The sequence below is a fragment of the Sciurus vulgaris genome (assembly GCF_902686455.1).
Source record: "Sciurus vulgaris genome assembly, chromosome: 14".
Classification (NCBI taxonomy): domain Eukaryota; kingdom Metazoa; phylum Chordata; class Mammalia; order Rodentia; family Sciuridae; genus Sciurus; species Sciurus vulgaris.
This window is the reverse complement of record NC_136475.1, coordinates 77638960-77708175: the sequence shown is the minus strand read 5'-3', so window position 1 is coordinate 77708175 and position 69216 is coordinate 77638960. Positions and strand designations below refer to the sequence as shown.

The 69216-nt window shown below is 45.0% G+C and overlaps 3 protein-coding genes across 29 annotated transcripts; 2 read left to right on the top strand and 1 right to left on the bottom strand.

The window, feature by feature from the left end:
• Positions 1–19427: 19427 nt before the first annotated feature.
• Positions 19428–34119, bottom strand: SLC5A6 (solute carrier family 5 member 6). 26 transcript variants are annotated; one of them, XR_013759151.1, is made up of 18 exons: positions 32413–32656; positions 28839–29382; positions 28466–28531; positions 28080–28131; positions 27609–27676; positions 27197–27351; positions 26633–26773; positions 26306–26435; positions 25625–25713; positions 24987–25099; positions 24583–24650; positions 24115–24201; positions 23797–23978; positions 23508–23611; positions 23154–23269; positions 22468–22765; positions 20463–20602; positions 19439–19986 (listed from the first exon to the last, which is right to left on the bottom strand). XR_013759151.1 is itself a non-coding variant. In XM_079110524.1 (18 exons), the coding sequence occupies exons 4-18, from the start codon at positions 29229–29231 to the stop codon at positions 22619–22621; spliced, it is 1911 nt and encodes a 636-aa protein (XP_078966650.1). In that variant the 5' UTR covers positions 29232–29514; positions 30204–30279; positions 32413–32482; positions 33604–34119; the 3' UTR covers positions 21783–22618. The 26 variants fall into 26 exon arrangements, 23 of the variants coding, with proteins under 23 accessions (XP_078966650.1, XP_078966643.1, XP_078966649.1 ...); XM_079110524.1 differs by lacking the exons at positions 19439–19986; positions 20463–20602 and adding exons at positions 30204–30279; positions 33604–34119 and having other exon boundaries at positions 21783–22765; positions 28839–29514; positions 32413–32482; XM_079110517.1 differs by lacking the exons at positions 19439–19986; positions 20463–20602 and adding exons at positions 30204–30279; positions 33604–34119 and having other exon boundaries at positions 21783–22765; positions 32413–32482.
• ATRAID (all-trans retinoic acid induced differentiation factor) lies at positions 33092–38215 on the top strand. The gene is made up of 7 exons (XM_079110539.1): positions 33092–33432; positions 34145–34266; positions 36650–36721; positions 36885–36956; positions 37183–37304; positions 37553–37650; positions 37871–38215. The coding sequence occupies exons 1-7, from the start codon at positions 33229–33231 to the stop codon at positions 37973–37975; spliced, it is 795 nt and encodes a 264-aa protein (XP_078966665.1). The 5' UTR covers positions 33092–33228; the 3' UTR covers positions 37976–38215.
• Positions 38216–38272: 57 nt separating this feature from the next.
• On the top strand, positions 38273–67834 carry CAD (carbamoyl-phosphate synthetase 2, aspartate transcarbamylase, and dihydroorotase). 2 transcript variants are annotated; one of them, XM_079110504.1, is made up of 45 exons: positions 38273–38677; positions 38900–39039; positions 41151–41280; positions 42267–42409; positions 42570–42711; positions 42908–43079; positions 43277–43462; positions 43638–43750; positions 44047–44192; positions 44440–44571; positions 44713–44946; positions 45067–45288; positions 45472–45660; positions 45914–46038; positions 46432–46562; positions 56044–56156; positions 56623–56867; positions 57035–57281; positions 57619–57717; positions 57868–58092; positions 58177–58359; positions 58811–59029; positions 59274–59441; positions 59939–60121; positions 60222–60326; positions 60749–60988; positions 61221–61302; positions 61586–61752; positions 61882–62046; positions 62230–62361; positions 62575–62776; positions 63169–63359; positions 63459–63599; positions 63794–63895; positions 64312–64408; positions 64662–64712; positions 65004–65048; positions 65152–65321; positions 65435–65509; positions 66029–66241; positions 66396–66521; positions 66706–66861; positions 66953–67054; positions 67252–67346; positions 67465–67834. In XM_079110504.1, the coding sequence occupies exons 1-45, from the start codon at positions 38596–38598 to the stop codon at positions 67565–67567; spliced, it is 6729 nt and encodes a 2242-aa protein (XP_078966630.1). In that variant the 5' UTR covers positions 38273–38595; the 3' UTR covers positions 67568–67834. The 2 variants fall into 2 exon arrangements, with proteins under 2 accessions (XP_078966630.1, XP_078966631.1); XM_079110505.1 differs by lacking the exon at positions 64662–64712.
• The last annotated feature ends 1382 nt before the right edge of the window (positions 67835–69216 follow it).

Here is a 69216-nt window from a genome sequence, read left to right as displayed (position 1 = left end):
ACAAATGAGAGAATATAAGACACATTGGTCACATCTGGGAGATCCTGACACATTACTGTGTTATAAATGACCTTTTTCTGTGCAAGGGATGCATAGTCTTCTGATGTGGATGTGCTGTAACATATTAGCCCATCTCCTATTGATAGACTGTATACTGGACATTAGTCGTGTTTTGGGGCTGGCCAGATTTGGAACACTTCTAATGTTGGTGGGAAAACTCACTCTCTATTCTCCTTTGAATCTCCACGGACGAGTTGCACTCATGCCATCTCTAAGGCAGAAGTGGACCCCAGAGGAAATGGGCTCTGTGCAGGGCACCCAGTTTGTTGGCAAGGGTGTAGCACAAGCTTATGGCTTTGGGGTCCATAGGAAAACTCCTGCTTCAGAAGAGTCTTTGGTAGTACTGGCACCAACGACAGTCACAGTGGCTGAAAGTTCTTGGAGCTTGTGCATATGGCAGCATGTTGTGCTTGGCCCCAGCACAATGTTCTGGGTGGTTTACTGGTCTGGCTATTTCTGTATGTGGTTTGTGGCTTTATTCATGAGGTTTAGCATTGTGCCTATTCTCCAGCCCTTCCAACAATTATCTTTATAATAAATAACCTTCAACTCATCAATCAGAGCCACTTCTCCTGCTTGCAACCAAGAGCCCAGTCCAAGATAAGCATTTTCTTTTCCTTCTAATTTGATCTTTCTATTCGCAGAAAAAAAAAAAAACTATAATGATTATCCTTCCATATACATCGTGGTGCCTATGTTGGAGTATTCTATGGCATCAAATGCTAAAAATGGAATCACTGCATCAAAAATAATGTGATTTTGATGGCTATTGCTAAGGTGACTTCAATGCAGTACTACTAATTTACACTCCTGTCAAAAATGTGTTCCACACCCTGGCCAAACTTTTTAAAAATTTTGCCAATCTGAGAGGTGAAAATTAAATCTCATGGTGGTTTTATTTGCACTTAACTTTCTAGAGGGTGAACTTTTCTTTGTTGGTACTGAGGATGGAACCCAGAGGCACTTTACCACTGGAGTTATACCCCAGTCATTTTTATTTTTTATTTTGAGAAGGAGTCTCACTAAACTGTTGAGGGTCTTGCTAAATTGCTGAAGCTGGCCTTGATCCTCCTGCCTCAGCTTCCCAGGTCACTGGGATTACAGGTTTGGGCTACCAGGCTTAGTTTAGGGCGTAAAAAGTTCATATATTTAAAGACATTTGGAAGCTGGGGTTGTAACTCAGTGGTAGAGGACTTGCCTAGTACATGTGAGGCACTGGGTTCAATCCTCAGCACCACACAAAAATAAATGAATAAAGTAAAGGTATTGTGTCCATCTATAACTAAAAAAATATTTTAAAAAGACATTTGTATTTTCTATGAACTGTTAATCTTTTTCCTATTTTTTCCTCGAACATTGATCTGTTACTTGATGCTTTGGTGGAACTCTTTGACCATTAAGAAGAGTAGTCTATTCTTTAGTTTTTGTGTAGTCAAATTTCAAAATCACTTACTTTATGACTTCTGAGCTTTAAGTTTAGAAAGGACTTCCCAACCTGGAAATTAAGCATCCTTGAATGTCCTTATTTTCCATCCATATATATATTTTTAAGTAAAGTATCAATTCAGATCTTTTGTTCAGTTATTAATTTTCTTACTGTTGGGTTTCAAGAGCTCTTTGAACACAAATATACTGAACACTCTGAACACAAATCTTCTGATATACAATTTGCAGATATTTTCTCTCGAACTGTGATTTTGCTTTTTATTCTCTGAGAATGTCCTTCACAGAACAAAAGTTTTTCATTTTAATGAAGTTTCATTTATCCATTTTAAAATTGTATATATTGTGTTTTGGTGCCATATCTAAGAACTCTGCCTAACCCAGGTCATAAAAGGCACACTCCTATGTTTTCTTCTAAGAGTTTTACACTAAATTTCATCAGTTTATAATTTGAGAAGTATAGATCAAAGTTACATTTTTTTCATGCATAAGGATGTTCAATTCTTCCAGTACCATTATTGAAAAGATTGCCTATGAAACTGTCATTGCACCTTTGTAAAAAATCAATTGAACACTATGTGAATCTATTTCTGGATTTTCTATTCTGTTCCATTGATTTATGTGTCTAGCCTTTTGCTAATGCTACTCTGTATCTTTCTTTCAGGGGATGGGGGACCAGGAATTGAATTCAGGGGCACTTGACCACTGAGTCATAACCCCGCACCTATTTTGTATTTTCTTTGGAGACAGAGTCTCGCTGAGTTGCTTTGTACCTCACTTTTGCCAAGACTGGTTTTGAACTCTTGATCCTCCTGTCTCAGCCTCCCAAGCCACTGGGATTGCAGGCGTGCACCACCATGCCACGACTACGCTGTATCTTCATAGGTTGTCTTAAAATTAGATAGTGTGGATCCTTAACTTTATTCTTTTCAAAAGTATTTCAGCTATTGGAGTTCTTTTTTCTATAAAAATTTCAAAATCAGTTTTTCTCTTTCTACAAAAATCCTGTTGGCATTTTTATTGGGATTGCAAATGCAGTACTAGAGTATCTGGGGATTTACAGTCAACAGGCCAGGTGAGGGAAAAATAGGATTAGTAAGAGGAACTTGGTCAGGTGTTAGAAGCTGGGGAAAAAGGAATTTGACAGAATATTAAGGGTGAGAGATTTTTGCTGTTATTAGCTTAGCAGAATTCTTGCTAACACTAAGCTAGCAGGCCAAGGATGAGGCCTAATCAAGAAAAGGGTTCAGAAGAGCCTAAGGAAGTATGGTCAAGGAGGGAGCCTTGTCACAGGAATATTTAAAACAAAATCATAATGAGATACTATCCCAGGCCTATTAGAAGAGCTAAACAATGAGACACCATTACACAACTGTTAGAATAGCTAAACTGCAAAACATTGAGAACAATAATAAGGATGTGGAGAAATCACTGGTGGGAATGCAAAATGGTGCTTTGGAAAACAGTTTGGCAATTTCTTACAAAATTAAATGTCCTCCTGCCATATAATTCAGCAATCACCCTCCCTGGTATTTAACCAAAGGAGTTGAAAACTTACCTTCACACAAAAGCTTAACACTTTTTTTTTTCTTTTTGAGGTACTGGGGATAACCCAGGAGTGCTTTGTCACTGAACTACATTCCCAGACTTTTTTTATTTTTTATTTTGAGACAGGGTCCCACTAAGTTGCCAGGCTGACCTGGAACCTAAGATCCCCCTGCCTCAGCCTCTCTCGTAGTAGGGATCACAGGCACCACCACGCCTGGCTACACACAGATACTTACAGCAACTTTATTCATAATTGCCCAAACTCAGAAACAGCCAATGTATTCCATAGTAGAAGATGGATAAATGATCTGTGGTAACCCAAACAATGGAATATTATTCATAATAAAGAGAAATGTGCTTTCAAGTCACAAAAAGACATGGAGGAAATTCAAAAGTATATTGCTAAGTGAAAGAAGTCAATCTGAAAAGGCCACATACTGATGATTACAACGATGTAACATTCTGGAAAAGACAAAACTATGAGACAGTCAGAAGATCAGTGGTTCTGTACGGGGAGCAGTAGCGCACGTCTGTAATTCCAGCGAATGAGGTAGAAGGGTTACTAGTTCCATCAGTCTCAGCAACTTAGTGAGGCCTGGTCTCAAAATAAAAAATAAAAAGGGTTGGGGATGGAGTTCAGAGGTAGAACACCCCTGCGTTTCATCCCGAGTGCAAAGAAAGATCTAGTAATGGTAGTTACTTGGCAAAACCCATGTATAACAAACATATAAACCCTAATATAAACAAAACGAAATCATAACGAGATTTTGACATTTAGTTAATAACAATATATCAACATCTATTGGTCAGTTGTAACACATAAGCCACACTAATACAGGGTGTAAATAATCGGGGATTTGTGCTCAGGGAGGAAGCGTGTCTGGCAACTCTGTACTTTCTGATTTTTTGGGGGGTGGGGGGTAAACCTAAAACTGCTCTAAAAATAAAAAAAAACCAACAACAGTTAGAACTAACCACTATAACCCCTAGGATAAAAACAATGGACTAAATAATGACAAAAATATAGAGGAAACAGAAACTCCCATACATTGCTGGTGGGAATGTAAAATTTGCAGCCACTATAGAAAAACATCTTGGTCATGATCCAGAACAGACAGACTTGAGCTGTGGGAAAGTAAGGTTCAAGTAATAATTCTATGAACGAGGCCCACTGTGCTGACCCCCATGTGCATTTTTTTTTAAGCAATGTACTTGCAACCCTACTTGGCTTAAGTTGACAGGATATGTCACATTCCTCCCCAAACTACATTATCCTTGGGAGGAATACAGGCCCCAAATGTGAAATGCTGATAAGAACACAAGTTACCCTGAAGGGGGACACTTTTGTGACCCTTACACAAAACAGATTGCAGAACTCATAAAGATAAGGATAATTTCCCCCTTAATCATAAAATCTGTAAGAACAGGTTCCAGTTAGAACTGGTCAGTATGGGCCAAAACGACCGAGAGTGTCTCCACCAGCAGTGAAGACTTGAAAGTCTGATGTCATCTGCCATCAATCAGAAGTCAAGAGGTGGACCTGGCTGGGGTTCTCTAGAAACTTCCCCTTGATCCCAGTAAAACTGGAGGCAGGAAGGGTGATATAAAACTCAGGCCTTCCAGGAAACTGAGGCAACACAAAGACACCACTTCAAACTCCAATTCTTGTGATCAAGTTAGAAAGATTTCAGACATGTTGCTCAGAGTAACAGAAATGAGTTTATTAAAGGAATAGGAAAAGGGAAAGGGGACACTCTCAAGGGAGGCAATGTGTCCTCTTGGGGAGCAGAGGGACAGTGTGCCTTTCCTGCACTCCAGTTTTATTGGGGATCCCAGAGAAGTTTCCAGAAAGTCCTGCCTAGGTTCACCTCTTGAATTTTGACTGACCACAGGAAGACATCTGACTTTCACGTCTCACTGCCATGACAACTCTAGGTCACCTTGGCCCATGCTGACAAGTTTTAATAGGATTTTTTTAATTGGATTCTTAACCATACATTTTTACAGATTTAATGATTAGGAGGAACTATCCCTATCTCCCTAAGTTTTAGGATCTGTTCACAAAGTCTCCCACTTCAGGGTAACTTGGGCTCCTCTTATAGTTGTTATTTTGGGCCTTTATTTCTTCTGCAGATAACAGGTAGTTTGCTGAGGAATGTGACTATCTGGTCCACTTAGGCCAGGCAGGGCTGCAGATAAATTGTTTCTTGGAAAAGAAAGCCTGTGGGGGTGAGCACAATGGGCCCATTTTATAGAATTATCCTCTTAAACTTGTGTTTCCACCATTCATGCCTTTTTGTTCCCTAACAGGGCATGCTGTCCACCTCTCCTCTCTGAGAGTACCTACTCTGTCCCTTGAAAGTGTCTCCTTTCCCCCTTTCCTACCCCAACTAATAAACTCATTCCTGTTACTCTGAGTGACATGTTTGAAATCTTTCTGGCATAATTGCAAGAATCGGGTTTGAAGAGAGGGTCTCGATGACTGCCTCAGCCTCCCAACAGACTGGTACCCTGTAATAGTAATTCCTCAAAAAAGCTAAACATAGAGTTACCATGTAACCCAGCACTAGTAATCCTAGATGAAATGGAAACATGTCCACACAAAAACTTGTACACAAATATTCATTGCAGCATTATTCATTCACAATGCCCAAAAGTCCAGCAAGTAAGGACCGGATAAACAAAATGTGGTGTGCTCATACACTGGGCTATTATTTGGAGATATATGATGCAACATACAGTGTAATACAAAGCTGCTCTCCCCGCCCTTTCCGGTGTAGCCATTTTCCACGCCTCCTAACCACTTGTCAATCTGTGAACATCCTAGCTAGCTATTGGTTCATCACTCAGCTTGCAAGTATCCTTCTCCATTACTGGTCCCCTGTTAGCCCTGCGGGATTCTTAGAGATAGCTTCACCGCCATCTTTTTCTCTTTTGCTTTTCTCTCCCCCTGACTTGCTTTCTTTCTCCTCCTCACTTTCCACTCTTTCTAGCATGCCCTTTCTCTTTTCTTTCTCTTTTTCTCTCATTTTCTCTCTTACCCTGCAGGGAGACACTCTGTTTGCTTAATAAACTCCCTTATGTGATTTCCTATGTCCTGCGTGGTTTTCATGGGATTCCTCACATACAGCATGCAAGATCTCAGAAACATTATCCTAAGCGGAACAAGTCAGGCAAAGAGAATTACATTGTGTTTGATTCCATTTCTATGACTTACTCAGAATAGCAATCCATAGTCAGAAGATAGAGCCCCAGCCTGTAGTGTCCATAGGGAGCACCTTACTCTTTCCAGCCAGGGTGCTCAGCAGAGGCCTGGTGGGGAGCCTGAACTTATCCTCCTCCCCAAGCTGATGAGATGTTTTCCCAGAGTGTCAACAGGGGCTCTGTGGGGACCCTGGACTTCTACTCCAACATGATAACTGCAAAGTGATTACAATTTATGTACAACTGCAAACACAGTTTTGCAGGCAAGGGACAAAAAATACCCAACCAATTCTTGGCAAATATGCAACTCAAGGGTGGGAGCCATCTGTGTGTAATTGCTTCAGAGAGTAGCCTTTGAGCTGGGATTTTAGCGGGCTCTGGCCCCCACTAGTACATTTTGCTGAGGTCATTAAGTAGAGGTTGGTTAGGCTTGCTATTGCATTTCCGCCTGTAAAAATGCAAGTTAGATGGGCTTTTTGCATCTGCTTGCTATTTGATTATATGCCTATCTGAAGAACACTGGGGAGCCTGCCATGTGCACCATCCATACTTTGGATATTGGGGACCCCTAGTGGACAAGTCAGACAGAGTGTGGGTTCTTCAAAATTCCCTGTCAGAGTCAAATGGTGTTCTCAAAGGAGAATGAACAGAGAGCCACTCAGGGTGGATACCCACATCACCCAGGAGTAGTTTCTAGGCTGTCGTCACCTAAAAAAAAACAAATTGATCTAAAAACTTATTGCAGTTCTAACCAAATCTTTCAAGGATTTTTTTTTTTTTTTTTTTTTTTTGCGGTGCTGGGGATGCAGCCCAGGGCCTTGTGCTTGCAAGGCAGGCACTCTACCAACTGAGCTATATCCCCAGCCCTCAAGGATTTTAAAATTGGAATCTGAGAACTCTGATTCTCTCATAGAAGAAAAAATGTTCAAGGGGGTGTAATTCAGTGGAAGAGCTCATGCTTAGCATGCCAGAGGCCCTGAGAGGCCGAGATACCCACTCACATTAGTCCTCTTGGCAAGAATTTTGCCCCTAACTTGTTTGTTTACCACAATGTCAACAGCGTCCTGGGTAACTGCAGACTTTCCAATTTGCCATGGCAACATTCATTGGTTGCTCCTTTTTGACAGTGCCCTTTCCCTCCTTGTCTACACCATCACCTTTCCCGTAGATTCCAATGTACCAAAGGAATAACTCCATGTTTTCTAAAAGGTCTGGAGAACATATGCTGAATTTTGGCAAATTACTGAAAGATGGTTCTTGCTGGAAGTCTACTGACAATTTCTTAAATTGGATAGGCTGGGAACCAGGCAATTTACAGAAAAATCTAAATCAAAAAAGGAAATGAGGGAGGGGATAGGAGAAAAGAAAAGAAAGCATAAAAAGAGAAAAATTTCTCAAACTCAATAGTAATCCAAAAAAAAAAAAAAAAAGGAAATTAAATGAATTTTCGCCCCCATCAGATTGTCAACATGTAAAAGATCGCTTGTCTAGTGCTGTAATTATCAGTCATTTGTTTTCTCCCCTCATTGCCCCTGCACTGGTGATGGAACCAGGGATGCTTTACCACTGAGCCACATCCCCAGGCCTTTTTATTTCATTTTGAGACAGGGTCTTGCTATGTTGTTGAGGCTGACCTCAAACTTGTGATCCTCCTGCCTTAGCCTCCCAAGTAACTGGGATTATAGGTATGTATCACTATGTCTGGCTTTGCTTTTTCTTCTTAATAATATTTTGGAAATGAGAGCTATGCCAATACTATCACGACATTAATAGATTTAAAATATTGTACAATGAGATATGCACAAGGCATAGTTGTTGCCGGCCACAGTGGTGTACACTTGTAATCCCAGTGGCTCACTCAGGAGGCTGAGACAGGAGGATCAAGTTCAAGGTCAGACCCTAAGCAACTTGGTGCAACCCTGTCTTAAAATAAAAAATAAAAAGGGCTAGGGATGTAACTCAGTGGTAAAGCACCTCTAGGTTCAATCCTCAATACCCGCCCCCGCATCACCAAAAAAATTCAAAAACAGTTATAATGTTTCAAGTGAACCTTTAGGATATCTCCATACAGATAAGAACCAGGACTTTGCAAGTACCTTCAGAATTCCTTCCTGATCACCTCAGCCACCCCTTTCCCTGTAGGAAACCGTGTTCTAACTTTGGGGTTAATCATTCCCTTGTTTTTCTTTATGGTCTTACCACCTTTGTACAAGGCCATAATTTTTTTCTGTGTAAAACTTTATGCTACATTGGAATCACAGTGTTTTCTTCTGTGACTTGCTTTCTTTTGATTAACTCTTTGTCTTGGTGATGTGTGTAGTTGGGGTTAATTTTTTGTCATTGCTGTATAGAGTTCCTGTAAGGACATAACACTTGTTTTTATGAATTTCTGGGCTGTCTCCAGTTCAGGGCTATTTTTTCACTATAAACATTCTTACATGTCTCCTGGTTTAAGACAGTAATTCTCCAAGTGTGGAGAATCCATAAATCTATAGGAGTCCCTGACTCCTTATCAAGGTTACTTATTAGTAACCTTATCAGGTTACTGAAGTAAAAGGTATTTTCTTATATAATACTAAGATGTAATTTGCCTCTTTGTACTCTGGGAATACTTTGTACTCTGTGATGGTGTACCAGTGACATGAGTTCAACTGCAGCCACGTTGGCACCAATTAAGTCAATGGCTCTAAATTGTGTTTAGAGTCATTTTTGAACAATTTGATAAACATGTAATTGTAACTTGTTTCAGTTTTAATTGGCATAGAGTACTAATGAAATTGAATATCTTGTCACATCTTTCTAGACCAGTTGGATTTCTTCTTTTGTAAAATATTAATTCAAATATTTTCCATAGTTTTCTTTGGTGGTTTGTCTTTTCCATATTGATTGTTAGGAGTTCTTGCCATTGTATGTTTTTTACCTTAGTTTTATATGTTGCAAATATATTTTTCCTACTTTCAGTATGCCGTCTTTTCTTTTGTTTTCTTTTCTTTCTTTCTTTCTTTCTTTCTTTTTTTTTTTTTTTTTTCCAGCACTGGGGATTAAACTCAGGGCTACTCTGTCACTGAGCTACATCCCCACCCCTTTTTAGTTTATTTTGAGATGGATCTTGCCCAGGTTTGAACTTACAATCCTCCTGTCTCAGCCTCCCAAATAGCTAGCCTGGTTTCACTCTTATAATGTTGTCTTTTTTAAATTTTTAAATTTTTAATATGGTTCAATTTGTCAATTTTTCCCCAGTAGTGGGGTTTGAACCCAGGTGCACTCTACCACTGAGCTACATCCCAGTTTATTTTTTATTTTGAGACAGGGTCTCACTAAATTGCCAAGGCTGGCCTTAAATTTGTGATCCTCCCTCCTGCCTCCTGAGTCACTGGGATCACAGGCATGTGCTACCATGCCTGGTTCATCAGACTTTAATTAAAACTAAAATATCAAACACAACGTGGAATAGAAATTGAAATAGTGACATCTTTCCAACAGTTCATCACTAGACTGTTTCTTCCACTGCTTCCCTTTACAAAAACTTTGAAATAATTAGTGATATAGTAGTTAAACAATTAAGTTATTCTATATTTTACTTGTATCATAGTTTTAAAAGATTTGCTGTTGCTTTTTTCTTTTTTTTTTCTTTCTATTTATTTATTTATTTTTTGAGATAGGATTTCACAAAGTTGCTTAGAACTTCACAAAGTTACTGAGACTGGCTTCAAACTTGAGATCCTCCTGCCTCAGCCTCCCAAGTTGCTGACATTATAGGCATGCACGCTATACCTGGCTTCTGTCGTTTTTTCACTATCCAGATTAGAGAAGCCCTTTTCCTGTTACGCAAATGCTGAAGCACGTAAAGCATCTTTTTGGCATCTATTGAAATGGATACAAGATTTTTGTTTTAATCTCTTAACACTAAGTTTTATATTATTTGAGTGTTTGTTGTTAAATCAGCCTCTCATTTCTTTTTTTAAAATATTGTTTTAGTTGTAAATGGACACAATACCTTTATTGTGTCCATTTACAAATGCTAGGCAAGTGCTCTATCACCGAGCTGCAACCCCAGCCCCAGCCTCTCATTTCTGATTAATACATCATCAAATAACAATGTAAGTAATTAATAGATCATCCATTGGGAATAATATATTTTCTTTTCATATACAGTACTAGATTCTATCCATCAATATTTGATAATTTTGACCAGGCATTGTGGTGCACACTTAGAATCCCATCTATTTAGGAGACTGAATCAAGAGGATTGCAGGTTCAAGGCCAGCCTAGGCAACTTATCAAGACCCTGTCTCAAAATAAAAATAATAAAGGTCTGGTGGGGCTAGAGTTATGGCTCAATGGTAGAGCACTTCTGGCATGTGTAAGGCCCTGAGTTTGATACTCAACACCACATATAAATAAATAAAATAAAAGATTCATTGACAACCAAAAAAAATTTTTAAATAAATAAATAAAGGTCTGGGGATATAGCACCACACAGACAAAATAACATATGTATGATTTATAAGTACATATCTGTATATATATGATTTATATAGTATATTAAATATATTTATGATATATTTCTATTTATGTATTAAGTATATATTTCTATATATAAATCATATATATGAATGATTTTTGCATCTGCACTAATGAATGAGATTACCCTGTACTTTTCCTTTCTTGTACTGCCTCTGATATTAAGTTGATGCTCTTATAAAAACACATTCTAAAATTTCTTACTTTAAATGCTTGTTGCTGGTTTTTAGGAAATACATTCAGAAAGGCTTATTCTGTACTCTGGAATCATCTATGTAAATTGAGAATTATGTATTCCTTGAAGAATGAGTCGAGCTCAATGGTGAAACCCTGTGAGCCTCGTGTTTTCTTCGTAAGATATTTCTTATTACTGTTTCTCCTTCACTAATGGGAATAGGACTATTCAGATACTCTCTTGTTTCCCTACCAGTAATTATGTATCCTTTCTGTTTCTGGAATTAATTATTTAGGCCTTTCCTTTTTTCTTGAATGTTTTTGGCTAGTTGGTGAACTTCATCATCCTTTTCAAACTACTACATTTTGACTTAATGACCAAAGCAAATTTGAGCTATAAATTCACAAGAGGACCAATTTGTGATTTTCCAGAATTCAACCCACCTCTCACTCCTGCTGCTCTACGTGAGCCTAAAGCAAACCTCCTTTCAGTCCCTGGGGCATGAAGGTGTCACACTTTTGGGTCCTGCCCCACCGGAAAAAAAATAGCTTTGTGGAAAGAAGGTCTATATGTCTGTATATGCCTGGATGTCATTGCTGTCAAAATTGAAGCTGTCAAAACTGAAGCTCAGTGTTACCCAAATCCGCAAATATACTAAGGACAAAAGCAGTCTCAGGGCTCTACTTACCTCTTTGGATGCCTGCCCTCACCTAGACTTTGGCCCAATGAATCCACAACCTCTCAGTAGCTAGATGATGATTTTAAGAGGTTTTTGTGGAGTTGGAGATTGAACCCAGGATTTCATGCATGCTAGGCAAACTCTCTACTACTAACCTATATGCCCCCCCAACCTTAAGAAGATTTTTAAAAATTATGTAGCATTTTGATTGCTTTCAACAGGAGCTTTAATTTGGACATTTAACTAGTTTCGTTGTTGGACACACAAATCTTGCAGCAGTCTTCTTCGATTTAAACAACACAAAACACTATCTTCAGTCTAGTGCACTGCTTTCTGCCTTGAATCCTATTTTGTATGACATTATTGCTCCTATTTCTACAGTCTTTTTACCATTTGAGTGGCACATTTTTTTCTATCCCTTTGCTTTCAATAATTATAGGCTATTAAATTCTTTAAAGAATTTCTTTTAAAATAATAAGTAGCACACAGCATGGTGGCACACACCTGTAATCTCAGCAACCCAGGACGTAGAAGCAGGATGATTGCAAGTTCAAAGTCAGTCTCAGCAATTTAGTGAGACCCTGTCTCAGAATAAAAAGGACTGGGGATGTAGCTCAGTGATAAAGCACTCCTAGATTCAATCCCTAGTACCTAAACAAATAAATAAAATAACAAGTAACTGGATTTATTTTTTACCAAATCAAAAATCTATGACTTTTATGACTTAGTTTTATATATTCATAATTATTGGAGCTAGGAGTTTGCTTAGATTTATTCTTTTTAAATTTTTAAATTTTTCTAATTAGTTATACATGACAGTGGAATGCATTTATACATTTTGATAAATCACACATAAATGGAGTATAATTTCTCATTTTTCTGATTGTACATGTTGTAGGATCACATTGGTCATGCGACCGCATATATGTACATGAGGTAATAATGTGTTTCACTCTACTATCCTTTCTGCCACATACCCCTTTCCCTCCCTTCACTCCCCTCTACCTAATCTAAATTAACTCTATTCATTCCTAGCCCCTGCCATTGTGAATTAGCATCCACATATCAGAGAAAACATGCCACCTTTGGGTTTTTTTGGTTTTGGCTTATTTTGCTTAGCATGATATTCTCCAACTCCATCCATTTACCAGCAAATGCCATAATTGCATTCTTCTTTAAATCTGAGTAATATTATATCATATATATATTATTTATTATATATATTAATATTATATAGAATATTGATTATATATTATATATTAATATAATATAATATAATATATGATATGATATTAATTATTGTATATATAATATTACATACATATATATATGTACACATATCTCACCTTTTCTTTATCCATTCATCTGTTGAAGGACACTTAGGTTGGTTCCACAGTTTTGCCATTGTGGGGTGATCTGCTGTAAACATCGATGTGGCCACATCACTGTTGTATGCTGATTTTAAGTTCTTTGGGTATAAACCGAGGAGAGGGATAGCTGGGTCAAATGGTGGGTCTATTCCAAGTTTTCTGAGGAATATCCATACTGCTTTCCATAATGGTTTCACTAATTTGCATTCCCACCAGCAATGTATGAGTGTAACTATTTCCCCACATCCTTGCCAACACTTATTGCTTGTATTCTTTTTATTTTTAAATATTTTGCTTTTTAGTTGTGGGTAGACACAATACCTTTATTTTATTTTTATGTGGTGCTGAGCATTGAACCCAGGGCCCCACACATGCTAGGTGAGCGCTCTACCACTGAGTCACAACCCCAGTCCTGCTTGTATTCTTGATGATTGCCATTCTGACTGGAGTGAGATGAAATCCTAGAGTAGTTTTGATTTGCATTTCTCTAATTGCTAGAGGTGTGGAACGTTTTTTCGTATATTTGTTGCTCGATTGTATTTCTACTGTGAAGTGTCTGTTCAGTTCCTTAGTCCATTTATTGATTGGGTTATTGGGGGTTTTGGTGTTAAGTTTTTTGCATTCTTTGTATATCCTACAGATTAATGCTTTATCTGAGGTGCATGTGGTAAAGATTTTCTCCCAGTCTGTAGGCTCTCTCTTCACGTTATTGCTTGTTTCTTTTGCTGAGAAGAAACTTTTTAGTTTGAATCCATCCCATTTATTGATTCTTGATTTTACTTTTTGCCCTTTAGGGGTCTTGTTAATGAAGTCAGATCCTAAGCCAACATGGGGAAAATTTGGGTCTACTTTTTCTTCTAGTAGGCACAGAGTCTCTGTTCTAGTGCCACTTTGAGTTGAGTTTCATGCAGGGTGAGAGATAAAGGTTTAATTTCATTTTTTTACATGTGGCTTTCCATTTTTCCCAGCACCATTTGTTGAATAGGCTATCTTTTCTCCAGTGAATGTTTTTGGTGCCTTTGTCTAGTATGAGATAACTGTATGTAAGTGGGTATGTCTCTGTGTTTTCTATTCTGTACCTTTGGTCTACCTGTTTGTTTTGGTGCCAATACCATGCTGTTTTTAACACTATAACTCTGTAGTATAGTTTGAGGTCTGGTATTGTGATGCCTCCTGATTTACTCCTTTTTTTTTTTCTGATTCACTCTTCTTGCTAAGGATGGCTTTGGTTATTCTAGGTCTCTTATTTTTCCAAATGAATTTCATGATTGCTTTTTCTAGTTCTATGAAGAATGTCATTGGGATTTTAATAAGAATTGCATTGAATCTGTAAAACACTTTTGGTAGTATGGCCATTTTGACAATACTAATTCTGCCTATCCAGGAGCATGGAGATCTTTCCATCTTCTAAGGTCTTTTTTTTTAATTTCTTTCTTTAGTGTTCTGTAGTTTTCATTGTAGAGGTCGTTCACATCTTTTTGTTAGATTGATTCCCAAGTTTTTGTTTGTGTGCTTTTTTTTTTTTTTTGAGGTTATCGTGAATGGGGTAGTTTTCCTAATTTCTCTTTCAGTGGATTCATTACTGAGGTATAGGAACGCATTTGATTTATAGGTATTGATTTTATATCTTGATACTTTGCTAAATCCATTCTTGAGTTCTGGAAGTTTTCTGGTGGAATTTTTTGGATATTCTAAATATAGAATCATGTCATTGGCAAATAGTGATAGTTTGAGTTCTTATTTACCTATTTGTATCCCTTTAATTTCTTTCCTCTGTCTAATTGCTCTGGCTTGAGTTTCAAGGACAATGTCGAACAAAAGTAGTGAAAGAGGGCATCCTTGTCTTGTTCCAGTTTTTAGAGGGAATGCTTTCAGTTTTTCTCCGTTTAGAATTATGTTGGTCTTGGATTTAGCATATGTGACTTACAATGTTGAGGTATGTTCCTGTTCCTACTATCCCTAGTTTTTCTAGTGTTTTGAACATGAAGGGGTGCTGAATGCTTTTTTGGCTTCTATTGAGGTAATCATACGATTCTTGTCTTTAAGTCTATTGATGTGATGTATTACATTTATTGATTTCCGTATGTTGAACCAACCATGCATCCCTAGGATGAACCCCACTTGATTGTGGTGCACTACCTTTTTAATATGTTTTTGTATGTGATTTGCCAGGATTTTATTGAGATTTTTTGCATCTATGTTCATCAGGGATATTGGTCTGAAGTTTTCTTTCCTTGATGTGTCTTTGTCTAGTTTTGGTATCAGGGTGATACTAGCCCTGTAGAATGAGTTTGGAAGGGTTGCCTTCTTTTCTATTTCATGGAATAAATTTGAGGAGTATTGGTGTTAATTCTAGGTTTGTTCTTATCATATCATTCAGCATCTTTATTTAGCATGTTTTCCCCTCTACTCCTTTTCTCCCTTTGTTTGAACTAATTGAGGTTTTTCTTTTTCCACATAATTTAGTTTTCTCTAATAGTGTGAAAGTAATACATTGTATATTCATTACGTTATTAGTTATCTTCTTTTTTAATGTACCAGGAATTGAACCCAGGGATGTCTAACCACTGAGCTGCATCCTCAGCCCTTTTCATTTATTTATTTATTTATTTATTTATTTTATTTTTGAGACAGGGTCTCACTAAGTTGCTTAGGGTAGCTATCTTTCAAATATTCAATTTTCATTTTAATTTTTCTGTTGCTGTAGTTATCTGGTCTTCCTTCTTTTCTTTAAAAAAGCAAAAAGAGGGGCTGGGGGGATAGCTCAGTCAGTAGAGTGCTTGCAAACACAAGGCCCTGGGTTTGATTCCCAGCACTGCAAAAAAAAAAAAAAAAAAAGGATCTTAGCTCAGTTTACTTCCTTTGGTCCCCTTCTTTCCCATCACCCTCCAATATTATCTTGGATTTTAGTTCTAGATTAAAATTTTATTGGTTAAGTTGTTTATCACCCTGTCTAATAGTTCACTTTTGATGAATTCATGTTTCTTCTATCCAGACTATCTCCCCTAGTAATTCTTTCAAAAACTGGGGATAATTTGAAAACGTTATGAGTCCTTGTTTGTTTGTTTTAGTACTGGAGATTGAACCCAGGGGAAACTTTACCACTGAGCTACATGACCCTTTTATCTTTTGAGACAGGGTCTCCCTAAATTGCTGAGGCTGGCCTTAAGTTTGCAATTCTCTTGCTTCAGCCTCCCAAATCACTGGATTACAGGCATGGATCATCACAGCTGACTTTAGGAGTCCTTTTATACCTGAAAATATCTTTATTTAATGCTCATTTTTGGATATCCATGTCAAATTTTAATTTGACAATTTTCTCATAGACAATGAATCTAAAGATTTTATTGTTGAGTTAGAGCTTCTGCTAATGACTCAGTGGCACACTGGAATGATTGGAAGGATTTTCCTCTAACTGGCAAAAATGGTTAAATGGACTCAAGACCCTCATACCATCACCCTGACATGGAGTAGAATGCTTTTGTGTTCTATCAGGGGAGGCAAATCTGGCTGCTGGGGTTGGAGGTTGATGGGCCCTATATTTCCCATGAGAAGGGGAACAGTCAGAAGTGGCTCCTCAGAGGATGTGGCCACTTTAATAGAAAAATTCATGACTGCCTCAAAATTGTCAGACTTTTGGTGGTTGGAAATGGACAAGGAATGGATTCCATACCTGCAAGCTGGGAGGGACACAGAGCACCACAGTATTTTTCAAACACTGAGTGGCAACACATCAGTAAGTAATGCATGAAATCAATTGTATTGTATATTTCCTACCAAGAAGAACTTTATCCTATGTAACAGCAATAGAACTGAGAAAATTCACAAATTTATATTCTATCTAATCCTCCACTCCTGTTTAAATTTCACTTATTTTCCCAATTATGTCCTTTATAGCAAAAGAATGGACTTCAGAATGATGTCTTGCACTTGTCATATCATTTAATCTCCAGCCTAAAATATTTCAATCTGTTATTGACTTTGACTTTCATGACCTTCACACTTTTCATGGCTATCTTACAGAATGTCTCTCAGTGCCGTTTTATTTGATGTTTCCTCATGATCAAATTCAGGTTATACACCTTTGATGGGAATATCACAGGATAGTAGGTTCTTCCCATTAAATTTTATTAGATGGTGCATGGCTGTCATTTGCCCCACTACTAATGATGTTCATTTTGATTACCTAATTAAGATGGTATCTGCCAGGCTTTTCCACTACAAAATTTTTCTTTTCCCCTTGTAACCAATGAGTATTTTGCACTGAGGGAGGTATTTAAAACTAGGTAAATATATCATTCCTCCTCTAACTTCCGATTTATTCTCTTCCTTTTATCAATATGAACTCATGATTTCCATTTTGTAGTCAATGGGTTATATTCCAGTACTATCTTTGTGATGTTCAGATTGTCCCAGATTTGGCCAGCTGCCTTCTATGTCTTTTTGAGATGATTTTATCAACCCTTGAAAAGTACTTTGCTTTCTTGCACAAGATGTTCCTTCAGCCTCAGCCCTAGAATTGTCTATTTCTCCCAGAAGTCCTGGACTTCTTTTAAAGGACAATGATATTTAGAAGCCAAAATCGAGGCACAAAATACTTATTGTTATTGAGGTGCTACTGCTCCCAGGCCCTCTGTGCAGAGCTACTTGTGTCTCTATTTCCTAGAGATACACTGAAAATCATGAATATATGCCAGTATCTCCTATTCCAATTCACCACAGAATTCATTCTTTCTTTTCATACATATAACACCCATCTCTTATAGCCTGGGTTATCCTTAACATATTTGATTCATTTCTCTGTAGCCAAAGCCCCATCATAGTCTCTTGCATAGAAACCCTTCTCAGGCCCAGACAACTTGCCCCAACCTGGCCTGTGTGGATCTCCCACCTCCAGGCTACTTCCAGGAGGGTGACCTCCTTACTTGGGCTCCCACCTATCCACAGCTCTTCCTCTCAAATAGACCTTCTCCTCACTGCACTCAGGCTCCAGCGACCTGGGTTGGGCTACTCACTTGTGTAGCTGCCCTCTTCATTCTATTTGGGTTCTGATTCTCCATGTAAGACACACACACACACACACACACACACACACACACACACACACATATTCAGGCTCTGAAAACCTGTGCCGAGTGACCTCTGGACATTGGCTCCCTCCTTGCTCCACCCTAGCTGACACCCCACACCAGATCTCTTCCCTGTGGAGATGCCCTTCTCACTCCCACGGAGCTCATGATCTAATACAACACACAGGCTTCCAACCCACACGGCCACTCCTCATCCAACTGTGGCACTAACACCCCCCCAGCAGGCTAGGCTGTCCCAACTTGGGCCACTCCCATGTATGCCCTCCCTCCTCGCTCAAGTTCTGATATTCCTCACCAAACAGCCCCCAGCATGAATGCTTACCTTCCTCTACTCATATAATGGACTGGATTATCCAGGAAGGTGAGAAGCTCAGAAAATATTAACTACACTCTATGGGTATTTTTTTCATGAGATTCTAGTTTTAGTAACATGTACACAATATAAGTATGTATTAGCTTTGCAGTACCTCCCACTATACCCCACCTCTTAAAATTTCCACCACCTTCCAACAGCACCATGCTGACTATCAAGCTTTAAATACATAGGATTTTGGAGGGCATTCTAAATTCAAGCTACAGGTATGCATGTATTGGATGATGATGTAAAATATATTTCTTACCATGGACATCAGCCAAAAAAGTTTAAAAGCTGTTGCCCTAGAAAGATTCTAAAATGTTGGTGCTATTGGCCTCCCCAATTAATGCCTCATTGTACTCCAGATTGCTGTCTCAAGACACACCCTGTTGTTTGTGTAAACACCATGACCAAAAGGATGCTGCTTTCATGGCAATAGTTACAACTTGTGGGCTAGTCGGAGTTAAAAACCCATTTTCTAGCTGTCTCAACTACTTTACTAGCCAAGCCATTTGGTTACTTTGCACATTAAAAAAAAAAAAATTAGAGTGAGTGATAAGAACTGTCCTAAAATTTTGTTTATTTTTCCTTTTAAAAACTGTTTACATATATAACTTTAGCAATACTGTCTTACTTCATTTTCTGCTGCTATAACAGAAAGGCACAGATTAGGTAATTTATAAAGAAAAAATTTTTTATCACAAAAAAAATCAATAAAAATGCAGACAATAGGTTGAGGGTATAGCTCAATGGTAGAGTGTTTACCTAACATGCATAAGGTGCTGGGTTCAGTCCCCTACACCACACACACACACCACACACACACACACACATGCAGATGAGATTTAATTTTCTCCCAAAGCATAAAATCAGGTAGCATATGAAAATGCATTGAAAATACAATAATTATTATAATAACCATTATTTAAGGACTGCATATATACCTGTACATAAAAAAGCATGCAACTTTTTTTTTTTTTAATGCAGTACTAGCATGACCTTGCACATGCTAAGCAAAACACTCTACCACTGAGTTATACCCCAAAGTCCTTTATATTTTGAGACAGGGTCTCACTAAGTTGTCCAGGCTGGACTCAAACTTTCAATCCTCCTGCCTCAGCCTCCTGAGTGGCTGGGATTATAGGCCTGTAACACCACACCTGGCTAAACCAGTATTTGATCCCAGGTCTGTTACACTCCACCCTCAAAAGTATTAACTGGCACTTGTAAAATGCTTTGTGAAGAAAAGAAGTTTATTGCATTAGAAAGGAAGGAGCATATTTGTTCTCTGTTGGAGGCTTTGAATTATTTGTATGGAGAACTAGATCTTTTGCCTTTTCACCCCAAAAATTATAGTTCTTGGAAGTTTGGGGGGGCTATTTCCTCTTCTGTGCAAACATAGCCAAATGCAAGACTTTGAGGTTAAATGGGGGCAACTCTGAGATGCCAAAAGCAGCATCTGGGTGGGGTCCTTGAGTGATGTAGCAGTGTCCTTAGATGTAAAATGGCTACCATGTTCCCTTGCTTGTAGAAAATGACTGATGAATATATTGAAAAGTGAAAAAGGAGGATCAGTTAGGTCTAGAACACTGGCAGATTGGTGGGGAGGGGTGGTGAGTCAGGGAGCAGCACCTCAGCCCCCAGTGGGAGGGGTTACTGGAGGGGAGGGCAGACCTAGGAGTCTGAGTCGATCTGGTGTTTTCTAGAACTGCCCTGCTGAAAGAATGAACAATCCTTAGAACATTTGGGTTTGGAGGGAGTGGGCAGAAGTGCTTGGGGATTGAGATGAGGCAAGAGACAGCTCAGGATTCTGACTTCAAGAGACTGACAGTGGTGTTGCTTCCCAGCCCCATTTCTTGAAAACATGGCCAACAATGCATTTTTCTTTATACTAAGCCCTGGAATTGGGGCGTGGGGGAATGTGCCCTGCTCTTGACCTATAATTCCTGGCCTGGCCAAGAAATGAGGGCTTCAGAGGTCAGGTCTCAAGAATCCACAGATAATCTTATCTCACGAGTTCTTGGTACATGCAACCTTTGCTCTTTCCCATGGCTTGAGTTAGAAATCTCCCATTTCTGCTTTGCATAGATATTTTCACATACCTCATGGCTCAGCATGAGAAGACCCTGCTCCAGAGACAGCTCAGCCAGGACACTTGAAACAGGAAACAAGGTTTGAATTGAAAGATCCTGGCATGATAAATTATATGCAAATACTGTATCATTTTATATAGGAGACTTGCACAATCAAGGATTTTGCTATTTAAGGGGATTCCTGGAACCAGTTCTCCTGGATACCGATGACAACTTACATATCTGTTCACCTGGCCTCTGAGTAGACTCTTTCTACCCTAATATGGCAAATCAAACTCTAGGGATCTTGTTCTCCCCAATTCACCCAGAAGCCCCATCAGGGAATGTCTGAAATACGATGTTAGTGGACATATCTTAGACCTGACCATCACAACTATTTCCCAGGTCTGGAGTCCTAGCTCATGATCATATATCTATGGTCCACACTGAATAGGAATTTATGTTTTGCAGTGTTGGGAAATAAACCAGGGCTTCGCACATGCTAGATGAGCACTATATCACTGAGTGACATCCCATCACTGAACAGGAATTTTTATTTTCAATTCCAGTGTCATGGACTGGGGAAACAACCAAGGGCAGAGGTTTAAGGTCCATTAGGTGCACTAATTGGCTGTGGGCAGGCTAGGAATGGCTGCAGCCTGGGTTTGACCATGATGAGCCTGTTCTTGCACAGCCTGGCCAGAGCAGCAAGGGAAAGGGGACTAAAGTGGTGACTGAAAAAGTTGGGATAGAACCAGCATTACGGCATATGTGTGTAGTCCCAGTGGCTCAGCAGGCAGAGGCAAGATCAAGTGGCTCCAGGAGTATGGAAGACAGCAAGACCCTGTCTCTTAGAAAGATAAAATAAGGCCGGGGTGGAGGTAGGAAGACAGAATGTCCAGCACAGGAATGATAGCAGCTGGATTGTGGCTGGGAGCCATGAAAGGTGGCCTCAGTGGAAGCTGAATCCTCATATCTGCTGGGACGTCTCTGCTGAGGGAATCTGAAGAGTTTCTCAGAGCAGCAGAGTTGTTTGACAAAGGACAAACAGGGCAGCAGGAGACAGGGTAAGCCATAGGAGGTGAAGCCTCCACCCTGAGGAGCACAATGTTGCCCCTACAGATGTGACAACTGCAGACTCCAGCCCCAGCACCAGACCCCTGTCCCTTCCACTGAGGAAGATATCCATTCACGGGAGGGGGCTCTTCTTCCCCAGGGACTGGGGCTGGGTGGATAGTTGAAGACAGTACAGAAGCAAAGACTCTAGGTCCAACAGTATTTTTTTATTCCCTAGGAACAAAGATATGTGAGGAAGAAACTCCAAAAGAAAATAGGAGTATCAATGACAGAATGATACCAGGGTGACCTGGCTCAGGAGACAAGGATAACACACTCCGCAGATGACCTGGTCACAGCTCTGGTTCCTTGGATCCATATTTGCTCTGTCCCCAAAAGCCCATTTCAGAGGTTTGGGGTCGGGTCAGTGATGTGGAAAACTTGCCTACTGTACATAAAGCAGATGACACATCTGTCTATTCTGAGAAGCTCAGGGGTTTCAAAACCTCTTAAGAATGGAGTAGGCAGACAAGAATGTGGAGCCTGGGAGTCACAGACAACCTGAAAGTGATCACAGGGCCCACTGTGGCTGACAGAATCGGTGTTGACATGGAATGAGAAGGGAAGCAATAGTAGTCCTTTAAGGAGCTTTGAGCTCTGTGGTGTAGCTGATCAATCTTGCCAAATAGGGCCCTATGGCAGTTATCCTAGGAAGTGCAGTCTCTAACCTCTCCAAAGAACTCTGGCTATGCTGAATCAGAAGCCATTATCCTTTCCCCAGAGGAATCGCTCCTATGCTCATTTCTGGCACTATCCTGCCCCCTGCAGCCTGGTCCTCTAGAGAACAGACTGGCAAAGGATGAGGAGAGACTCTGCCCTCCCTCCACCCACCTGGGATGGGACAATTTCCATGGCAGGTGAGATCCTTTAAGAACAAGATACTTTGGTGTGGACAAGGTCACCCAGACCCATCTCTGTACTACAGTGTCCTCTGGCTGCGGACTGGCAGTGAGGACAGAGGCTGGTGGCCTGTGAGTCCCCATCACAGGGAGGTCTCTTGGAGAACAAAAGTGGGGCTGCTCCCCTGGTGGGCTGAGCCATCCCGAGCCAGCTCCTCCTTGTCTCTGCTGTCCCACAGCACACCATTCATCTTCTTCTCCGGAAACAGGTCATTGTCCGTGGGGACATCCTAGGAACACGCAGAGCAAAGGCAGTGGAGCTGGTGAGGGTGGGCAAGTGTGGTGAAAGGACCCGTGTAAGAAAGTGAGACCCTGCTTGGGTCCCCGCTAGGAGGAAGCCCAGGCAGGCTGGTCGGGGAGCAGGGGAGGGATGGAGGAGCACAGTGCAAGGCAGGGGTGGGGTGGTAGCAGAACAGCCAGGCTGAACTGCCTCTGGAGATCCTTCTGCTCCCTCAGCCAGCCTAGTGGGAGGGCAGCTGCTGGGGACAGTCCCTGTTCAGGCACATGAGAAGAAAGAGGAGTGCTGGAGGGAGGGGACTGAGAAGGGGATAGGAGGGGACCTGGAAGGCAGAGGGCATCTGTGGGCAAGAGAAGGGAACATGTGACAATGGGTCCCACCTGGCTGTGGCTTCTGCAACAAAGCCGCTTCTGGCAGGACACGGGCAGGAGGGACAGAAGTTTTGGCAGCACAGGGTAAATGGTCCGAGGGTTCAGGGGCCGGCCCCGCATGCCCCCTGAAGGCAAAGGAGCTTCTGAGTGTCCTCCGGGGAATGCTCCAGAGCAGCAAGTCCTTGGCTGTCCCTCGGGCAGACATCTCAGCCCCCTCCCACCTCTGGGACCACTGCTGGGAAACCTGGCTGTTACCTACAGCCAAGGGCTCTGAAGGGCAGAGTCCCTCCTGCCCAGACTGCAGAGCCCTTGAAAGCCCCCAGCCCCTTCTCATTTTTCTGTACTGCAGTCCCAGATGCTTACCGGTGAGGAGACTGACCGTTAGGCCCACAACAATGACTGTGGTGGAGTTGTGAGCGCTGTACCATAAATAAGACAGAGAATAGAATCGCTGCAGCCCTGTGGGCCTGGGAAAAGCAGAGGAGTGAGGACAATTAGCAACTGGGTGACAGGGCATTCTTAGACACCTGGTTCTACCACCTGCAGATACCTCCCTAAGTCCTCTGGTGGCCAATCCCTTAGCAAGGCCCCTTTAAGTCCCTCAAAACTGAGCTTCTGCCCCCAAAGAGAAGGACAGCAAGCCCAGCCTCACTTGGAGAGTGTGGTTGAGGGCATCAGGGTGGTCACAGTAGTGGTGGTCAGATTGGTGGGCAGGCTGAAGATGGACCCATTAAGTGGAGAAGACGCAGTGCTAGAGTTCATGCTGGTCACTATGCTCCCAATTCCAATCCAGAAGGCCATGATGAGTCCAGCCAACAGGCCCACAATGGCACCCTGCCCAGAATACATACTTTCCTGTCACAAGGCCAAACCTTTACACCAGTCCCCAGCCCTCCTCCTGAAAGCCCCGCCAACCCAGTCCACAGACCCATCCCATGCACATGGCTGTGGAGCCAGATACATCACTCACAGGAGGGTTGGCAAAAGGAAAGAACATCCCAAGGCAGAAAAGTCCAAGCAGTGGACCCCCGACCATGCCAAAGATGCTGATTGCTGCCTGGGGAGGACAGGGTTGAGGAAAAATAAAAGAACACATGGCCCACACTCAAAGACCCCAGGCTCAATGACAAAGCACAACCACCCACTATTGCCTCAGAGCCCCCTCATCAGCTGTCTGTCTTCTCCACTGGAACAGTGGGCAGGAATGACTGAGGGCATGTGCTCTGGATTCCCGTCTCTCTGAGCTAACAATGTCCCAGAAGTAACCTGAGAGCTTTTTGCCACTGGGGAGTCTGTTCACAGAAGGTGGTTCATCCAAGGGAATTTCTGACGCCTGCTCCTTAAGTCATGCCCACTCAAAACTGCTGCCTTTCTCAATTTTCTGTTTCAATCAATCCCTCTTCCTTACAAAATATTTTCTCCTCTCCATAGTCATTACCTGCAGCACGGATCCCAACTGGGAGGAAATATAGGCCATTCCAAGACAAAGGATTCCGTAGCCAAAGGCTAGGGAAAAGCAGAAGGGAGAAAATGAGCAGATGTAAGTAAACATGATAAAAAGAGGAAAAAACATGCAAGCTACCCAACCAAATCGCCATTCCTGCAGCCCTGGAAAGGGGGCATATACCTCATGCCCCAGCTCCAGGTCCCTCTGCCCCTGTCCTCAGTGCTACGGAGCTCAGAAACCTCCCCAGGAAACGCCCTGAGATGTACAAAGCCATGGGGTGAAGGCTGTGGGCTTCACCAGGCAAGTGGTGAGCCCAGGATAAAACAGGTGTTGATAGTGGTCAGGGTGTATCTCATAAAGTACAAAACTGACGATATGGGGAAGGGTAACCCCACCAAGGCTTCTGGAAAGTAAGATGGCCCGGGCTTCGCAGAACTCAGGGAACCAGGGTTGAATCAGGTCTTCCATCGTAACAGTTGCCAATGAATTAAAAGCAGAGGATATGGTGCTGGAAAGGAGAAAGAGAATGACGAGCTGCACTGTGCCTGGGAGCCAGACAGGCAGAACTAACAAGCCATTCTACAGAGGGAACAGTGCCCAAAAGGTGGCAGAGGTGACAGATGCAACTAGAAACCATCCTCATGGTTGGAACTGAGGCTACTTCAGAGGAGGTCTGGAAGGCAAGGACACTGTCCTTTGTTGGTTTTTCTTCTTTTTCAGCACTGGGGATTGAACCTAGGACCTCCGGTGTGGTAGGCCAAGTGCTCTACCACTGAGCCCAGGACACTATCCTTTTCTGATGTGAATAAAGTTGCTGTTGAAGTAAATCAATTCTTGACATTATAAAAAGAACTCTTAATCAAAACAGGACAGCTCCTGGAAGAGGCCGTGCTCTTGTACACAGCTGGGCTGCATCTTGTCATCCACGATGGGTGGCACAGTGAGAAGCTCGATGGGATCCCTCCTCTCCCTGTCCCCTTTTCCAAGTAGGGGTAGGAACACCACACCTGAGGCGACTGGTCAAAGCAAGTACCTGAGGGAGCCACTGAAGAGGCAGGCAACAAAGAGCCCAGGCAGGCCTGGCAGACCTTTCAGGACGTCTATCACGAAGTAGAGGACGAACTGCAAGCAGAGCAGAGCACACAGCGCTCCTCAGAAGGTTGCCTTCCCCAGGTAGGCTGTGCAGGGATACCCCTCTATGCATGCCCCAGCAAGTCCCCAGAGCCTGTGCATCAGGACAGGGAATCAGACACACAGGCATTGCTACCTCAAGTGACCTCTCCCAAGTCAACAGAAAAGGAACCCTGAAGAGAGAATGACACAAGGCAGCACATGTCCCAGCTCTGCCTCTGACTAGCAGTGTGACGTCAACACACTCCTACCTCACCAAGGCAATTTCTCCTCTGTAAAAATGACACTGCTGGGAGGCTTATGTAAGCCCAGGCACATGACAGCTCCCAGCCGGGCATGTTGAGCATGGTGAGGAGGAGGTCAAAGTAATCTTCTCCCCCACTCCCAGCCCCCGGCGGGATGAGCACTAATTAGGAGATGACTGGGACTGGGGCTGGCATCTGACTCTCTGGACTGCTGGAACCTCAGAGCTGGAGCAGACTTTACAACCAACTCCCATCCAGGCCCAGGAGTCTCTTCTGTAGCTACCCAAACACTCTGCTTGGGCAGAGGGCATAAAAGGGAACCAGAGAGGCCTTCTCACTTGGTCAGGAGCTGCCTGAGACTGCTGGGTGCTCATGGGATACTCCTGGTAATAGGCGAACATGACCAGGCCGATGAGGCAGCTCATGCATAGGACCAGCTGCTGGCAGGGGAACACCGCGTAGCAGGAGCTGCGGAAAGTCAGTGCCAAGGGGAAAGACTGGGTTAATGGGCACTGTCAGGCACACCCTCCTGAGCCTTCAGAAAGGAGGTCTACTCCCTGCCTCCAAAGGGTACATGTGCACCCTGCCATCCTGCCCCACCACATCTGTGTCCAGGGAATCCCCTCCTCGACCCCAGCTCCACTGCTTCCTGACCCTGCACTCACAGCACAGCAGCCTTCTCTGTGCGGGAACTGAGGTAGCGCTGCACCTGAGCCTGGTTTACACCATATAAGGAGAGCATCATGAAGACTCCCCCAAAGGCCAAGGTCCAGAAGGTGTGCCGCACAAATGGGTCTGGATCCAGCCTGCAACAGATGCCACCCAGTCTCTGTGTCAGAGGCCCAGACACCAACTTGGCCTTCCGGTCCTCCTGGCAAGAGGGTTCAGTAGATAGCAGAGCAAAGATGCCACTGCTATGCTGAGAGTAACTTAAGGCAAGGACCTCGGTGGACTTAAGAGACAGCATCGTTAAGTTGGAGGGAGAGTTCCCTTTTTCCAGCCCCAGCTTCATCCCAGGTACTCATCCTGGTATTGTCCTGATCCTCCATAAACACTAGCAGGGCATCTGTGTTCACCATCCCTCCCTGTAGTGCCAGCTTCCTGCCCATGCAGTGTTGCACCTGGGCTTCCCAGCATGCCCTTTGCTTACTATGCCCAGACACTAGACTTTAGGATGGGCTCAGCTCCCAGATATGGCAGACCGCAGTCAGGACAATGTGCATACTTACTCAATCCCAGAGATGAGGCCGTGTTGGGAAGCCACATCCCACACATGCCCCAAACCTCCCACTTTGACCGACCCCACGATGATGACAGCCAGCTGCCCTAGGAACATGACCAGTGTCTGGAACACATCTGTCCAGATGACAGCCTTCAGTCCACCCTGCAGAGAAAAGACAGCACACCTACCAAAGATGTCTTTCACATCATCCACGGGGAGGACACCACTAGTGAGGGGACTATGCCAGGCTCTGCTGGCATCATTCCCATCCGTCTCCTCCCTTTCATCCTAAATCTCATCTTCCTTCACCCCAACCTACCCCTAGATTTCATCCCATCTCCTCACCTATATTCTTATCTCGTCCATTCTTGTCCTATCCTTCCATCTTCCCTCCATCTCCCAGGCCTTACTGCACTTACCAATGCAGTATAGATGTTGCAGACAATCCCCAGGGTCAGCACAGACAGCCACAGGTCAAAGCCAGTCACTGTAAGCATATAAAAGCCACACTTCTATCTCTGGAAGAGGGTTTCCCTAGGAAGAAGCTGGAAAAGCCCTGGTGAGTGTAGCTATGCCCAGTCATTGAGATGAGGCAATTAGTCATTAAAAACAAAATAAATCATTCACCACAATGGGTAAAAATGTTTGCAGAGCTCCACCAAAAGGTGTTGATTAACCAATTCAGGCGAGGCACAGTAATGTTTGATCAGCTTTCAAATAAAGTGAACGAATCTTGCTTCCACCTCTGGCAGAAGCCAACCCAAGGGCCCATGCAATGAATTAACTCTCTGTCCAAAGTTAGGTTCTTTTGGCACACTGCCCTTCTTTGACCCTCCCAAAGGTGTTTTCCCAGACTGCCACTGCTGGAAGCCAGTGGCCTGACTCCTCACCTGCATTGAGGGCCAAAGATGGAGCATAGAGCACGACCCCCATGTAGATCACCTGTTGGATATGCGAAAGGATGCAATGGGAAGAGGAGATGCAGGTGGGATGAGAGAAGGATGGACCTCAGCTCCAATATCTCCAAGGATTCCCCTTTCCTAGTTCTCATCCCTCTCCCTTCTCCTCCCAAAGTCTGGCTTACTATCACCCCAGTGTCTATGGTGGCATTGGGTAGAATGTGCAGCAGGGGGCCACTGATGGCTTTACTGAAATTGACCCCTCACAGGAATTCCAATCCTGCCAGTCTGAAGCAGAGAAGACTCCATCTCCCTCAGCATGCCTGAGTTTAGCTCTCTACATGCCCTAGGCTCAATTTCTAACACATTCCACCTACCATCTGAAAAATGAAGGTCACAGTTCCACAAACCCGCACTGCTTTATTGAATCGGAGCTCCAGGTACTGGGTAAGAATATACAGAAAGAAAGGTATGACATTCCTCCCAACTCCACCCTCCACGACACATACCTCTTCCCTCAAAAGACCCAGGAGGGAATATCCAACGCATATCCACCCCAGCAAGGCACTTCCCGGACTCCCAGCCCTACCTGGACTCCACCCAGGAAGAACTGAGAAACTCAGGGGAATTCTCTGCTACCCTCCTTGGATGGAGGCGATTTAGGGTCCTATTTCCCTCATGTATGTCCTGTCCTCTTCTCCATTCGTATCTCTGGAAGTCCCCATGCCTCCTCCCACCTTCCCTGCTCACCTCATAGGCACTGGTGAGATGCAGGCGGTAGAAGATGGGGATGAAGATGTGAGCAGGTATCAGCAGCCCCAAGAAGTAGGAGCAACCCAGGAACCAGTACTGGGTCCCAAATCGATAGATCTCAGATGGCACACCCAGGATGGCTACAGCTGACTGGAAGGTGGCTAGCAGGGACAGCGCCACAGGAAAGCAGCCCATTTTGCGATCTGCCATCAGCAGCTGGCCAACAGTATGGCGGCCCCAGCCACGACAAGCATGGTAGAGACCAATGGCCAGGGAGAGAAGCAGCAGCAAAACAAATACCACATAGTCCACGAAGGAGAAGGTAGAGGTGGTCACACTTGTGTCCGAGGTTGGGAGGAGGGGGACTGAGGTGCTCACCCCTACACTCATCCTCGCAGTGTCTGAGGTCTGTAGCCAGGTACTACTCCTTGGTTCTGGGCTGCCACTAGGCTGGGCGGGGCAGGCAAGTGGCTACAAGCTGGCTCCCAGCCACTGTTATCACAGTCCTCCTCTTCCACCCAGTGACATGGTCCAAGGTGAGCTGCAAGGAGTCAACTCCTAGTCAAGCCTATTCTGCCTTCATGGCTACCCATTCTCAGGTCTGAGACATGTCATACCATTAGACTTGCACCAATCAATGTGGCAATAATTATCCTTGAAGGTCTGGGATGGGCTGTATAGGGGAAATTGGGGCTGGAGGAAGAAGTGGAGTGAGACAGCCAGACAATAACTTGGCTAGGATCTTAGGGTGTACAAAGCTGTGAAATTCAATAATATTCTTGGGCCTCTACCCAAGTAGCAAAAGAAAAATCAACTCTAGCTCCAGTTTCTTCTCAGAATTAATATAAACTTTGTCTTGTAGGCAAAGACCCAGTCACTATAATGTATTAAGCCAGTAGAACCCAGCCTGGCGCCACAGCTCTGCAGGGAAGAAGAAATGAAGACTAATGACAGCAGGGCTTCCCTGTTCCCCTGGCCTCAGTGCACCTTCCATGCTTCCCAGAATCACCCTCTTAACAGCACCACTTCTCAGACTGATCATCAGTGAGCTTGCCTCCATGGCAGCCCAAACTCTACTCCAGAAAGCAGCAGGCCAATCACTCTGGGCCCCTTTCTCTCCAACACTATTCAATAAACCTGATGCCCAATCTCTCAGCCCCTCCACCTGCCCTACCATGGTCAATAACAAATCTGGCAAGGGAGAACAAGTGAGAGGCAAGGGGACAGGGCACTGAGATGGAACCAAGGATTAAAAGTTATGATTCCAGGACCACTGTAGAGAAAAGCTAACCATCTGGGGGGCTTGCGGGAAGAGGAACAGCTGGGGAGAATGGGTGCACATTGCTGTGGGCAGACACCTACCTGGTGAAGTAATCCTTGTTCTGAGGTAGAGCTGCTCAGAGCTGGGCAGAAACTGAGGGTCTGGTTCTATAAGTGGCTAAGAAGAGATTAGGAACTAGGGGTGTGGAAAAGCTCAGCAGCTATTGCTCTGGTTCATTCAGGGAACCAATCACTGTGAACCAAATGGCCCTATCACCCCAACTCAGTCCTAGAAGTTCCAGAATGGGGAGCAGGGAGCTCACATTCAACAGCATTCCTGGATGGATTAGGCTTTCAGCCTAAGTCACTCTTGGCACCCTGTGTGCTGGAGGGAGTTGGAAAGAAGGAACTGAGAGAAAATGGGAAAGTTGCTTTCCTAACTCCTATATAAGAAATAGTGAGCCTACAAGAACACACCACAACACTCAGAAAATGAAGATGGAATTGTGGAATTTAAAAATTTAAAGAAATATTAGGGGATCACTGTTATAACCCCCTCATTTCACAGATAAGCAAAGGCCCAGATTATTCAAGTGAACTTTCCATAAGCACAGTCAATTATAGTCAAAGGCCAGATTAGAACCCAGGTCTAGTAACTCCCCATCCATCCTGTTCTCCATGAATATCATCTTGTCTTCAGAACCAATCCCCTTGGAGTACTTATTGGTATGGAGAAAAAAACAGCAGAGTGTTATGTATTTAGGTAGCCTAACATGATGACAGTTAACACTTTCTAAACATCTGCTATATAGCCCAGAAATGTGCTAAGTGCTTTATACACATTAGTAACATTAAATAATGAAGTTATAACAGCTGATGCTTTCAAAATATTGTATCTCAGGTTAAGACAAGAATGCTCTCCAGTTTTCACAAGATAATTGAAACAAATAATCTGCTTAAGGTTATGCAGTATGATACAAAACAAGGGAGGAAAAAAAAATAGTTCTGTTTAAAGAAAGAGTGTTGCCTGTAACTATGACAGGTAATTCACCAGAGAGGCCCTGTCCTTGCCACTCCAGGACAGGGTAGGAGCTGAGTTTTAACTGCAGTCAATCATTCATGACACATAGTTTAGGTTTCAACTAATCTAGAGATAGATTAATATAAATTGTGTCTTCTGTTCCTGCCCACTAGAGGGACAATCAGGCCATCCTCTGGCTCTCCAGTGTTCCTGGGGAGATGCTACCTGGTTAGCAAGGCATAGACTAAACTTGAACTCTGAACCTCCTGGGACCAATGAAAAGAAGAGCTGGCAACTATTGGGTCACATGTTTACAGTCACAAATGCTAGTGTCCAGAACAAGGTTCCAAACAGGTCACTCTGGTTTAATCTAAAGATGCCCAGGGCTCTTGTATATTGCAACATCTTGAGTTTTCTTGTTCCTCCTTGGCAATTTTTTACTGCTATGATAGAGATGATGGGAACTATTATTAGATGTCTGCTATGTGCAACTAAGAACATGCACAACAAAAGGGTCAGTGGCACTGATAGGCAGGTGGTTATAGAAAAGACTGGGACACACTACTGTGGAGAAAACTGATGAGGTTTCCTGATAAAATTCTATTTGCATGAACGCTCCTGGATGGCTGAAGAGAGTCAGGGAAGAAAGGGAAAAAAACCAACTCAGTTAACAAAGCCTTCATCGAACACAATCTGATTCTAGGAACAGAACAGTGGCTTTCTAAAAACCCTACACTGATAAAATCCAATGGACCTGCCGTGTCAAGAGAACTGGAGTCAAAAGGAGGAACCAGGTTGTTTCACTAAAACTTCAACACACCAGGACACAAACAGCTAGTGGGGGTACCCTTTTAAAAAGCCTTAATCATTTTGGTCACACACTGCACTGGAATGACTGACTCCTACAAAAGGTAAAGGACACACTGTAAGACCAACTGCCCCAAAGATTCCCTCAAATTTTGTCTTGTGCCTAAAAGTCCTCAAGGTCTGAAAAGCTTGAGGCCTCTTATCAAAATGCCCATACTAGATTTAACATCTTAGAAAATCTGCCTGCCAGCCAAATGTAAATGCAAATTCCAAAGATTCTCAAGTATAGGTACTGAGTACAGATAACTGGGAGAACATGGAAGGGAAGGCTCTGCTGGCTACTCGAGACGAGCTCTGGTTGGCTTCAAGGAGCTTTTTTCTTGGGGGTGAGGGCTAACCAAAGCCAACACTTCCTCCAGGAGTGGGGGCCCCCCAGCACCCTTCAGTCAGAACACTGGCTACCCTGGGACACTGCTGCCTTACCTTACCTCCGTGCTTCTGCCAGGGCTAGGAAGGTCCCTTCTTTCTTTGCGAAATCAGCATCGCTCCTGTTCTTTGGAAAGGCAAAAAAGGAGAGAGAAGGGCACACCTCTGTCTTGTCCCTACCTCCTCGCTATGCTCCGGGACGCCGCGCGGTCCCAAGACTGAGGTGTTAAGGGACCTGGCGCCCAGGGCGTTCCCAGGCTCGAGTCCTCCCGCTGCGGTCTGCCCTTCGCCCTCCGCTCCTCCATCACCCTTACCCTCTTTCTTTCCCGGCTTTCCCCTTCCCTCCACACGTGTCGAGCTCACCTCCTAACTGCTCACACTTCAGACCTCCAGTCCCTACGCTAGGGACAGTTCGCTCCGCCCCTCTCAGTCTCTCCTCTCCCGCCCCGATGCAGTTCTGCCCAGCCTCTTCGCCCCCGCCCACTCCCGCCCGGCCCACCTGCCGGGTCTCCACACGTGGATCGCAGGCGGGCAGGGCCCGCAGCGCCCGGGCCGGGTGACAGCGGGTCCCCGCCCCCTGCCCGCCCCTGTCGCCGTGCCGCCATGTTTACTGAGGGCGGATGGAGCGGCCGGAATCGCTGTGGAGGCACGACCTTGGAGTGTGGGCTCGCAGAATGCGGGGCTGAGGGAGCCCGCAGTCGGCTCAGGGGAGCTAAGCAACACAGCTAAGCTGTGCCAAAGGGGGAAGTGAGGAGGCGGGTGACTCTGTCCACCCAGAACAAGGACTGGAGCGCACCAAGCGCAAACCTCCTGGATAAATCCACCCCCGGGCGACTGGACCTGTCCGATTAAGCCACGCCCCGAAACGATTGCATGAGGCGGGTTAGGCCACGCCCCCTTGGAGGGGCGTGGCGTATCGGAGGCGGGGCCCTGCAAGCTGCTCTCGCGATCCGTCAAGGAGGTCGAAGAGGGCGGAAAATGGCGCCTATCAAGGCTGGCAGTGGTGCAAGCCTGGTTCCAAGGGCTGTGGCCCTGCTCCTCGCTCTGGGTGTGGGAAGGGCTCTGGCGCTACCCGAGGTACAGAAGCAAATTGAATTCGGGCTGAAGCAGGGTTTGTTGACCCTCTGTGTGTTGCGCTTGCCCGCGGCTCTCCCCTCCCTCTGCCTGCTCGAAGCTCGGATTTCCTCCCTGAAGCCTCCCGACCCGTCCCAGGCGTACCCCAGCCGGATCTTGCTCCCGAGTACTCACGTTGCCCAGGCCTCCGGCGCCCTCGCCCTGCCCACATTTAAGGACCTTTGAAATTCGATCTCCTCGCTCCTCAGCCTTTGAATAATTTCAAGTTCTTGGTGCAGATGAGTCCTATGACTCTTTTGCAAGCTGTCCAGTCACGAATGCCGTACGTGGTGCGGTGATAGGACTGTACTTTCTGTAATGCTTGACGAGTTCTTTGTGTACCTGCAGTCCTTTTACGCTCGGCCAAACTGAGGCTGTCAGGATGCGGAGACTCTGGAGAGAGCATAGTAATTATGTTGAGTAGTGAACGTCAAAGATAAGGATCTTTCGTGCGTGAGGACTAGTACTAAAAATCTGACGCGCTCACTCGGCACCCGACTCTAGGGGAAGAAATGGCATCTCCTAGTCCAGCCTGATAAAAAGACATGATACGAGCCACCTCCCTGCGTTAGAAGAATTCTGGAGAGGTGTACTGGCAGTGAATTCTTGAGCCTTGTTTGTTTTCTTCTTGGCTTTTCTTCTTAGAGCCCTAATAAGGTTTCTTTCTCTTCTGCAGATATGTACCCAGTGTCCGGGGAGTGTGCAAAATTTGTCAAAAGTGGCCCTTTATTGTAAGCAGACTCCGGAGCTAATGGTGCACGCCCGCTGCTGTGTGAATCAGAAGGGCACCATCTTGGGGTGAGGGAGGAGAAGACATCCTTGGATACCGGAAAAGAGTTTTCAGATCCAAGTCTACAATCCTTGCCAGATTGGGTTTTGGGATAAATATTGGTGCCTAATTTTAGGCATGTAAACCATGATTCTCAAACTTTTAAATTTGTTATAGCATTTTTGGCTAGGTAAACAATCGTGTTCTTCCTGGATGAAACTGCTTAAAAGTCAGAGGTTAGGTCTTTTTAAACATAGGCTTTTATTCCCAGCGCGATGGCACTTGCCTGTAATCCCAGTGGCCTAGGAGACTGAGGCAGGAGAGTCGTGAGTTCAAAGCCAGCCTCAGAAACTTAGCGAGAAACTCCGCGAGACCCTGTCTCTAGATAAAATATTTTTAAAAATTAAAAAAAGGGGGGCTAGAGATGTGGCTCAGTGGTTAAGCACCCCCTACCGTACCCCCCTCCCCAAAATAGGCTTTTATGGCACCGTTTTGAAAAGAGCTTTGTTCTTTTGTTTATTGTCAAGACTGTGGGTTATTTACTGTGTGTCTGCAGAAGAGTCCCCCCCCCTTATTCTCCAAGACACTATGAATATGGATTTTCTTTCTTCTCTGATTAATTCTTGTTTTTCTTTAGGGCAAATTCCTCTTCCTGGCCCCCTATGCAGGTTTGCCCCTCAGATTCACTCCTTGCTTGGCTGCCTTTCTCCCTTTACACTCTTTTGAGAATCTGCCTATTCTTAATGGCTTCAACTATAACCATCATACAAATCTGTCCCCAAACTAGATCTCTTTTAGTGACTTCTTCAAGCTCCAGGTACATGTGGGTACCTCTAACCACCTATTAAATATTTCTTCCTGGGTGCACTCAATTTCAAATTCAAAATGTCATGCCTTGCTCTCATTCTCCTCTTTCCCTAATCTACCTAAATACTTCTCTGTATTAAGCTTTCTGAAAGCCAATTTATTTTTTCATTATCATTCTCTTGCTTTAATATTGTATGTATAACTGTTTCTTGCCCACAGGATAAAGTTGAAATCATGAACTGTCATGACTAGTCCCAACCCATTTTTCCATCATTATTTACTTACCCACTCAAATCCTCCATAAGGATCTAGCTCAGCCAGACTGCCTCCCCCTCAAAGTTATTCCATTTTTGTTTCTTTATTCATGCCTCTTTCCATAACTAAAATTGCTTTCCTCCACCAAGTTAGGACATAGAAATTCTTGAATTCCAATATCCTTTGTGAATGCTCCCTACTACTAAATCCCAGAGTAATACCTTTTCCCCTGTAACACTTAATATTTATACCACTCAAATTTATGTATATGGTCTCCTATGATTTCTTTTATATTGTAATTTAATGTATTCATTGTTATGGGGTTTTTTGTTGTTGTTGTTGTTTGTTTTGTTTTTTGTTTTGGTATGGTCTTGTTCCCCTACTACACTGTAGTCCACAGGAAGACCAGGATACTGAGTTATATATATTTTATCCTCTCCCAATTTTTGTAGTTTGTAACTACTCAGTAAATCCCTCCCCCCTCCCCAGTACTGGTGACTGAACCCAGGGGTGGTCTAGCACTAAGTTACATCCCCAGCCCTTTTTATTTTACATATCTTGTTAAATTACCCATGTTGGCTTCAAACTTGTGATACTCCTGCCTCAGCCTCTCAAGTTGCCAGGATTACAGGTGTGCACCACTGCACCTGGCACTCAGTAAATGTTTGTAGAATAAAGAACTGGAAAGTAATAAGATATTGAAGAAAACATAGCATGTCATGGTCCTTAATGTCCAGGAGTTTAGAATCAGTTTATAATAGAAATTGCACTTGAAAAAAAAAACTTTGTGGGATGGGGGTATAGCTTAGTTGGTAAGTTGGTAGAGTGCTGCCTTATAAGCACGAGGCCCTGGGTTCAATCCCCAGCACGAAAAAAAAAAAAAAAAATTTGTGACACAGTTTTATATTTTTTTTTCATTTAAATGTCCTCTGTGGATCTGAGAAGCAATATAAGATTCACTAATCTAGACAAGAAACAAAATTTCTTCCAGTATGTGCACAGTGAATAGAAAAAATTATTAGAACAGTGTGGTCCAATAGAATTTTCTGTGATAATGGAAATGTTCTAAATCTGTACTGAACAACACAATAGCCACAAAGGTAGTTATTTCACATGCACTTTGAAATGTGACTAATGCAAATGAAACACTGAATTTTTAGGCTAAATTAAGGTAGCTTTGATTGTATCAGATAATGTGTGATTGAAATGTCCATCATAGCACCTAGTCTGTGGCTCTAAAAACAGTTGTACTCAATTATCATTAGATGAAAAGGGGATTGCGTACTCAAACACAAACCTTGCCTTGGATGAAAAAGATACATAGTTATACTAATTACTTTATTTCCTCAGGTTGGATCTCCAGAACTGTTCTTTGGAGGATCCTGGGCCAAACTTTCCTCAAGCATATACTGCTGTTATCATGTAAGTGCTTAGGTACTTTCTTGCCCAAAAGGTGAATATGGTGAAGTGTTGATAGGAAAATCTTTGGGATCAGACCCTTTAAAAAGTGGACAAATATTAATATTGAACAACTCAGGAAAAAGATGCTTTCCTGAACAGAGTGCTAACAGTGTGTGCTTTGCAGAGACCTTCAAGCAAACCCCCTCAAGGATAACTTGGCCAACACCTTCCGTGGCTTTATCTGGCTCCAGACTCTGTGAGTAATAGGATAGGGCAAGATGATCAGAGAGGGATATTGCTACAAATTCAACAACTTTGGGCTGCATGTTTTTTCTTTTCTTTCTTTCCTCTTTATTTTACTTTATTCTTTTTGGTGTTCGGGATTGAATCCATGGCTTTTGCATGGTAAGCATTTGCTCTACCTCAGAGTTACACCCTTAACCCCTCAGACTGCACATTATGGTCACCTATGTTGTCTTCAGGGTACTGCCACAAGGTATAAGCTGTCCTGGAGGTATTAGTGCCTGGGAAAAAGTTACCTCTTATATGGACAACAAGATCTGCCAAGGCCAAAAGAACCTTTGCAATAGCACTGGAGAACCAGGTATGCTGTCTTATCTCCACCTTTCTGGGAATTTCCTTTTCTCCCTTATAGTCTCTGCTTTAGATCAGAAAGAGAATGATACTTAAGTGTCTTTTGTTTGAAGATCTGAGGCTTTAACCTTGGAAAGAAAAGGTCTTAAATATTATGTTCTGATTATTTGTATTCTGAGAACTAAGTTGAAGCACATATTTCAGAATATACCTGATGTAGCGATCCAGTGATGTTCTCTGTTTCTCTCTGACTTCCAGAAATGTGTCCTGAGAATGGCTCTTGTGCAACTAATGGTCCTGGGCTCTTGCAGTGTGTTTGTGCTGATGGTTTCCACGGATACAAGTGTATGCGCCAGGTGAGGAATTAGGCCTTCTTATTAGTGATGAAAGGAATGCATAGGGCAAGAACCTCTCTGAAAGGAAAGCCACAAGACAAGAAGCTGATGCCAATTACCTAGAGAAGGGGAATTATAGGGAAATTACCCAGAATGAGGGGATAAGTTGCTAAGAAAAAACTAGGTGTTAGGATGTAGCCCTCTGTGTAATGCTGTCATTTTTTTGGTTTGTTTATCACAGGGTTCCTTCTCACTACTTATGTTCTTTGGGATTCTGGGATCCACCACACTATCCATGTCCATTTTGCTTTGGGGAACCCAGCGGCGAAAAGCCAAGACTTCATGAACTACACTGGGCGTCCTGCTAACCTAAGATTATCCTGATGTATAGCCCAGCAAGGAAGGTTTGTTAACTTGACCGGCATCATTAACCAACAGATCCTCCTAAGTCTGAGGCTGCAACTAGAAGGAAGAAGAAAAACTGCACCACGCCAGTGTGGGACACTGGAGTCAGGAATGAACCTAGTACCAGTTCCCATTTGTGCTGTTGACTACAATAAACTTTTTTTTTAACTTTTTTCCTTTTTTTTTTTTCCCCCTCCTTTTACATTTTAGCGAAAGGCTCCTTGTCTTTAGGTGTTTCTTGCTTGCGGGGCTGCTTTGGGGAGGCCGGGATTTTCAGGTCTCGCTGGTGTGGCGCTGCTGCAAAGACGACGTGGGCCCAACTCGGGCCCCGCCCCGAACGTGCCCGGCCCCGCCCCTCACGCTGCCTGCTGCCTGCGCCGCCGCAGTCGTGCAGCCGCGGAGCGCGCCCAGGGCTCTTGCCTCGCGGCGCCCGCCTTCTCTCCAGATCTCTGTGCAGCTAGCCACGTGGACCCACTCCGGCGCGCCGCCCTCGCGTGGTTCCAGTGGGGCGTGCAGCGCCTCCTGCGTCTCTGTACTCACCCCCGCCTCAGCTCGGTACCCATGGCGGCCCTGGTGTTGGAGGACGGGTCAGTGCTGCGGGGCCGGCCCTTTGGGGCCGCTGTGTCGACTGCCGGGGAAGTGGGTAAGCAAGCCCGGGCGGGCTGCCGACCGCATCCCCTCAGATGCCCTTCTACCCAACCCGCGGAGCCCCGGCCCCGCCTGCACACTCCCTCATCCCCATTCGGTGCCCCGGCTCCGGCCTTTCATCCCTCACCACCAAGGCAGCCTCCACGAGGGTAAGCTCCGCACGGGCGGTGTTCTGAAGGGTGCCCTTGCCCAAGTCCAGCTCTACCTCTTTCTGCAGTGTTTCAAACCGGCATGGTCGGCTATCCCGAGGCTCTCACTGACCCTTCTTACAAAGCACAGATCTTAGTGCTGACCTATCCTCTGATCGGCAACTATGGCATCCCCCCAGATGAAGTGGATGAGTTCGGCCTCAGCAAGGTAGCCACGCCCAATGCTTTCTCTACATAGCTTTTCAAATCAGTAGTTGTTAACTATTGGTGAAGTAACGACATTGACACCCTGCTAGGCATCCTGAAAAGAGCAAAGATACCCGTGGAAGCGATAAATACTAAGACAACTGTAGGTAGGGATTGCTGAGTACCTTGAGAAGCACAGAGTGCAATATTTTGTTTGTAGTGAAGGCATGGATCCAGGAAAGTGCAAGAATTTGGGGAAACAGTTGTCCAGATTGCTAGGAATGCAGAAGTAATGAGAGAAAAGCCTGCAGATAGGTTGTAGTGAGTGTGGAGGGCCTTGAAGCCAAAGTAGTCTGGGCTTAATTTATTAATGAACCAACGAAGGAATTTTAGCAGTAGAGTCATGTGAGGAGAGTCATGCTTTAGCATTACATAAATCAGTAAAAGATTGGAAACTCAGGTCATGCCTTTCTGGGTGACAGTGGGTACTAGTTTACCTACAAAACCAGTGACATTGATTATTATTCTCTAGACTCCTCCTTACATTGCCTTTTCTCATTTTCTTACTTTTCAATAGTGTTTTTATTCTAAATTATAAAATTGGGTCTCCTGCTAGAGTGAGATTTCCCTATTCTCCTTGGAATTTGGAAACTAAGTTGCCCTCTGAGAGTTTTGAAGTTAAAAAACCAACACAAAGCAGTTAGGTAATAGTGGAGGTCACCATAGCCTAGATTCATTATTCCTCAAAACTTAACTTTGGCCTGATTCTATGCTTGCTGAGCCTTTGATTTTTAATTTGTCTTTCCATTTACCCTGATACTGGGAAAAGGGAACTCCGAATAAGAGATCCTGTCATTGTTATTCCTGAAAAGGACCCTCTTCATTATAAACTTAAACACACTGCATTCTAGTTTATAATACAATATCTTGTGAATTTGGTTAATATACATCGGTCATCAACTTTATCAGCTCTGGGCACACCAACAAAATTGAGTTTATAAAACTGCAAAATTGAGACCCTGATAGGTCAATGGAAGTGAGCCCTCCTAAAACCATTAGCCCAACACTGATGCTTTTGTGGCACATGTGCTGTAAATGCATTTGCACATGTGTGGATTATGTCCATCTTCCTTTAAACCCTTCACCATTGAGCTGAATGTAATTTTAAGTGTGCTGCTCCATCCCATAGAAACTTTCTGTTTAATTATTAAACATTTATTGAGTAAAAGTTGTTTTCCTTTTTTAAATGATAATCCCAAATAAAGTAAGAAAAGAATATAATCATGTCTAGTATTGTACCCTGCAACTCTACTTATTACTATTTTTATCATACTCTATTTAATTAACATTTGTTCACATGTTGTTAGTTTCTGGCTCCCTAAATTGGAAATTAGCATCATGAACCTAGTGGGGCCTTAATCCCAGCAACTAGGGGGGCTGAGACAAAAGGGTTGCAAGTTAAAAGCCAGCCTCAGCCAAAGCAAGGCACTAAGCAACTCAATGAGACCCTGTCTCTAAATAAGATACAAAATAGGGCTGGGGATGTGGCTCAGTGATCAAGTTCCCCTGAGTTCAATCCCTAGTACCCAAAATAAAAAACCATGAAAATAGGAACCTCGTCTTTCCTTTTTGTATTCACTGCTTTTCCTCCCAACATCTATTAAAATGCTTGCCCCTAGTGAGCATTTAGTAAATGTTTTTTAACTGATACCATGTGATCAAGACACTTTGCTGTCTTTGTGACAGACACAAATACATATTCACAGTACAGTGTAAATGGCAAGAAGAGAAAGTGTTAGGTGAAATCTTAGAAGAAGGCATAAGCTATAGTGGGTGAATGGGAGTTCCTTCACAGAAAAGAGGATTTGTGAGCTCGATTTTGGATAAGGGAAAAGTAAATCGTCATTTTCAGTTATCAGGCATGCTGAGCCTGTATATTCAGTATTTTCTATAGGGCACAGCAAAGTTGGTAAAGGAAATATCTGCAAAAAGCATGAAGTACTGGATATATTGAAGGAATGACTTGTCAGCTAGTGTTGTCAAGTAAAGGGTCCATGGCCAGACAGTGGGGGCAAATGCCTTAGGGAGACAGTTGACCCCGAGCCCTTTACCTTCTTTTCATTTCATCTGTAGTGGTTTGAATCCTCGGAGATCCATGTGGCAGGACTGGTGGTGGGAGAGTGCTGCCCCACACCCAGCCACTGGAGTGCCACCTGCACCCTGCATGAGTGGCTGCAGCAGCATGGCATCCCTGGCCTGCAAGGTATGGTAACAAGCACTGGTGTGTCAGGACCGAGCACAGTGTGCCTAGATGGAAAGAATCAGAAGGTTTCTGAAGTCTTTCAGAACCAAGGTCTAAGGTGATAGAAAGTGTCAAAAGTTTAGATTGGGGTCCAGCTTTTGGGGAAGAAACTGAGCTATCAGTCAGATGGAAAATTTCCAACATACAGAGGAAAGAATAGTATAATGAATTCTAGTTTCCATAATCATCAACTTAAGACTAATCTTATTTCATCACCACTGTTACCACTCCGAGGTTATTTTGAAGCAAATTTCAAACATATCATTTCATCTACAATAGTTCAGTATCTATAAGAAAGAAATTGTTTTTTTAAAAAATGACCAATGCTGTTATATTTTTAAAAAATTTTTCCTTATATGCAGGTAATATTGAAAATTTCCTCAGTTACCTAATTTATTTTAACCATTTGTCTATTTGAATCTGACTCTAAACAAATTTCATATGCAACGCTTGGTTGCTATGACTTAAATAGACCTTCTAACCTATTTGATAAAAACAGGTCATTTTCCTTAGGAATATCCCATAGTCTACATCTGGTTGGTTATGTTCCTGTAGGGTAAATTTAGCATGTCCTTTTTCCTTGTGGAATTACTTTCTGTAATTGGATTGATCTAGAATCATGATTCAATTCAGATGTGATATTCTGGGCACAAATACTTTGTGGTAATAAACTTTGATCAGGATTTTTTTTTTTTATTTTAATGTAGATGGACACAATACCTTTATTTTATTTATTTATTTTTATGTGGTGCTGAGGATTGAACTGAGTGCCTCACACATGCTAGGCAAGCACCCTACCACCAAGCTACAGCCCCAGCCCTTGATCAGGAATCAGGATTTTGATGCCCATAAAATAGCAGTGTGTGACTTAGGGCTCTGGAATGAAAGTGCTCCTGGATGACTTGGGGGTCGCGGGTGTGATCTCTGAGGCTATGCTGCTTTGACAGGAGTGGACACTCGAGAGCTGACTAAGAAGTTGCGGGAACAAGGGTCTCTTCTGGGGAAGTTGGTCCAGAATGGGACTGAGCCTTCAGCCATGCCATTCTTGGACCCCAATGCCCGTCCCCTGGTGCCAGAGGTCTCCATTAAGGTACAAAGGGAGAGCAGAATTTCGTAAGTGGAAGTGTGTTAGTTATTTTCTGTCCACAACTAGGATAAACTCTTGAGGGAGAATCAGGAGGCGTCAAAGGTAGGGGTTGGTGTGGGCATACCTTATACACAGCTGCCAACTGTTGCCCTTTATTCCTTAGACTCCACAGATATTCAATGCGGGGGGTGCCCCTCGGATCCTTGCTTTGGACTGTGGCCTCAAGTATAATCAGATCCGATGTCTTTGCCAGCGTGGGGCTGAGGTCACTGTGGTTCCCTGGGACCATGAATTAGACAGCCAAAGTGAGTAGCTGGGGCCTGCCTATGGCTTCAGACCAGGAGCTTGGGTGGAAAATCTGTCCATCATTCTAGTTGCTAGAAGCTAGTATGAGTTTGCAGTGAAAAAGATGAGGCACCAGGGCTTCACGTGGTAAAAACTGTGGTTTCTTTCTTCTGGTTGAAATCCTGTGTTCAGTGACATCTTTTCTGCCCACTGCAGAGTATGATGGTCTTTTCCTAAGTAATGGTCCTGGTGATCCTGCCTCCTATCCCAATGTGGTAGCCACATTGAGCCGTGTCTTATCTGAGCCTAATCCTCGACCTGTGTTTGGGATTTGCCTGGGACACCAACTGTTGGCCTTAGCAATTGGAGCTAAGACCTACAAGATGAGGTGAGACTTGAGAGAAGAGGAAGGTGACAACACTTCTGACATGAGGGAGGAGTAGGGTACATTGGGGATTGGAAGAGAGTTAGATAGTGTATGAACAAGAGTGGGGCTATCAAATAATGAAGGCCAGGAGAGCTGGGTTTGGCACAGAGGGAAAAAGGGTGAGAGGGGCCTGTGACTCAACATGCTTCCATCTCCAGATATGGGAACCGAGGCCACAACCAGCCCTGCTTGTTGGTGGGCTCTGGACGCTGCTTTCTGACATCCCAGAACCACGGGTTTGCTGTGGAAGCGGACTCCCTGCCAGTAGGTTGGGCTCCTCTCTTCACCAACGCCAATGATGGTTCTAATGAAGGCATAGTACACGACAACCTGCCATTCTTCAGGTGAGCCTGAGTAGACTTGCCAGGGTAATTGGCAAGGTGTGTGGCTTTGAAGCCCTAGGGTCTTTGAAGATGGGAAAGTAAAACCCCACCGTAGAACTAAGTCCACTCTACCCACTACCCACCTCTGAGGCTGCTGATGGCATGCCAGTGACAAAGCATTCAATCTCTTCAACAGTGTCCAGTTTCACCCAGAGCACCAAGCTGGTCCTTCAGATATGGAACTGCTTTTTGACGTCTTTCTGGAAACTGTGAAAGAGGCTGTAGATGGCAACCGTGGGGGCCAAACAGGTAAGACCCTGAGTAGAACTGGGTTATAAACCTAAACAGGGCTGGCACCAGGTAAGCATAAGATGGTCGTGCCCCAGGAATTCTTGTTCGGAGGGGTAGGAAGACAACCAAGTTCAGACAGTTTGTGCCACTTCTGTTAGGGACTTCAGAGTCACAAGTGTTGGGTTCTCGTGGTCCTCCCTTTGCCATTAGATGCATGATTTGTTCTGAACTCTTCTGAAAGTAAAGGGACTAATCCAGATGGTCTCTTGGGTCCCACTTAGTTCAGCCATCCTTGTCTTTATTTGCTTCCACAGTTCGAGAGCGGCTGGCTGAGCGCCTCTGTCCCGCTGGGCTTCCTGCCCCTGGCTCTGGTCTTCCACCACCACGAAAGGTTCTGATCCTAGGCTCAGGGGGCCTCTCCATTGGCCAAGCTGGGGAGTTTGACTATTCAGGCTCTCAGGTAAGTCACAGTCATCCATACCCTTCTGTGTATGTGACCTGCAAAAGTAGGTAGAGTCTCAAGGAGAAGGACTAAAGTAAGAATGTCGATTGTAGCGAGGACCTCTGAGGATATACAGAAAGAATGATGTGATGAAGAACAGAAGTCAGTTACTAGGGACTGAGATCATGGAGAGGGGAAGAAGAGTAGAAATGCTGGCCAAAGACTGTTTTAAGTAGAAGCTGATGGGCCATTTCTGTCCTCTTAGGCAATTAAGGCCCTGAAGGAGGAGAACATCCAGACATTGCTGATCAACCCCAACATTGCCACAGTGCAGACCTCCCAAGGGCTGGCTGACAAGGTCTACTTCCTTCCCATAACTCCTCACTACGTAACCCAGGTATGATGGGGGTAAGGCTCGACTCAGGCAGGTACTTTTAGTGGGTAGGGGTTTTTATGGTCACTCTGGGTTCCTAAGCTACTTAGATTCACTCACTACCCCTAAGGTCTGAAAGCCTGTGACTCCTCTCTCCTGCCTCAGGTGATACGTAACGAACGGCCAGACGGTGTGTTACTGACTTTTGGGGGCCAGACAGCCCTGAATTGTGGTGTGGAGCTGACCAAGGCTGGGGTATTAGCTCGTTATGGGGTCCGGGTCCTGGGCACACCTGTGGAAACCATTGAGCTGACTGAGGATCGCCGTGCCTTTGCAGCCAGGATGGCAGAAATTGGAGAACATGTGGCCCCCAGCGAGGCAGCAAATTCTCTTGAACAGGTTTGAGGGCTGATTGGGTAGTAGAGTGGTGTCATTTTCTTTATATCTTACTTTCTCTGATTCTGGGCAACCTGTGGAAAACAGAATAACCTGTGGGTTCATCTCTCCTACTCTTTGCAGGCGCAAGCAGCTGCTGAGCGGCTGGGCTACCCTGTGCTGGTGCGTGCAGCCTTTGCCCTGGGGGGCCTAGGCTCCGGCTTTGCCTCCACCAAGGAGGAGCTCTCAGCTCTTGTGGCCCCTGCTTTTGCCCACACGAGCCAGGTGCTGGTAGACAAGTCCCTGAAGGGATGGAAAGAGATTGAGTATGAGGTGGTGAGAGACGCCTATGGCAACTGTGTGACGGTGAGTGATAGGGGAGGGAAGGTTGACTCAGGCAGTCTGAGCTTTTGGAAGAGCAGAGACCAGGGCGGAGATCTCTGAGGGATCTGTGTCCCTCAGGTCCAAGTTAGGCATAGCCCCAGGGGATGTAACCTCCTATCTCCTCACTCCCCTGAGCAGTGACATTTCTGGCATCCCCCCTCAAAGGTGTGCAATATGGAGAACTTAGACCCACTGGGCATCCACACCGGTGAGTCCATAGTAGTGGCTCCAAGTCAGACACTGAATGACAGAGAGTACCAGCTTCTGCGACGGACAGCTATCAAGGTGACCCAGCACCTGGGGATTGTTGGAGAGTGCAATGTACAGTATGCCTTGAATCCAGAGTCTGAACAGGTGAGACTGAGGCCCTGGAGCTGATGTTGTAACTGTTATCTCCTCCTTTTTTTGTAAACTTTGGGCCTCAGAGTTAGGAGGTTTTCTGGCCTTATAGACCCTGAGTGGGAGCCAGGATCTTCATTGTTTCGTTGGGCCTTAGGGAGGACGCTTTTGTTCTCCATCCTTATGAAAAAGGCTCTTCTTTCTCCTTTTGGAGATCTCTTCTAGGCAAGGTACCCAGTGACTTTTTCTCTGTTCTCCCTCATTGCAGTATTACATCATTGAAGTGAATGCCAGGCTGTCTCGCAGCTCTGCTCTGGCCAGTAAGGCCACCGGCTATCCACTAGCCTATGTGGCAGCCAAGCTAGCTTTGGGCATCCCCCTGCCTGAACTCAGGTATGAGGTGGGGGAAATCTGCGTGTTAAGAGGGGACAGGAAGGCCGGGTGTGGTAGCACACCCCTGTAATCCCAGTGACTCAGGAGGCTGAGGCAAGAGGATCGTGAGTTCAAAACCAGCCTCAGCAACTTAACAAGGCACTAATCAACTCACCGAGACCCTGTCTTTAAACAAAATTTAAAAAAAAAAGGGGGGGGTATGGCTGAGTGGAAAAAGCACCCCTGGGTTCAATCCCTGGTACTAAAAAGGGATGGAGGGAGCTGAAGAAAATATTCATGGGGCAAGGACTATGAAAAGGATGTTGGTCTGGATGTGTGGAGACAGAGCCATCTGGAAGCTCACCCTGTGCACTCCTCTCTGTCTCTCTGGCAACCCTACTTGCTGGCCCCCAGGAACTCTGTTACAGGAGGAACAGCAGCCTTTGAACCCAGCCTGGACTACTGTGTGGTGAAGATTCCTCGCTGGGACCTCAGCAAGTTCCTGCGTGTCAGCACAAAGATTGGGAGCTGCATGAAGAGCGTTGGTGAGAATCATACCCTGGTCACCCCGAGAAGGCCCACCAGGACCAGGAGTCTATAATTTTAGCATTCCCTGCCCTGGCCTAAAAGTTCCCTGGTGCCTTTTTTAGCAGCAGTGTAGAAATGTGGTTTCTGAGAGCTCATAGGGACCCTTCAAACTAAGATAGTCCTCATCAGGAGCAGGGTCAGTCACCTGGAAATCTGTGTTGGAAGGCAAATTCTGGGGTGAGGTGCCAGCATCAGATTATCTCATCTCTCTTATTTAACAAGTGAGGAAACTGAGGTGCCCCAGGAGTTAAGTGACTTGGCTGAGGGCCCACAAAGGAGTAGTGGGCAGAACCAAGAGCTGAAAACTAGATCTGGTTCCTCGTTGCATGCCCTGTGTTCACTGCATCACTGTCACCTGGGAGACCAGTGCGTGAAACCACTGACAGCATGTCATCCTCATGGCATTTTGCCCATGGCCTCGTCACTAGGTTGTTAATGCCAGTGGCATTTCATTCACTGTTAGTTTAAGTACTTACATTTTAGGAGAACAATTAGTGCTATTTTCCTGTGAACCCTTCTAAATCTGAGTCAGCACAATGGCAACTATTCTTAGCCTGTCTCCTACTCTGGCACTTTGTGCCTCAGTCATTAAATGAAATGTTTTCTAAAATAATGTTAAGATTAGAGGGCTGGGGCTGTAGCTCAGTCGCAGCGCACTTGCCTAGCATGTGCGATGCACTGCGTTCGATCCTTAGCACCACATAAAAAATAAATGAATAGAATAAAGGCATTCTGTCCATCTACAACTACAAAAAAAAAATTTTTTTTTAATTAGAGCAATCCATGAGAGATCTTTATCATAACAGGGAGCTTTATCAGTGAACGTGAATGTGGGTAACAGTCATTCACCATCCAGTGGTGGGGTGTAGTTGCCTTAAACTGTCCTCTAACACATTTCAACCAAGACAAGTGTGTATATGTATTAGACCAGGTGCCACCAGATCAGTGAATAAGAGCATTTCATTGTGCTCCAAACTTTCATTTAGAACAGTAGTGGCCTTTAAACAAGTAAGTCTGAGCTCAGTTAATATTTCAGAATTTTTAGAAATCCTCCAAGACTGCCAAGTTGTTCCTTCTGGAGATGAATTTCTGTTATATGAAAATTATAATAAACATGGGAATGAAGCCATAATTCAATTATGGCTAAGAGAAGCAGATTGAAAATAGAACAATCAAAGATTGATTCCTAGCTGAAATATATGTGTTTTACATCTATTCAAGTATTCTTGGAATGTGTTCTTGGTAACTTTTTATAACATTTATTAGACAAGTGAAATACATGAATCCTTGAAAAATGAAAAAAGATTGTTTAACTAGAAAAAAATCATCTATGAACTGTCATACAGAGTTGGATTGATTTGGATTATATACATCCAAATTTTATATGTATCTGTCTCCAAATTATATAATTTCAGAAATTTCCTAGGTATTCCTGTATGAATGTATGAAGTTTAACAAATTCCAAAATAAAAGCTTTTATAACCACAGTACAAAGGAATTAAAATCTTATTCTAGCCAGGCATGGTGGCACATGCCTATAATCCCAGCAGCTCAGGAGGCTGAGAGGAGGATCACAAGTTCAAAGCCAGATTCAGCAATTTAGTGAGGCTCTAAAATATAAAAAAGAGCTGAGGATATGGCTTAGTGGCTAAATGTACCTGGCTTCAATCCCCAGTACAAAAAAAAAAAAGAAAAGAAATATATATATATATATATATTCATTCTACTTATTCACACCATTATCAGCATCTTAGTGTTTTTTTTTTTATTCATATTTATTGTAAACAAATGGGATACATCTTGTTTCTCTGTACATGAAGTAGAGGCATACCATTTGTGTAATCATACATTTACCTATGGTAATAGTTTTTGATTCATTCTGTTATTTCCCCCCCACCCCTCTTATCCCTCTATAGAGTCCCTCCTTCCTCCATTCTTGCTCCCTTCCCACCCCCTATATGTGTCATCATCCGCTTATCAATGAGATCATTCGTCCTTTGGTTTTTTGAGATTGGCTTATCTCACTTAGCATGATATTCTCCAACTGCATCCATTTGCCTGCAAATGCCATAATTTTATTATTCTTTATGGCTGAGTAATATTCCATGGTATATATATATACCACATTTTCTTTATCCATTCATCAATTGAAGGACATCTAGGTTGGTTCCACAATCTGGCTATTGTGAATTGAGCAGATATGAACATTGTTGTGGCTGTATCTCTGTAGTATGCTGATTTTAAGACTTTGGGGTATGTATAGGCCAAGGAGTGGGATAGCTGGGTCAAATGGTGGGTCCATTCCAAGTTTTCTATGGAATCTCCACACTGCTTTCCAGAGTGGCTGCACTAACTTGCAGCCCCACCAGCAATGTATGAGTGTACCTTTTTCCCCACATCCTCACCAGCACCTATAGTTGCTTGTATTCTTCATAATCGCCATTCTAATTGGGGTGAGATGGAATCTTAGGGTAGTTTTGATTTGCATTTCTCTTCTTACTAAAGATGGTGAACATTTTTTCATGTTTGTTGATTGCTTGTAGATCTTCTTCTGTGAAGTGTCTGTTCATATGCTTAGCCCATTTGTTGACTGGGTTATTTGTATTCTTGGTGTAGAGTTTTTTGAGTTCTTTATATATTCTGGAAATTAGTGCTCTATCTGAAGTATGAGTGGCAAAGATTTTCTCCCACTCTGTAGGCTCTCTCCGCATTGCTGATAGTTTCCTTTGCTGAGAGAAAGCTATTTAGTTTGAATCTGTCCCAGTTGTTGATTCTTGCTTTTATTTCTTGTGCTATGGGAGTCCTGTTAAGGAAGTCTGATCCTAAGACAACAAGTTGAAGATTTGGACCTACTTTTTCTTCTATAAGATGCGGGGTCTCTGGTCTGATTTCAAGGTCCTTGATCCATTGTGAGTTGATTTTTGTGCAGGGTGAGAGATAGGGGTTTAGTTTTATTCTGTTGCATATGGTTTTCCAGTTTTCCCAGCACCATTTGTTGAAGAGGCTATCTTTTCTCCATTGCATATTTTTGGCACCTTTGTCTAGTATGAGAAATTGTATTTATTTGGGTTTGTGTCCATGTCCTCTATTCTGTACCATTGATCTACCTGTCTATTTTGGTGCCAATACCATGCCATTTTTGTTACTATTGCTTTGTAGTGTAGTTGAAGGTCTGGTATTGCAATACCCCCTGCTTCACTCTTCCTTGCTAAGGATTGCTTTAGCTATTCTGGGTTTCTTATTCTTCCAGATGAATTTCATGATTGCTTGCTCTATTTCTGTAAGGTACATCATTGGGATTTTAATTGGAATTGCATTGAATCTGTACAGCACTTTTGGTAGTATGGCCATTTTGATAATGTTAGTTCTGCCTATCCAAAAACATGGGAGATCTTTCCATCTTCTAAGGTTTTCTTTAATTTCTTTCTTTAGTGTTCTGTAGTTCTCATTATAGAGGTCTTTCACCTCTTTTGTGAGATTGAGTCGCAAGTATTTTATTTTTTTCAAGGCTATTGTGAATGGGGTAGTTTTCCTAACTTCTCTTCCTGAAGATTCATCACTTATGTATAAAAATGCACTGGATTTATGAGCATTAATCTTATATCCTGCTACTTTACTGAATTCACTTATGAGTTCTGAAAGTTTTCTGGTGGAATTTTCTGGTTCCTCTAAATATATAATCATGTCATCTGCAAATAGGGATAGTTTTGAGTTCTTCTTTTCCTATTTGTATCCCTTTAATTTCCTTGGTCTGTCTAATTGCTCTGGCTAGAGTTTTGAGGACAATGTTGAATAGAAATGGTGAAAGAGGGCATCCCTGCCTTGTTCCAGTTTTTAGGGGGAATGCTTTCAGTTTTTCACCATTTAGAATGATATTGACCGTGGGCTTAGCATAGATGGCCTTTACAATGTTAAGGAATGTTTCCACTATCCCTGTTTTTTCCAGTGTTTTGAGCATGAAGGGATGCTGTATTTTATCAGATGCTTTTTCTGCATCTATCAAAATAATCATGTGATTCTTGACTTTAAATCTATTGATATGGTGAATGACATTTATTGATTTCCGGATGTTGAACCAACCTTGCATCCCTGGATAAAACCCACTTGATCATGGTGCACTTTTTTTTTTTTTTTTTTTTTTTGCAGTGCTGGGAATTGAACCCAGGGCCTTGTGCTTGCAAGGCAAGCACTCTACTAACTGAGCTATATCCCCAGCCCTATCTTTTAAATATATTTTTGTATGCGATTTTCTAAGATTTTGTTGAGAATTTTTGCATCAATGTTCATTAAGGATATTGTTCTGAAATTTTCTTTCCTCAATGTGTCTCTGTCTGGTTTAGGTATCAGGGTAATATTGGCTTCATAGAATGAGTTTGGGAGGGTTCCCTCCTCTTCTATTTCATGAGAAGTATTGGAATGAGCTCTTCTTTAAAGGTTTTGTAGAACTTGGCTGAGAACACATCTAGTCCCGGACTTTTCTTTGTTGGTAGGCTTTTGATGACTTCTTCTATTTCATTACTTCAAATTGATCTATTTAAATTGTGTATGTCCTCGTTCAGTTTAGGTAATTCATATGTCTCTAGAAACCTGTTGATGTCTTCAAGATTTTCTATTTTGTTGGAGTATAGATCTTTAAAATAGCTTCTAATTATGTTTTGTATTTCAGTAGTGTCTGTTGTGATATTTCCTTGTTCATTCCAAATTTTAGTAATTTGGGTTTTCTCTCTTCTTCTCTTTGTTAGTGTGGCTAAGGGTTTATCAATTTTGTTTATTTTTTCAAAGAACCAACTATTTATTTTGTCAATTTTTTCGATTGTTTCTTTTGTTTCAATTTCGTTGATTTCAGCTCTGATTTTAACTATTTCCTGTCTTCTACTACTTTTGGTGTTACTCTGTTCTTCTTTTTCTAGGGCTTTAAGCCGCAGTGTTTGGTTGTTTATTTGTTGATTTTTTTTTCTTCTTTTATTGAATGCGCTCCATGAAATAAATTTTCCTCTAAGAACTGCTTTCATAGTATCCCAGAGATTTTGATATGTTGTTTCTTTGTTCTCATTTATCTCTAAGAATTTTTTAATTTCCTTCTTGATATCTTCTGTTATCCATTCATCATACAATAGTGTATTATTTAATCTCCAGTTGTTGGAGTAGTTTCTGGTTTTTACTCTGTCATTTATTTCTAATTTCAATTCATTATGATCTGATAGAATACAAGGTAGTATCTCTATCTTCTTGTATTTGCTAACAGTAGCTTTGTGGCATAATATATGGTCTATTTTAGAGAAGGATCCATGTGCTGCTGAGAAGAAAGTATGTTCACTCATTGTTGGATGGTATATTCTATAACTGTCCATTAAGTCTAAATTATTATGTTTTTGAGATCTATGATTTCTTTGTTCAATTTTTGTTTGGAGGATCCAGTGGTGAGAGAGGTATGTTAAAATCACCTATTATTATTGTGTTGTGGTCTATTTGATTTCTGGCATTGAGAAGGATTTGTTTGACATATATGGATGAGCCACTATTTGGGGCATAGATATTTATGATTGTTGTGTCTTGCTGATTTATGCTTCCCTTAAGCAGTATGAAATGTCCTTTATCCCTTCTGACTAACTTTGGCTTGAAGTCCACATTATCTGATATGAGGATGTATACTCCGGCTTTTTTGCTGTGTCCATGTACATGATATGTTTTTCCCCATCCTTTCACCTTTAGTCTGTGGGTATCTCTATGAGATGAGTCTCTTGCAGGCAGCAAATTGTTGGATCTTTCTTTTTAATCCAGTCTGCCAGTCTATGTCTTTTGATTGATGAGTTCAGGCCATTAACATTCAGGGTTATTATTGAGATATGATTTGTATTCCTGGTCATTTGGCTCTTTTTTTTTTTTTTGACACAACTTGATTTCTCCTTTATTTGGTTGTTCCTTTAGGGTAGTTCCTCCCTTTGCTGATTTACATCGCTGTTTTTCATCTCTTCCTCATGGAATATTTTGCTGAGAATGTTCTGTAATGCAGGCTTGCTTTTTGTAAATTCTTTTAGCTTTTGTTTATCATGGAAGGATTTTATTTCGTCGTCAAATCTGAAGGTAAATTTTGCTGAGTATAAGATTCTTGGTTGGCATTCATTTTCTTTCAGAGTTTGAAAAAATGTTGTTCCAGGCCCTTCTAGCTCTTAGGGTCTGGATTGAAAAAATCTGCTGATATCCGTATTGGTTTCCCCCTGAATGTAATTTGATTCTTTTCTCTCACAGCCTTTAAAATTCTGTCTTTATTTTGTATGTTAGGTATTTTCATTATAATGTGCCTTGGTGTGGGTCTATTGTAATTTTGTGTATTTGGAGTCCAATAAGCCTCTTGTACTTGATTTTCCATTTCATTCTTCAGATTTGGGAAATTTTCTGATATTATTTCATTGAATAGATTGTTCATTCCTTTGGTTTGTTTCCCTAAGCCTTCCTCAATCCCGATGATTCTTAAATTTGGCCTTTTCATGATATCCCATAGTTCTTGTAGATTCTGTTCATGATTTCTTACCGTCTTCTCTGTTTCGTCAACTTTGTTTTCAAGATCAAATATTTTGTCTTCAATATCTGAGGTTCTGTCTTCCAGGTGTTCTATCATATTGGTTATACTTCTGTGGAGTTTTTAATTTGGTTTATTGTTTCCTTCATTTCAAGCATTTCTGTTTGTTTTTTTTTTTTTTTTCAATATCTCTAACTCTTTATTGAAATGATCTTTTGCTTCCTGTATTTGCTCTTTTAACTGTTGATTGGTGCGATCATTCATCTTCTAAGTTCTTCCTCAATTTCTTTCTTCAATGTTTTGTAGTTTTCATTGTAGAGATCTTTTACCTCTTTGGTTAGATTGATACCCAAGTATTTTATTTTTTTTGAGGCTATTGCTCAAAAAATGGAGTTGTTTTCCTCATTTCCCTTTCAGATGTTTCATCGCTTGCAGATAAAAATGCTTTAGATTTATGCGTGTTGATTTTATAGCCTGCTATTTTGCTGAATTCATTGATGAGGTCTAGAAGTTTTCTGGAGGAGTTTTTTGGATCCTCTAGAGAATCATGTTATCAGCAAATAGTGACAGCTTAAGTTCCTCTTTTCCTATTCGTATCCCTTTAATTTCTTTAGTCTGCCTGATTGCTCTGGCTAGAGTTTCGAGGACAATGTTGAATAGAAGTGGTGAAAGAGGACATCCCTGTCTTGTTCCCTGGTGCGATCATTCAGTGCCTGCATTTGCTCTTTCATCTCCTCATTTGCTTCCCTGATCGTTTTGATTATGTACATTCTGAACTCCCTTTCTGACATTACTTCTGCCATGCTGTCATTGGATTTTATTGCTCTACCATCTCGGTTTGTTTGGGACATTTTCTTCCCTTGTTTTCTCATATTGTTCAGGTATCTACCCCTCTTATAGTGAAACTCTGGGATATTACAGATTTCCTCTGTTGACTAATATTGTCTCTGTAGATTTCCAATAACTCACCTCTTAGCCTTCAGTATCCTGAAGTCTTGGAGGAACTTGATAATGCGGTGTTCCACTAGGAAGCTGGCCTTCTAGAGGTGGTGGCCTTCAGGTGGGGTATATTCCCCCGTGGCTCTGAGTTGGTCCCGAGTCTCTCAATACCTCCTCTACTTGGCTCCTGGGTTTTGTCAAAGGTCCTCTAGCCTCCTGTAGGTGTCTCAGGAAGGGAGTTGCCCTTCCAATGATGATGGCCACGCCCTCAGGAGTAATTCAAAATGCCTGCACCAGCCTATGAAGAAGCCTCTGGCTAAGCCTCTGGTTTGTTGTGATGGCAACAAACCTGGGCATGGTGGTCGGGCGGGTTGGCTGCCCGCCACCCAGCTCCCCAAGGCAGGCCTGCCTTCTACCTCCGAGATGCAAGCAGCCTGACTTGCCCGCCAGCTCACTCTGCAACTGCGTCCAACCTGTGATGGCACCAACCTACGTGCCAGGGTCAGGCGGGGTTGCTCAGTTATGACATCTGTCCTTGGCCTGCTGGCTGGGCGGGATAGCTGCCCGCCGCCTACTTCCGCAGTGTCGCATCTTAGTGTTTTAAAACCTTTTTCAGGGGTTATTGGGGTTTGAATTCAGGGGCACTCAGTCACTGAGCCACATCCCCAGCCCTATTCTGTATTTTATTTAGAGACAGGGTCTCACTGAATTGCTTAGCTCCTCACTTTTACTGAGTCTGACTTTGAACTCATGATCCTCCTGCCTCAGCCTCCCAAGCCACTGGTATTACAGGCGTGTGCCACTTCAACTGGCAAACTTTTTAAGAAACTTCAATATTAGGATTGCAAACCAGATGCAGTTGCATGTGCCTATAGTCCCAGTGGTTTGAAAGGCTGAGGCAGGAGGATCGCAAATTTAAGACCAGCTTCAATAATTTAGCAAGATCCTGTCTCAAAAAATAAAAAGGGCTGGGATGTAGCTCAGTGATAGAGCACCCCTGAGCTCAATCCCCAATAGTGAAAAGAAGAAGAGAAGAAAAGAAAAAAAAGAAAGAAAATTGATAAGAGGACATGAACAGAACTTTATAGAAGAGGAAATCTTAAGCAAACCTGGGGGAAAAAAGTTTTTCTTTCACTAGTAGATATCTAGTTCAAATGAAATTCTTTTTCGCTTTAATGAGCGAAAGCCAACTAAAATGATTATGTCCACTCCTCAGAATGTTGGTTAAACTATTGTAAAGCACAGGCTTTTATAAAGTAATTAGTATTTACCAAGAGTCATAAAATTTGTCTTACCTCTTACCCTTGCACTTCTGGAAATTATTCTAAGGAGCTAATACAAAACATCACAGCCTCATTTGTAACCACCAGCACTTAAAAACTAAATGTCTTTCAGTAAGTTGGCAGTTAAATTATGCAAAGTATGCAGGAGTTAAACTGGTGTCTGAACTCAGACAGCAATGTGGTAAAGTGTTTATGAGGAAAAAAGGATGGAAATTATATGTGTACTATAATCGTGTATAAAACATACATACAAAAAAAGTCCAAGAAGAAATCCTTTTTGAAAATGTAACTTTCTCTGGAGGGATTCAAATTGTAATGTCATCTTCCTGTTAGCCAAACCTTTTAAAAGTCTAAAGGATGAGGCAGATTCCAGATGGTGTCATCACAGTATAGATAAAGCAAGCCAAATAACTGGACAGCCATCAGGCCAGTGGGATAAACTAGAACTTGTTCCAATATCCACATGCCCATTTTGGGCATATCAATTCCATATTCACTCAAAAGCACAAAGCTAGTGCTTGTCCATGAAAATGGCAGGGAGAAAAGCTTAAAGTTTTGAGATTTCTTAATAGTGAAATACCGTGAATTCTTCTACCCTGGGGTTTGCCTTGAGAACCTCCAAGAAGTTTGACTAACCATAAGCACGCCAGGCAGTGCCCTGCCCCCAAGCCCTGTGTTTTCATCCTGTTCCTCCAGGTGAAGTTATGGGCATTGGACGTTCATTTGAGGAGGCCTTCCAGAAGGCCCTGCGCATGGTGGATGAGAACTGTGTGGGCTTTGATCACACAGTGAAGCCAGTCAGCGACGTGGTGAGCAGCTTCCCTCCCTAGCAACACTCCTAGCATGGACTCTGCTCATTCTGTGAGGATATATTATTAGACTTGTTTTTACAGGTGAGGTTATAGAAATTGCTGATGGCAGTGAGAGGCAGAGCCAGGATTTGTATCCAGGCTTTTGCATGTTCGGAGCCTGTGCCGTGGTGTTCAGCTTCTTTTTCCTAACACACTCAAGCACTCAGGCTTTCAGAGGTGCTGACAGGAGTAGGTTGGGAATTTGTTTTTGATTGATTAATTGATTGAGATGGGATCTCAGTATGTTACCTAGGCTGGTCTCAAACTTTTCGGCTCAAATGATTCTCCCCCTCACTCTCCCAAGAAGCTGGGACTATAGTCATACACCACCATGTCAGACTGGTTGGGAATGTGTTTGCCAACATTCTGACCTCTTCTACCTCTGCACGGTCCCATATCCATCTATTTGTGTTTTCCCCATCAGGAGTTGGAGACACCAACAGACAAGCGGATCTTTGTGGTGGCTGCTGCTCTATGGGCCGGTTACTCAGTGGAGCGCCTGTATGAGCTCACTCGCATCGACCGCTGGTTTCTGCACCGGATGAAGCGGATTGTCACCCATGCTCAGCTGCTAGAACAACACCGTGGACAGTCTTTGCCCCCAGACCTGCTACACCAGGCCAAGTGCCTTGGCTTCTCTGACAAGCAGATTGCCCTTGCTGTCCTGAGGTCAGAGATGGTGGCGAGGGACTTGGGCTGAGAAGTGTGGGCAGGGAGACTTTATACCAGGAAAGACCCTGGGGGAGCTTTCGAGGCCTCCGGGGATATTTTCCTCTCTGATCTCTGCCCTCAGTATCTCGCTCCCAGGGACTGAGTTTCTGACCCTTCTCCTTTAGCACAGAGTTGGCTGTTCGCAAGCTGCGTCAGGAACTGGGGATCTGCCCAGCAGTGAAACAGATTGATACAGTTGCAGCCGAATGGCCAGCCCAGACAAATTACCTGTACCTGACATACTGGGGCAAAACCCATGACCTCACCTTTCGAACGCCTCATGTCCTGGTCCTGGGCTCTGGCGTCTACCGTATCGGTTCCAGCGTCGAGTTTGACTGGTGTGCTGTAGGCTGCATCCAGCAGCTCCGAAAGGTCTGAGAGTTTGTGTTTCATAATAGTTTCTCTGCTGTGTGCTCAGCTTTTGCCTTTGCCTATCATCCCCCACCTAATCCTAACTCTTCCTATTATTTTCTATACCTTACTTCTGTCAGAAAGCTTTGGGTTGGGGCCACCTTAGTTCATTCTGTGCCCCAGACAGTATTTGAGTCTCCTCCCCAACCCTTTGCCTGCTTCCCCCAATGCAGCTGTGCTATACAACTGTTTCGCAGGAAGCTGAGCTGGCTGGCACTCTCCAGTGGGGTCTTTGGCTTAGTTTCTTCATGCTCCTCCTGCCTCCTAATTGCTAAGTGCATTCCCCACCCTGTGGCAGATGGGGTATAAGACCATCATGGTGAACTACAACCCAGAGACAGTCAGCACCGACTATGACATGTGTGACCGACTCTACTTTGATGAGATCTCTTTCGAGGTGAGGGGAATGAGGGCTGCCCTGTACCAGGGTGGCCAGGGTCAGGAGAGACTGACTGACTGACCTTCTCTGGCACTTAATGGGGGTGAAGGGAGACATAAGCAAGAAGACTCAGCTTCCTGACTCTTTTTTGTGGCCACTGCTCTACAGGTAGTGATGGACATCTATGAGCTGGAGAACCCTGAAGGTGTGATACTGTCCATGGGTGGGCAGCTGCCCAACAACATGGCCATGGCTTTGCATCGGCAGCAGTGCCGGGTGCTGGGCACCTCCCCTGAAGCCATCGACTCGGCAGAGAACAGATTTAAGTTCTCCCGGCTCCTAGACACTATTGGTATCAGCCAGCCTCAGTGGAGAGAGCTCAGTGACCTAGAGGTGGGCTGGGGTAAGAGGGGCCTAGAGGCTGGATGGTGTTTGTAGGTGAAGGTGACCAACTCTGCTAAACTCTCTGCCCCTTAGTCTGCTCGCCAGTTTTGCCAGACCGTGGGGTACCCCTGTGTGGTGCGCCCCTCCTATGTGCTAAGTGGTGCTGCTATGAACGTAGCCTACACTGATGGGGACCTGGAGCGCTTCCTGAGCAGTGCAGCAGCTGTCTCCAAGGAGCACCCTGTAGTCATCTCTAAGTTCATCCAGGAGGCCAAGGTGAGAAGCTGCAAAGAAATCTGGGGGCAGGCTCAGGGCTCTAAGGAGATTCCCCTCTCTGGTCCTGCAGAGTCATAGGAACTGGAGGTTGGGAAGGATAGATCATATTGGGGCATGGTGGAGCATACCTATAATCCCAGCAGCTTGGGAGGCTGAGACAGGAGGATCACAAGTTCAAAGCCAGCCTCAGCCAGAGCAAGGCACTAAGCAACTCAGTGAGACCCTGTCTCTAAATAAAATAGAAAATAGGGCTGGGGATGTGGCTCAGAGGTTGAGTGCCCCTAAGTTCAATCCCTAATACCAAAAAAACAAGGGCTGGGGATGTGGCTCAGGGTTTAAGCACCCCTAGGTTCAATCCCCTGTACCAAAAGACAGGGGGAGGCATCCTAGGGGAAGGGCAAGTGCTATGATGGCTCTTACCCTGCATCACACTGCCTGTGTCTCCCACTAGGAGATCGATGTGGACGCTGTGGCCTGTGACGGTGTGGTAGAAGCCATTGCCATCTCTGAGCATGTGGAGAATGCAGGTGTGCATTCAGGAGATGCCACACTTGTTACCCCGCCACAAGACATCACCACCAAAACCCTGGAGAGGATTAAAGCCATTGTGCATGCTGTAGGCCAGGAGCTGCAGGTCACAGGACCCTTTAATCTGCAGCTCATTGCCAAGGTAATAAGACAAAAGGAAGGGAGCGAAGGGATGTGCAGCTCCTCTGTGTTCTGTACCAGCCCTGTGGTGCATCCACCTCACCAAGTAGACAGGAGAACTGCAGGGAAGAGCTCAGTGCTGTCAGGGGAGCGACAGTTATTCAGGTTCATTACTCATAGAAAGAAGAGGGGAAGAATCAAGGTTCAAACAGTAGCCTCAGTATGCCCAGCCTATGCAGACCTGACCCAGTGCTTCTCTGCCCCAGGATGACCAGCTGAAAGTTATTGAATGCAACGTTCGAGTCTCACGATCTTTCCCCTTCGTCTCCAAGACACTAGGTGTTGACCTAGTAGCCTTGGCCACACGGGTCATCATGGGAGAAAAGGTGGAACCTGTGGGGCTCATGACTGGCTCTGGAGTTGTGGGGGTAAAGGTAAGGAGGTTTTAAACCTTTGGGCAAAGAGCTCAATCAACAGATAAACTGTCATCTACTTAAGGCATCACCATTGTAGGGTCATAGATGGTCTTTGTCCCTTGGGAGCTTATCCTCCAGGAATGGGAGGTAAGGAAAGTTGGGTCTAAAAATAGCTTTATTATGGAACAGTCTGATAAGTCTACATTATCAAGTTATAAACCAAATGGGCAAAGTGGTTAGAGACAAGAGTACCTGCTTCCAAGAGGGCTGACCTGGGAAGGCTTGGAAAAAGAAGAGGCATCCTCAAGGATGGTGAGGATTTTTGACTTTCGGAGCTCGTTGGGACCATATCCCAAGACCATTGAACAGCTGGAGCAGAAACAGGGAAGCTTTAGGGCATGTAGAGCACAGCATCAGGGAAGGCCATAACCACTGTGCGGACTCAATAAGGAGCAGGGACTGTGACTGCCCCTCCAAGGGATGCCCCAGCCCACTCCTTCATCCTGCTCCCTCAGGTGCCTCAGTTCTCCTTCTCCCGCTTGGCGGGTGCCGACGTGGTGTTGGGTGTGGAGATGACCAGCACCGGGGAGGTGGCTGGCTTTGGGGAGAGCCGTTGTGAGGCTTACCTCAAGGCCATGCTAAGCACTGGCTTTAAGATCCCCAAGAAGAATATTTTGCTGACCATCGGCAGCTATAAGGTACCAGAATTACAGAGGGCTGGTCCTGGAGGTAGGGGCCAGGGCTGACCTGGAAATGGAAGACAGAACATTCCCACTTCATGGCTCTACTTGGTTTCAGAACAAAAGTGAACTGCTCCCAACTGTGCGGCTGCTGGAAAGCCTGGGCTATAGCCTCTACGCCAGCCTGGGCACAGCTGACTTCTACACGGAGCATGGTGTCAAGGTATAGCTCCTGCCACCACCCCACACTGCCCTCCTGGGACCCCAGGGGTATCTCTCCCTCTTCCTCTGCTTCTGTGATCATGCCATGTTATTAACATGTGTTTCATGCATAACGAGAGAAAAAGGTCCTTTATAGTTTCTTGCACCGTTAACATTCTGGCATTTTTCCTTGCCGAGGCTTGTCTGTGTACTTGCCCATGACCTCATATTGTTTATGGTCCTTGGTGACTTATCTTATTCCACATACCTTTCCTGTCAAGAAATATACCTTGCCAATAGCAAATAGAGGTACCCCTGGTCCTCAGCCTGGGGGTCCTTAATTTCCTGATTATGAACTCCTGGGTCAGCTCCCCTAGTTTCAGGCTGGCCTTCCTGATCCCTACCAGGTTCAGATTGGCACTCACCTTAGCCCTGGGCCTGCAGGTGACAGCTGTGGACTGGCACTTTGAAGAGGCTGTGGATGGCGAGTGCCCACCACAGCGGAGCATCCTGGAACAGCTGGCTGAGAATCATTTTGAGCTAGTGATTAATCTGTCCATGCGTGGGGCTGGGGGCCGGCGTCTCTCTTCCTTCGTTACCAAGGGCTACCGTACCCGACGCCTGGCTGCTGACTTCTCTGTGCCCCTCATCATCGACATCAAGTGCACCAAACTCTTTGTGGAGGTAGCTGCGATGGGGTGCTAGGAGGGAGTCTGCTCCCCTTTTGCCTGATTTAGGGAGGGAGTAGTGAGCACATCCTTGGAATTGGAAAAGGTCAGTGTAAAACAGCACTGCTCTGAGAAAGCTTTGTGGCTACCGAGGGAGGAGCCTGGGTTTTAGGAAAGCCTAGTCTCTACTTGCAACCCCCAGAGCCCCTTTCTCTTAAACCACTGCTAATCATGCTTCCCACTTGCAGGCCCTAGGCCAGATCGGGCCAGCCCCACCTTTAAAGGTGCACGTTGATTGTATGACCTCCCAGAAGCTTGTGCGACTACCTGGTAAGAACATCTCTTGGGACACTGGTTTTAGCTGGCACAGAGCCTCTTGGGGTCTAAAGGTATCTGAGCACACTCTGCCCTGGACTGCACAGACAGTGAAGGCCTCAGAATCTCTCATTCTGAGCTCTTCATTCCTTAATCCATGATGCTCTTCCTTACTCCATGATGCCCTGGACTGAGGAACTTGTATCACTTGATGTTAATTTTCCCACTTTCCCAACTCACTTGTGTCATTCCTGTCTCTGAATCTCCCTCTAATCTTGCTGTCCTTGTGTTTTCCCAGGATTGATTGACGTTCATGTGCACCTGCGGGAACCGGGTGGGACCCACAAGGAAGACTTTGCCTCTGGCACAGCTGCTGCCCTGGCTGGTGGTGTCACCATGGTGTGTGCCATGCCTAATACCCGGCCCCCCATTGTTGATGCCCCTGCCCTGGCCCTGGCCCAGAAGGTAAGCCACTACACCCTTGATTCCCTGAGCCCTTTGCCTTCTGCTCTCCCTGTGAACCCAGGTGCTGATGCTAGGCTCGCCTGTGGGCATAGGTGCTAGTAGCTTTCCTCTCATGTGAATCCCCTGCAGCTGGCAGAAGCTGGTGCCCGCTGTGACTTTGCCCTTTTCCTTGGAGCCTCATCTGAAAATGCAGGGACCCTGGGTACTGTGGCTGGGTCTGCAGCAGGGCTGAAACTCTACCTCAATGAGACCTTCTCTGAGCTGCGCCTGGACAGTGTGGCCCAGTGGATGGAGGTAGGGAGTGCACCTGTGGCAGAAGGCTACCAAATGGTATACCCTGGCTTAAGGACCCCATCTATGTGGGCTGCCAGCCGAGAGGATTCAGGGGCTCCTGAGAGCCATGGGCTCTGATGAACAGAAAATCAAATACAGAGGGGGAGCTCTGTACTCTCCCTCATCAGTTCTTTCTGCCCTCAGCACTTCGAGACCTGGCCATCCCACCTCCCCATTGTGGCTCATGCAGAGCGGCAGAGTGTGGCTGCCATCCTCATGGTGGCTCAGCTGACCCAGCGCTCAGTGCACATATGTCATGTGGCACGGAAGGAGGAGGTGAGAGTGCATCAGAGGTCCTGGTTCCCTGTTGCTTTCCCAGTAACACCAAAGGTCAGGGTAGTCCTTGGGGCCAAGAGAGAATGGGAGGAGAGCCTTGACGTAGCACCCTTGGCACATTTGGCCCATAATGCCCTGAGGAGGCATGCTGGCCATGGGAACTTCGGAGGACAGGGCACAGGGGGATTTCCTCCCAATCTCCTCTCTCTCTAGATCCTGCTGATTAAAGCAGCAAAGGCACAAGGGCTGCCAGTGACCTGTGAGGTGGCACCCCACCACCTGTTCCTGAGCCGCGATGACCTGGAGTGCCTGGGGCCTGGGAAGGGGGAAGTCCGACCTGAGCTTGGCTCTCGCCAGGACAAGGAGGCCCTGTGGGAGAACATGGCTGTCATTGACTGCTTTGCTTCAGATCACGGTGAGGCCTAGCCTACTCCTCTTTTGCTGAGCAGGGCTTGTGCCCCAACTCAAGCTGTGAGGCAGCCCTAGCAAGAAAATGGAAAGGGGTTGGACTCTGGGCTCCATAAGGACTGGGTCTTGATATGTGTAGGATCCCAGCCTCTAATTTACTGCCTGATCCATGGTAGGTGCTTGACAAACACTGACTGAAGGCATAAGCATATGATCTGTTGTAAATGAGAGCATACACAGGCAAAGGTGTGGGAGGACAGCGCTCCCACTTCCCTGGGCTCCAGTTCCCAGAAAAAGAGCATCGGGGTTGGTAATACTGGAAATACAGCCCTGGGGTATGAGTCCCCAGGTGTGGAGGTGACACCCTGCCTCCTCAGAAGGTAGTCTTTCTCTCTCCAGCCCCCCACACCTTAGAGGAGAAGTGTGGTCCCCGGCCTCCGCCTGGCTTCCCTGGGCTAGAAACCATGCTGCCGCTGCTGCTGACAGCTGTGAGCGAGGGCCGCCTCAGTCTAGACGACCTACTGCAGCGATTGCACCACAATCCTCGGCGGATCTTCCACCTGCCACAACAGGAGGACACCTACGTGGAGGTGTGCAGAGGAGGGCCCCAAGCGAGTAGGGGACTCTCCAGCCCGTGGGTCTGTTCTCTGGTATGACCTCTCCCTCTTGTAACCACACCCTCTGGGCAGGTGGATCTGGAGCACGAGTGGACAATTCCCAGCCACATGCCCTTCTCCAAGGCCCACTGGACACCCTTTGAAGGGCAAAAAGTGAAGGGCACCATCCGCCGTGTGGTCTTGCGAGGGGAGGTTGCCTATATTGATGGACAGGTGCGTGTGCAGCCCCTGCCTGATCTCAGTAGTGACCTCTGCAGTCTTCTTCATTTTCTTCTCTGTGAGCACATCTACACAGACCCACTGCACCCTGCGGCTGCCCTGCATGTTTGCTGATGTCCACCTTCAGGAGCCCAATTGTGGAGCACTCTACTCCTTTCTCATGCCCCACCCCTGCCTTCCATCTGCAGGTGCTGGTACCCCCAGGCTATGGACAGGATGTGCGGAAGTGGCCTCAGGGGGCTGTCCCTCAGCCTCCACCCTCTGCCCCTGCCACCAGTGAAATAACCACGGTATCACATTGCTCCGGGGCTGGGGCTGGTGGGGTGCCCAAGGCTAGGAACAATAGTTTGAACATTTTCATTGGGTTCAGGGGGTAGAGGGCTCCACACTTGACCATTCAAATCCCGCCTACCTCTCTCTCTGCCTCCTGCAGAACAGAGTTGACTCTGTCTAGGAGGCTGCCTGTGAGTACCACAAGCCCCCTGCTCATCCAGCCAGGGTTCTGCCTGGAACTCTGCTCTGGGATCAGCACATACCTCTAAGAAGCCAGTTTGTCACCTATTGACAAGACAGCAGAAGGATGGGGCCAAGGGGAGATGGCGTGGAGAAAAATGCATACACACGCCAGGAACAGCTTTTCTGTGGGAGTATGAATTGGGGTTAAATCCATTACCTTTCACAACAATGGCCTATGTCACCACTCCAGACACCTGAAAGACCACGCCGAGGCATCCCAGGGCTTCCTGATGGTCGCTTCCATCTGCCACCTCGAATCCACCGAGCCTCCGACCCTGGTCTGCCAGGTAAGAGGGCTTTCTGTGGCACAGGAGAAGGTCCACTCTGACTAAGGTGTGTAGGGATGGGCTTCTGCATTCGGCTTCCAAGATTGGGACTTAGTTGTCCAAGAACTGGTTCAGGCCCCTCCTCCCAGCACTTGCCTTTGCCTGTCCTTCTCCCCATCCCTCTGTCCTAGTCTGGTCCTCATTAAATCACTGCAGCATGAGGAAGACATCCCACAGTTGCTTCTCACAGCCCTTTTTTTGTTGTTGTGGGCAGCTGTGTTCCTGCGCCCGGGAGCTGGGATCCCACAGGGCAGCAGAGTATGGGGTAAATCCTGGTTGCTGATTGGTGTGAGCCTGACCTTTCCTCTGCCTAGGATCCCTGTGCCAACTGGGAAGGCCCTGGGAGGGCACCACTGTTCCCACACAGGAGAACCCCACCGGGAGCCCTGTGTCCATCCCCAGAGCTGCTGCACCATTCTGGCCCTCCCCTAACCTGCTGTAGCTACTGTCGTGTGAGGTGGTTTAACACAGGTGCTGTGAAGTGAGTTCCTGGGAAAACGGGGGCTCTCCAGACCGCAGCTGAAAATCTGCGTCTGTCCTGTTGCCCTCTTTACAGCTGAGGAGCCAAAGGAAAAGTCCTCTCGGAAGGCAGCTGAGCCAGGTAAGACGCCACTCTTGACACACACTCACCTTGGGGACACTCCAATCTGGCCTGGGTAGGGGGCACCTCTGACCAGCTTCTTCTGCCCCGTCCCTCACTGCAGAGCTGATGGGAACCCCTGATGGCACCTGCCACCCTCCACCACCAGTACCTAGACAGGCGTCACCCCAGAACCTGGGGACCCCTGGCCTGCTGCACCCCCAGACCTCACCCCTGCTGCACTCATTAGTGGGCCAACATATCCTGTCTGTCAAGCAGTTCACCAAGGATCAGGTGCATGGGGGAGGAGGGCAGGGACACCTAGAACTTTGAGGATTTGGAAGGGTGGGGCCAGGGCCTCTGGGGGCTGCTCATTGCCTTTCCCTCTCACCTGGGGTTTTTCTTAGATGTCTCATCTGTTCAATGTGGCACACACACTGCGTATGATGGTACAGAAAGAGCGGAGCCTTGACATCCTCAAGGTCAGGATCAGGGCTGTGAGCTGAGGGTCCCAGCCATTACCTGCCAGTAGCCCCTGTTGGGGGTGGGGGTCTTCCTGTCCCTGCCATCAGGTCCTTTTGTGTGCCTCCAGTCCCTGCACCGTCACCAGCTCAGCCTTCTGTTCTGGGAGGTCATGCTGCTCTGCACCTGATCCCAGGTTTCTTCCCACAGCGGTAGATAGTAGACATGGAACCTGAGCACCAGAGCATCAGCCCATGCTTGGAGTCTTCTGGCCTGTGCCAGGTCGTCAGGGGAGAAAGCTGGCCTTTCCTCCTCTGCCGAGTCACTCACACTCAGTTATGCTTTTTGGAGGCAAAGCATTTAGCTCAGAGTCACACTAGTAGTGGAAATGTCCAGGCCCTGACAGGCCACAGGGGAGGTTTGGGTGGAGAACGATCCTCTCAACTCTCCCTGATATAAACTGGGGAGGTGAGCTTGGTCCTGTGTGTTCCCCAAGATGAATGTGCACACATATGCCTTCCTCCTCATCCTCTCCCCAGGGGAAGGTCATGGCCTCCATGTTCTATGAAGTGAGCACACGGACCAGTAGCTCCTTTGCAGCGGCCATGGCCCGGCTTGGGGGTGCTGTGCTCAGCTTCTCAGAAGCCACATCCTCCGTCCAGAAGGGTGAATCCCTGGCCGACTCAGTACAGACTATGAGTTGTTATGCTGACGTCGTTGTGCTTCGGCACCCCCAGCCTGGAGCAGTGGAGGTGAGGCCGGTCTGGGTGAGAGATGGGTTGATAAGTTAAACCTGAGGACGTGGGGTTCCTTCTGCCCACGTTTCAAGTCTTATTTGGGCCGGATGGGGGAGGGGCCTCTGAGTTGCAGAAGGCAGGATTCTCCTTCCTTGTTCCCTTTTTACAGCTGGCAGCTAAGCACTGCCGGAGGCCAGTGATCAACGCTGGAGATGGGGTTGGAGAGCATCCCACCCAGGCCCTGCTAGACATCTTCACCATCCGAGAGGAGCTAGGGACGGTCAATGGAATGACGGTGAGGGTGGTGGCAGGGGTTGGAGACCTGCCAGGGAAGGTTCTGGAGAGAAAAACAGTGGTTTCTTCAGTCCAGGCTATACTGTACCCAGGAGACCTGGGTCTTGGTCCTGAGACCATAGGCTCTGAGATGGTGACAGTGGTCCTCAATCTGGGTCCCTCTGGTGATGGGGTTCCTCTTCTAGATCACCATGGTGGGTGACCTAAAGCATGGACGCACAGTGCATTCCCTGGCCTGCCTGCTCACTCAGTACCGTGTCAGCCTGCGCTACGTGGCACCTCCTAGCCTGCGTATGCCATCCAACGTGTGGGCCTTTGTGGCCTCCCGTGGCACCAAGCAGGTGAGACCCTCACAGCCCAGCAAGCTAGGGTCTTGGGTTGAGTGGTCAGAGCCCAGCACTGCATTCCCCATGACTCTACCTCCCCCTCCAGGAGGAGTTTGAGAGCATCGAAGAAGCGCTGCCTGACACTGATGTGCTTTACATGACTCGGATCCAGAAGGAGCGATTTGGCTCGACCCAGGAGTATGAAGCTGTGAGTGCCAGCTGAGGAAGAAACAGGGCTGGATCCTGGGAGGGCTGGGCACAGGCTGGGGCAGGGCCATTAAGCCCCGGGTCCCTCAGTTGCCACAGCTGCATGTGAGTGTGGAAGGGACATTAGAGGAGCCCAAATCATGTCCTCTGTAGCCACCCCTGCCCTGAAGTGCTAACAGGGACCCATCTGCCTTGCAGTGCTTTGGCCAGTTCATCCTCACTCCCCACATCATGACTCGGGCCAAGAAGAAGATGGTGGTGATGCACCCAATGCCCCGTGTCAATGAAATAAGGTGATGTGGCATCATCACCCGCTAGGCTGGAGACTACCTGGGGTTGGCTGTGGGAGGCGCTCTAATCCTAAACAGTCCATCTGTGAGCTGCATGGTAACTTTTCTCCTTCTCTTACAGCATGGAGGTAGACTCGGACCCCCGAGCAGCCTACTTCCGCCAGGCTGAGAATGGCATGTACATCCGCATGGCTCTGCTAGCCACTGTGCTGGGCCGCTTCTAGGCTCCAGTTTCCTTGGCCTCTTCTCTTCAGGCTCAGCTGCTGGGCAAGGAATCCCAGTGCCCCCCACGGGGGCAGCACACTTAGCAAACACATAGCTCACGTGCACATATGCACACACTCGGGGACCAACTTCAGGCTCTAGACTGGAGCTCTCCGGCACGGGGTGCAGCCTCAGATCCTGGGGACCTGTCTGCCTCATCTCCATTCTTGCACCTCGTATCTGTACAGTTACTTTTCTACTGACTAATAAATAACCAAGCTGCTTCAGTTCCTGCTTCTTCATGAGTATCACAGGCTTCCTCAGAGAATGCCAGTATGGTAGGGTGAGAGAGACCCCCTGGGCAGGGCTCTTTCTTGGCATTTCCAGAGCTGTGGCTTTGTAGGACTCCTGGCTGGCACATGCTGTTCTGTTGGTGTTTTCTGAGTCGTGAATTTCACTGACCCCAGAGCTCACCTGGGGACGCTGGCTCATGTCCAGCCCTCTCTCAGTTGAGTTGCACACCAAGTCCTGACAAACAGCTGTGCCATCTTCCTGGATGCTACGTGAGTACAGCTCACCATAAAAGTAAGGCTGTGCATTGGGGCTGGACCGCGGAGGTTCATTCTCTTTCAGGTCCTTACTCTTCCTTCCTGTTTTTGATTAGTCCTCTCCTTCAGAGGCTGAGGCACCCATTTCATCCTCAAAACCTCACTCTGTAGTTCTTTCACTGTGAGGAACCCACATCCTTCCATCCCTGGGAGCCTCTGATGTTGGATAAAAGGGCAGTGCCTTGGAGATCTGAGGCGCATTTGGCTGGAGACCCTGGGGTAGGGCAGCAGACTGAAGTAGGTCTTCTGTGGAACAGCCATTCCACTCGGTGCAGTTTAGGAATTAAAGGAGTTTCATTTCTTGTTCCAACAGACTTTAACTTGGCACAATCTGGGCACAAGGCACTATGCACAGTGGGAATACAGGTAAATAGTTCTTACCCTCAATTTTTAGCCTCTTATTGAATGAAGCACTCCACAAATCTAGAGGTTAACCTGCCTCATCTTGGCACGTGGTGGTCCAAAATGTTCCAGGACTTCACCCAGAGATATTAGCATGTTACAAAGATAGGAAAAGGGAAGGACCTCATTTTTTGAAAACTCAGTGTTTGGTCAGCTTTTTCACTGCTGGAACCAAAAGGATCTGACCAGCACAATTTTAAAGGAGTAAAAGTTTATTTGAGGGCTCCCGGTTCCAGAGGTCTTAGTCCATAGAAGGCCTGCTCCATTTCTTGGGATTCGAGGTGAGGCAGAACATCATGGCGGAAGGGTGTGGAAGAGGGAAATGGCTCACATTGCGACCAGGAAGCAGAAAGAGGTCTCTACTCTCCAGATACAAAATATATATACCTCATAGCCATGCCTCCAATTAACCACTTCCTCTGGCCACACCTTACCTATCTCATTATCACTCAATTTATCCCGTCAGGGATTAATTAACTGATTAGGTTAAGACTCTCATAACCCAGTCATTTCTCCCCTGAAACTTCTTATGTTGTCTCAGTGAGAGCTTTTGGAGGTTGCCTCACATCCAAAGGGTAACACTTGGTATAAGCAGGAACTTTATACATAGTCTCATTTAACCTTACACCTGCCTTCTACCCATATTTCAGATGTGGAGA

Excerpts from the sequence above, each read along its gene's own strand:
- ATRAID (XM_079110539.1), top strand. The coding sequence starts at position 33,229 with ATGAGGCGGGTTAGGCCACGCCCCCTTGGAGGGGCGTGGCGTATCGGA. Across the intron at positions 36,722-36,884 it reads GCATATACTGCTGTTATCAT|AGACCTTCAAGCAAACCCCC; the intron begins GTAAGTGCTTAG and ends TGTGCTTTGCAG. Across the intron at positions 37,651-37,870 it reads GATACAAGTGTATGCGCCAG|GGTTCCTTCTCACTACTTAT; the intron begins GTGAGGAATTAG and ends TGTTTATCACAG.
- CAD (XM_079110504.1), top strand. The coding sequence starts at position 38,596 with ATGGCGGCCCTGGTGTTGGAGGACGGGTCAGTGCTGCGGGGCCGGCCC. Across the intron at positions 58,093-58,176 it reads GAGAGCTCAGTGACCTAGAG|TCTGCTCGCCAGTTTTGCCA; the intron begins GTGGGCTGGGGT and ends TCTGCCCCTTAG. Across the intron at positions 61,303-61,585 it reads GAAGCTTGTGCGACTACCTG|GATTGATTGACGTTCATGTG; the intron begins GTAAGAACATCT and ends GTGTTTTCCCAG.
- SLC5A6 (XM_079110524.1), bottom strand. The coding sequence starts at position 29,231 with ATGAGTGTAGGGGTGAGCACCTCAGTCCCCCTCCTCCCAACCTCGGAC. Across the intron at positions 26,436-26,632 it reads ACAGAGAAGGCTGCTGTGCT|CTCCTGCTACGCGGTGTTCC; the intron begins GTGAGTGCAGGG and ends GACTTTCCGCAG. Across the intron at positions 24,202-24,582 it reads AGTTGGGATCCGTGCTGCAG|GCAGCAATCAGCATCTTTGG; the intron begins GTAATGACTATG and ends TGTCCTCCCCAG.